The 72,089-nt window shown below is 40.0% G+C and overlaps 1 protein-coding gene across 10 annotated transcripts; it reads left to right on the top strand.

Annotated features, from left to right (window-relative positions):
* Positions 1-28,137: 28,137 nt before the first annotated feature.
* CAPRIN2 (caprin family member 2) lies at positions 28,138-70,480 on the top strand. 10 transcript variants are annotated; one of them, XM_037032709.1, is made up of 19 exons: positions 28,138-28,269; positions 29,386-29,648; positions 31,516-31,578; positions 39,963-40,049; positions 44,856-45,094; positions 46,182-46,264; positions 48,499-48,666; positions 49,740-49,783; positions 50,711-51,409; positions 54,015-54,137; positions 55,334-55,415; positions 56,484-56,539; positions 59,588-59,689; positions 60,983-61,129; positions 63,551-63,719; positions 65,513-65,692; positions 66,435-66,535; positions 68,302-68,365; positions 69,562-70,480. In XM_037032709.1, exons 2-19 carry the CDS (start codon positions 29,400-29,402, stop codon positions 70,128-70,130), a joined length of 3,225 nt encoding a protein of 1,074 aa, XP_036888604.1. In that variant the 5' UTR covers positions 28,138-28,269; positions 29,386-29,399; the 3' UTR covers positions 70,131-70,480. The 10 variants fall into 10 exon arrangements, with proteins under 10 accessions (XP_036888604.1, XP_036888528.1, XP_036889006.1 ...); XM_037032633.1 differs by having other exon boundaries at positions 65,510-65,692; XM_037033111.1 differs by having other exon boundaries at positions 69,518-69,674.
* The last annotated feature ends 1,609 nt before the right edge of the window (positions 70,481-72,089 follow it).

The raw sequence follows: 72,089 nt of genomic DNA, 5'->3' as shown, positions 1-72,089 counted from the left end.
TCACAACATAACCCAGCCAGAGACGCACTGGGTGGGCTGAGGGAGGAAGGGTCTATGCTAAAAAGTGGTTGGAGCACCCGGTTGGTGTGTTCCATCGGGAACTGGGAGGGCGTATATGACAGAGGTGCTGAATCAAGGGGCGCAGAATGTAACATTGGAAAAAGGAGTTTGTCTGTATGAAAGCATTCTCTCGGGGTACAGGATTTACACTTTGGCAAGGAGCCCAGGGAATGACGCCAATACACTGGTAGGCTGCCTCTTAGACGCTTGAGAAAAGAGTCAGCTCACCTTGAAGTGAGGTGAACTGGAAACGCTGCCATGGCAAATGGCGAAGGTAGGAATTGAAATGTCCAGAGAAGTGGGCATGGTAGGCTGAATATACACCGTAGACCAGAAAACTGAGCAGCGCGGGAACAGAGAGGACACTCCGTTTACCCTGGTGAGGGCCTGGTGAGAAGGTAGCAGGACCACTGAGAAGCTCTGGGAGTTTTTGTCGGAGTGCTGAAGGCCAGGGTTGCTGGCGGGGGATGCTGTTATGGACCTGCTCACTGAGAGGTGTGGGGCCCTGGAATAACAGGCCAGGCGCAGCCGCCCATAAGCACGGTGGGTGTAATTACCCTAAGAGCAGCTGCGAGCCCATTGGCTGTGAACACAGAGTGGCAGGCCCCCCAGGGCCACGGCCAGCTTTCCCTCCCGAGTCCAGAGTCACACCGCACTGGCTCTGCAATGCCCCTGGGTGTGAACTGTTAGGCTCCAATTCCTGAGTTCTGCTGTTGTGGTTGTGTGCCTTTCAAACACATGCCTTCATCTGTCGAGGGCCTTTCTCAGGTAGGATTCCAAGGGCACTTAGGCCCCAGGGCCCTACTGCATGGAGCTCATTAACTGCTCCCCCACGGGCCCAGAGCAGGGCTGCCGGTCTGGGGTCTAGATTTACTCTTGTGGGAATGTAGACGCAGTCACTCACATCATGTGATGTGTTCTGAGGTTCAGAGGAGAAACTCCAGCTGAGAAAAGCCGGAGTCTACCTATATCTTGGACTTTTTCTTCACCTTTCCAAACAATGATTAATTAATTCATATTCTTCTGAAGACTCAATTTTTCTCCAAACCTCCACAAATTGGTGGGGTGGGGAGTTGGCCATTTTCACATACCTTCTGTTTCCCGGGCTTTGAGTTGGGCTGTAATCTTTCCAATAGCTTTCATCTCTCTGTTCTCACCCTTCAGCACAATTTTTTTCTTTCCTTGTTGATCACTAGAAGGCACTTTGAACTCCTTTGCTTTGCCAAGGCTTTCCCTGCAGGCCTGTCTCAGGGCAGCCCCTTCTCATTCTCTTTTCTAGTCTTTTCTTTGCCTGCAGATAACTCACTATTTAGTAATATTTAAATATAAACATCTGTTACCAAAGGCAATTAGGGTCCCGCTGCCACCCTCTGGGCAAAATCCCAGAGGCAAAGGTTTGGAGATAAAGGAATAAAGGAAAGGCGTCTTCATTCAAAAACTTCACTGTTTTGGAATAACAGCTTTCCACAGACATTAGTCACTTAAACCTACCAATTAAGGCTAACTTCTTTAACACCTGAGTTCTTCTATCATTTCCCCCAGTTTTTAATTGTCTTATTTCTCTAGGGTTTACAAACTAGAACAACATAAGATACAAAAGCTACACTATTTGGGAAGGACGGCAGGCTTCTGCCTCAGAGTCCATCACCTCTAGAACACCCAAACAAGAATGACCCCACTACCCTCTGCCACGCCAGCCTGATCCTAGGCTGTGCCTGGAGCTCCTTCCCATCCAAAATACCATCGGTTGGGAAACTTGGGCAGCTGCAGCACGGTCATCCAGGCATCCTGGAGGAAGACAGAGCCCCAGAACCTTCGAGCCAGAGACCCAGCCCTCTTTTTATTTCCATGTGCTCTGGAGGCATTCAGCTTCTTAGCCTATCCTGTCCTATTTTATGGCTGTGCCTCAGCAATCTCTTCCTATGACCCCTCCCTGCTTCTCCCCACTGGTCTGATCAGGCCTCTCTGTGTCACACCTATACATAATCTAGTTAATTTTATAAATATGAAACTGTAGATAATTATTTTATTGTGAGTATCAATCTCACTCCCCAAATTCAGATATTTAAGAAAAGGTAAAAAAAAATTTTTCTATAACAGGAAAATGCCTGACTATAAGCCCTCATTCAGCCCAAGTATGAAGCTTAATTTCAGTCATCTTTAGGGCTCTCTACTGCTCCCACCCACATGGGAGTTTGTTCAAGTTCATTTCCCAGGGTGGGAGTTACGTATCTGGTTTCTCTGGCCATTGCTTTTCAGCCTCCTTTGCTGGGCCCGCCCCTTCTGCTAGACCGCTACATTATCGGGTAGCTTAGGGCTCGGGGATGTGCTCTCTTCCCCAAGTACACTCTCTCCCTAGATGATCTCTTGCAATTTTTGGATGCTGAAGCAAACTAGAATATGTCACCCCAAATATGCCTCTTTGACATAAGAATTATTTCGAACTACAGGCAGTGAAGAATTGACACACCCAGAACAATATCCTCCCTCTTTCTGCTTGAAGGTGGATGTAAGCTTTCCTTTGCTGGAGATGGTGAGTCTAGACCTAGCAGCCCACAGACAGCAGCAGAGGCATCTGCAAACAAATCCTATTCCATTCGTTTCCTCCTACATTTTTACTTTTCTGCAGGGAAGCCTAAAATCATTTTTCTTTGTCCTCTAATTTCTCTGTAAATTTTTGGTTCTTTGTTGGAGATGCCCTGTAAGTCAGAATTCTAAGCTACGTCTCTCTTTTTTTTTCAGATTATTTATTTATTTATTTTTAGAGGGGAAGGGAAGGAGAGAGGGAGAGAAATATCAATGTATGGTTGCTTCTCATGCGTCCCCTGCTGGGAACTGGTCTGCAATCCAGGCATGTGCCCTGACTGGGAATCGAACGGAGATCGTGTGGTTCACAGGCCCACACTCAATTCACTGAGCTACACCAGCCAGGGTCTAAGCTACATCTTTGAGTTCCTTTTATTTGTCTCTCTCATGAGATGTATGAGATATACAAGTTAATAAACTTCTGTTAATCTGCCTTTTGTTACTGAGGCTGCAGCAGAGAACTTGGGAGGAATGAAAAAGACTTCCTCCTCTACAAATCTAAGTACACTCTTTAGGTTGATTTCCCCGAAGTATCCAGGGAAGACTCCTCCCCAGAACTCCAGTTCAGTATATCTTGACATTTCCACTTGGGTGTCTAATTTCCTCTCAGGCTTATATATTCAAAAGTGAAATCTTGTTTTCTAACCGTAGACATTTTTCTACCCTGTCTTTCTCTCTGAGTCAAGCTAACTGAATAGTTATGAGGCATCCTGGGTAGCTCTGTTTTCTTCATCCAATTATCCAGTAAATTCTATTGGCCCTACCTCCAAAATTTATCCTTGTTCCTTTATGTCTCTTCATCATCAGTGGTCTCACAACCTTGTCTGAACTCTATCTCTCACCTAGACGATAGAGTTTCCCTAATTTGTCTTTGTGCTTCACTCTTGCCTTCTTACAACATTATTCCACACAGCTGCCCAAGGGCTTCACTAAGACTAAAGCTGGGACTTCAATGATGAGACTCTATCATAGGTCTGCTTCATACCCCCTTTTGCTTCTAATTACACCAGAAAGAAAAGCCCAAGCTTCCTTCGGCCTTCAGTTCCCTGTGTGCTCTAGCCCCTTGCTTTACTCTCTAACTGTACTTCATTATATCATTCTCTTGCTTGGTGGGTTTTGGTTTGATTGGCGTGGGTGGGTGGTGGTCCCATGTACCGAGATGTGAGTCCTGGGGGAGCAGAGCTGAGGTCTGAGATGTCTGCCACTAGCATATGTTTACAGGTGCTTGAGGATTGCATTATCCACTGTGCATAACAAGTTATCCCCAGAGGTAGTGGCTTAAAACAATGTTTATTTTCTCAGTGTCTGTACATCAGGGATCTGGTTGTGGGTTAGCTGGGTTCTCTAGCTCTGGGTGATGTGGACTCCGACCAGCGATGTCCGTAGTGTTGGGGATGCAGTGAACAAAATTGCATGGACTGCCAAAGCCCAGTGGAGAAAAAGGGATGGCATGGCCACTCTCTGAGTGAGAGAGCACCCTGACCCCTGCCTGGACAGGCTTTTATTGCTTTCTGGGAGCATTACACCAAGGAAGGTCCTCAATTCATTATGCTCAGGTATGCTTTAAGTGATTACTTCTTGCAGATAACAAAGAAAAGAATGTTACATATGTTCAAGTACATATCCAAGGGAATGATAAAAGTGATTGATCTGGCCACATTCCATCCTTGGAATACTTAGCACAGACTTTAAGAAGTTACTTCAAAGATATACATAAACTAAAGGGCCATAAAACTTTGGGAAACAATCTAATTTCCTGCTTGGACCCTTATCAGAAGGTTGAAGACATTCTTAGCAAAGCAGGTTTCACAGGATTTTACGCATTCTTTCTTAGGCCTCATCGCCCTAGGAAACTCCTGTTCCTGCCCAGGGCTACACTGCCCTCTGTCATTGTTTCAGGCTTAAGTCTGGCAGGGTAAGTAAGGCAACCAAGAGATTAGGAGACTTCTTTCAGACAGAATGAGGACTCAGGCTATGTGAAAGCCAAGGGGCGAGGGTCCATCACCCCATTTTTCTACAGCCCCCCAAGTCCTTCCCTGAGGGCCTCTTTGTGACCATGCCTGTCTTAGGTCGTCCCTCCCTTGAGGAATCTTACCCTTCATTGGCTAACCAGTCATCCACCCTGGGGCCAAGCAGGGTGAAGTAAAATGGGGTGGAGGCAATGCCTCTTCCAGGGAGATAAGCTTTGTCTCCTTAGTGGCTTATGGTCCCACGGTTCCTTACTCAGCTTTAGCCATGGGAGGTTACAGCTTCTGAAACCAGGCAGGGTAGGTACCAACACTGGGGCTCTCACATGGCTACAGGACTAACTGGGAAGGACCCTCCTCCCAGTGGACTCTGCTTTCTAGTGAAAGTCCTGTTCTTGCAGTTGTTTGGCTGGGGTTTTGTTCCTTACAAACTCTTAGTCAGAAGCCTCTCTGAGTTCCCTGCCCCTGGGCCTCTTCACCAGGCATCTCTCAACCCAGGAGTTGACTTAATCAGAGAGAGTGCCTGGGGAGGGAGCGTGCTGGCTAGGGGACTCAATCTTGTGTAACTAACCTAATCCCAGAAGGTATATTCAACCACCCTTGCCAAATTTTATTTGTCCAAGAAACAAGTCTTTAGGTGCAGCCCCCACTCCAGGGGGAGGAGTTACCATGAGAGCTGACTACCAAGGGGTGGAGATCGTTGGGAGCTATGTCAGAGGCTGCCCACTGTAGGCGTGTAGCACTATTCTAAAGGCTTTACATGTTTTAACTAATTCAGTCCTTAAACACACCTGGAGACACATATGCTATTATTGTTTCCATTTCATAGATGAGGTGCCAGTCTGTAAAGTAACGTACTTGAGGTCACAGAGCTAGAGTCAGTGGGGTACAGAGATTTGAACTGAGGCTGTCTGATTTCAGCATCTGAATTCACCAGGGGGCTTCACTGACTGACATGGAGGTGCTGTGAGTCTAGACTGCTGGGGAGAGGACTGGGCTGTTAGAAGAGATTGACAGATGAACGAACTAATCCTAAAATGAGAATCACATCTGATTACCAGTTTGTTTCTCTCTAGTACCCAGACTCTGCTGGTGCCAAGGAAATAAGAAATAGATTTAAAGCTTTTTTTCTGGTATCCCTCCCTCCCTCCCTCCCTCCCTCCCTCCCTCCCTCCCTTCTTTCCTTCCTTCTAGTTCTGGGGAAAGTACTAGATCCTGAGGAATGTATTTCTAGCTCTCTGGATACAAAAGATGTACCATTTTGAGATGCTTTGAAACAACTGCAGTTTCCCCTGAAATCATCGACTTAACTGTCATCTATTTCCACTTGAACAGTCTTCCTATCAAATGTACCACCATTGAGTGTTATGACAGTAATAGAAAATGAGCAATTTATAAAGCATTTGCACAAATTCTAACTGGGCTCACTACTCTGGCTTTCTATTAACTATTTAGCAATCAAAGCGACTCCTTTGTTTAACGTATGATGTCGAAAGCAATTTTACAATATTTCCAATTAAGTTAATTTCCACATTGCCTCTGGGATTTCATTGTCATAATGTGTAGAATGATAAAATTCCATTTTACATATTATTAATGAATGTGGGGTGTGTTTTTCCAGTTGGGTCACTAATAGCTCGCTATTACCTAATTTCAGAAATGAGTTCCATACTCTGTCTACAAATTATAAAGTAACCACCTTCTCCAAATGAACCGCAGGTCAGAGTTAAGCTCACAAGCCCGTTTTTCTACATTTGTGTCTATCTGAAATAAGGCAAATCTTGATGATCTATTTCAACTAAATATGTTGCACAGAATTTAGATGTTCACAAGCAAGAAGCTTGACCTAGAGGCAAGATAGGCCATGGCAGAAATGAAGAAGGGATGAAACCGCATAGTCTAGACCAGTATTACCTAATTTCTAATTGATGACTGGAGATGATTGTTGAAGTGGCAACCTTGCTTTTTATTTAATAAGAGACTTAAAAGCAATGGGAATAGTAATTGTACTGCTTTTAAGTTCTGCTGATATTTAAACTATTGCCCAGAAAAATATGTTATGAAAACCAGCCTGGGGTGAGTATCAGGAGAGAAAGTAGAGCTGCCTGGGAAGGTCTAACCTATTACAATTTTGATTAGTGTATGAGCTACCAATTTGGTATGCTGCTCAGATACTCTGATAAAAAGCCGACTATTTCTAAGGGGTAAATCTGAGAGAATCTCACAATCACTCCATTTGGCTGTTTAAAAAAAATGCCCTCCTGTCGTTGCCATGGAATTCTGGGGATTTACATGGCTGTGCCAGAGCTTTAAAAAAAAATGCCTATTACTATTGTAAGAACTTCCTTTACAAAAGTGCTCATTTTTATTTGACTAGGAGGCCAATACAGATATTCTCCAGAGAACATCATCATCACCAATTGAGTAAAATTAGCATACTAAAGTATTCACTTTTGGCTGATGACGTTGCTCTCTGGGTCTAAATCAGTCTGCCAGTGAAGGCCTTTTTAAACCTTGGCTACTGTTCAGCACATTTCTGAGTGTCATGGGGCTGCAGAACGGCACGCCTGCTGGACACCAAGATCCAATGGAGAGTTCTCTCAAATAAAGCAACGGACTTCTTTGGTTCCTCTTTTGAAGATTCTCATTGGCAGGTTCTGGCATGAGGCTCCCAGGAATCTGTTTGTTTGTTTATGTATATATATATTTGTTGGTTTGTTTTTCATTTAACTTCCCAGGTGATTCTGAGGATCAGTTGGGACTAGAAACCAGTAGATGTCAAAGTCTGGTCTCTGGTCCCCATCATCGGCATAACCTGGGAACTTATTAGAAATGCAAATTTTCAACCCTGGCTGGTGTAGCTCAGTGGATTGAGTGCGGGCCTGCGAACCAGACAATCGGGATTCGATTCCCAGTCAGGGCACATGTCTGGGTTGTAGGCCAGTTTCCTGCAGGCCAACTCCCAGCAGGGGACGCACGAAAGGCAACCATACATTGATGTTTCTCTCCCTCTCTCCTTCCCTTCCCCTCTAAAGATAAATAAATAAAATATTAAAAAAAAAAAAGAAATGCAAATTTTCACTCTCCACCCCCCACCCCAACCAAGCCCTCTCCCCAGGTGATTGTGATAACTGATAAATTTAGAGAATTCCGACCTTTTCTTCAGGCTGAGATGAATGCCAAATTCATTCTTTCTTTGCTGTGGACTTCCTTTTTCTCCTTAGCATGCCTGAACTTCCTCAACTTCCTACTTCCTTGCTGCCCAGGAAGACACAGTGTAGGGAGAGGCTCCTTTGTTTTCCAGAAAAATAGGAAAAGGGTGAACGAGGAAAACCAACATGGGGAAATGGCACAAGTTCTTTTCCCCCCCTCATTTTATTTATTTATTTATTTATTTATTTATTTATTTAATTCTTGTTCAAGTACAGTTTTCTATCTTGTATTCCCAGCCCCGCCCCCCCCAGTGCTCCCCACTCCCTCCCATTTCCGCTCCCCACCTTAGTTATTGTCCATGTGTCCCTTATACTTGTTCATGTGAGTCCATCCCCTTTTCGCCTGTGATTCTCTCCCTTCTCCCCTCTGGTCCCTGTCAGCCTGTTCCATATTTCAGTGTCTTTGGTTATATTTTGCTTGCTTCTTTGTTTTGTTGTTTAGGTTCCTGTTAAAGGTGAGATCATATGGTATTTGTCTTTCACCACCTGGCTTATTTCGCTCAGCATAATGCTTTCCAGTTCTGAAGTAGAAAAGATCCCTGGTCTTTTGTCTTCCGTTTTACTCCTCAGCCTGGAACTCGCATCCCCCCATTTTCTCACTCCAGGTTTAGCAAAGCCATGTGGCTCTTCCAGAAACTCAAGGCTTAGAATTTAGCCAAACAATAGATGTCTCATTTCAGATGAAGTTTTCTTTTTACTTTTTAATGCAAATCTGTGAAAAACAAATTTTGTTTAGCACATCTGGATTTTTCTTGATCATCTAGTGTTATTATCATGTACATTAACTGTTATCTCTTAAGCAAACAACGGAACTAATGCAAACTGAAGGCACGCTTGTCAATTACATAACTGAAGATGTCTGGGATTTTTTTCTTGTGTTCCTTTAGTTTTGTTTTCCCTCTCACAAGCCGTCAACAAGCATCTTTTAAAATATTCTCTACCTTGCTTCTAATATTTTGCTTTTAATTTGGGAGGGCTATAAAACCAGAAAACAAGTTTACTTAGAAACATGTTTAGAACAAGTACAGCACATTTGCAGATTTTATTTTTGCTGATGATCTCAATGTTAGTGAGACAGTATTAAAGCTAATATTGCTCATCCAAGTGTTAATTAATGTAATTCTTCAGGAAAGCAATTTGGCAATATTACCCTATGTGCCAAGATCTTTGAAATACCCATAATCTTTGATATACTATTTGTAGTTCTAGAACTAATATTAGAAAATAATGTACTATAAAAAATTATCTACAGTGAAGTTCACTGTTTTATCATTTATGTTAGGAAAAATGAAAACTATAAATTTTAATAATAGAATAATTTTAGACAATTTATAGAACTTTATAAATAAAATTATAGCCATTAAAAGCTGATACAAAGATTTTGAAATAATTTTATCATACATGCATATAATATCAGATTAAATGAAGAAGGCAATCCATTCATTGCAGAGGTTACAAATCATGTAATAATAAGTATTTTTTGTAAATTAACTCATTTAAACCTCATAAAACACCTGTAAAGTAAGTACTATTATAATCTCCCTTTAATAGGTGAGGAAACTATTACTAAGTAATGAAAATAATTGTCAGAGCTGGTGTTCAAATCTAAGCAAGGGGGAACCAGTGTTTCTAACCACTGGGGCTTTCAATAGGGACATCCCAGTTTGTGCTTGCTGTACCAACATAATTATTTATGGTGTCCCATTTTATTCCCAGAGGCCCCAATTTAGATGAGAAATCCAACGGTTACACCAGCTCTAGGTGAACACAGCCATGAAAGAAAGAAAGGAAGGAAGGGAGGAAGGAAGGAAGAAAGAAAGAAAGAAAGAAAGATCTCAGTGGATCAGAAACTGAGGATTTTCTGCAAATGAATGAATACATGTGGAATCAGATGGGAAAGGAAACTAGTAACCCAGAATGTGACCTATGTAAGGAAGAATGTGATCACAAAAAATCAGTGACCAAGGGGGCCTCATGCCTGGGTGTTGGCAAAACCAGGAGGGGGGCCTGGGGCAACCAGTATGAGGAGTAGCAGGTGACTATAGCAGGAATAGAGACTTCAGTTGTCATAGGTTGCAAAAATAGTCACAATACATCTCCCACCAGAGAGGTGGTATCTATTTCCCTAGCCCTTGAATTAGGGTTGGTCTTACAAGTTTCTTTTACGAAAAGGATGTGATGGAAGCAAGGCTGTGTGAGTTCTGAACAAGCCTGGGTTAGCCTGGTGGAAGATGTGAGACCATTTGGAGAAGGACCAAGGTGACAGCTACCTATCAGACAAGTAAGTGAGGCCAGTTGAAATCAGCCAAACCCCAGCAGACCTGCTAACTAATTGCATATCCAGCAGCTGACAACAAATGTATGAATAGGGCCATAGAAGAACTGACCACTGAGCCCAGATTGCTGATCCACAGATTGTAATCTGGATAGCTGGGTGTTATTTTAAGCCACTGAGCTTTGGGTTGGTTTGGGACACAGCAAGAGCTAATACACCAGGAAACCCTTGTAAATATCTCCAACTTCCACTCCTCAAAGATCCTGGCAGTGTTTCTTTGGGGGTGTCTGTGCCACACAACAACAATGCTTGGGACAGAAGGTCAGCAATTGTGTGTCTAAAGATTGTGTGTCTAAAGTCACCTAAAAAAAAAAAAAGATCACTGAGCCCAGAAAATCAGTCATGATATATCTTACCCAATAAAATGTGTGTGGCCTATTCTTCTGGAAGATAAGTCATGCATATTAGGATATGCAGAATGAGATAAGAATGATAAATTTTGCCAGATATCTAAGAGAAGTCTTTATTCCTCCAGAAATTATTCTCTTTTGTTATTCAATGTTGCTGTCAACGAAAAGTCTGCCCATTAGGCCCATTTCTTTGTGTAACTCAAGTACTAGAATTACAACTGCATGTTATCACAGCCCATAATTTTTGCCCCAAGAGAGGTCATAAAAAGAGAACGCACTTCCCTTTTGAAGCAGACACTTGATCATGCCACAAGTTTGGCTGGAAAGTGAACATAAACCCCTGTTTTATTGCTAAGATAAGTAAATGAGGTCAGAGCTACTTACAAGTTTGCAAAAAGTCATTCATCTCACAAGCAGAAGGCAGTATTTAGCATTGGTTTGTGTATTTATTTTTTTACTGAAGTGAAAGTTGCATACGACAGAATTAATTACAGAGTATACAATTCAGTGGCACTCCGTGTATTCAGGGCGTGTAACCACCACTTCTCTCTGGCTCCAGCGCTGTTTCATCACCTCAGAAAAACACTCCTCATTAGGCAGTTGGTGTCCCCTCCCTCATTTCCCGGTAACCACTACTGTGTTATTTGTCTCTGTAGGTTTGCCTATTCTGGACATATTGTACAAAAGGAATCATTCATTCCATATGTGACCTTCTGTGTCTGCTGTTTTCTTTTTCTTCTTTTTACTAGTTCATTTTTATTGCATTTTTTCCATTGCCATTCTTCCTCCCTATACTCTCTTCCACTGCCGCTCATCCCACTTCCCCCACAATCACTACACTGTTTTCTGTTTCCATGAGTTCTTTTTCTTTTTTGCTTTATTCTTCCACCCCTAATGCCCTCCCTCCCCTGAGGGCTGTCAGCCTGCTCTCTCTCTATGAGTCTTTTTCTTTTGCTTGTTAGTTCAGTTTGTTCGTTAGATTCCACGTATGAGTGAAATCATATGGTGTTTGCCTTTCTCTGACTGGCTTATTTCACTTAGCATAATGTTCTCCAGGTCCATCCATGCTGTCACAAAGGGTAAAATTTTCTTTTTTTTTTAAGGCAGAGCAGGTTCCATTGTGTAAATGCACCACAGCTTTTTATTCACTCATCTACCGATGGGCACTTGGCTGCTTCCAAATCTTGGCGATTGTAAATAATGCTGCAATGAGCCTAGAAATGCTTATTGTCTTTCTAATAAGTGTATTGGGCTTTGTTGGATAAATTCTCAGAAGTGGAATCACTGGTTCTAAGGCAGTTTCATTTTAACTTTTTGAGGTAACTCCGTACTGCTTTCCACAGTGGCTGCACCAGTCTGCATTCCCACCAACAGTGCGTGAGGGTTCCCTTTCTCCACATCCTCACCAGCACTTGTTGTTTGTTTACTTATTGATGACAGCCATTCTGACAGGTGTGAGATGATATCTCATTGTGGTTTTAATTTGCATCTCTCTAAGGATGAGTGATACTGAGCATCTTTTCATATGCCTATTGGCCCTCTGTATGTCCTCTTTGGAGAAGTGGCTATTCAGGTCCTTTGCCCATTTTAAAAAATTAGATTGTTTGTGTTTTTGGCTGAGTTTTGTAAGTTCTTTATAAATTTTGGATATTAACCCCTTACCAGATGTAGCATCATGTTTCCAAGTTTCGTCCAGGTTGTAGCCTGCATCAGTACTCCCTTACTTTATATGGCTAAATGATATCCCACCATATGTATACACCACAATATGTTTAAGCATGTTTTCATTGTGGACATCCGCGTTGTTTCTGCCTGCAATAAATTCAGTTCCATATAGGGTATGCTTTGTATAATATCTGTTAGAATCAGTTTTGCTACTGCAAATGTAATCTCTGTTGAGGGAATGTTCTCCCTCCCTTTTTTAATCTAAGATAAAGAAAACATAGTTGAAAATACAGTGTAGTACAACAAAACAAAATAAACAAAACCTACTCATTGCTTAGGTTACATGTAGTTAACTATCATGAATCAAAAGTGGAATGGAAACGTAGTTGTTTCTGCGGGTAGAAGCTTATATCCCTCATAGCTCAGGCACCTATAAATTTGGATTGACGAGTGAATGTTGAATGAACCTGCTTTGCACCTTGCCACAGGGCTCACTGGGGCAAACAGCTCAGGCCCCTTTATTTCAGACACTGTTGTTCTGGCACCTTCCCAGATCTGTCCACAGGGTCTCGCCCATGTGCCAGATGGGTGACAGTTGCTGAGGTCTGTCAAAGGAAAAGACTACTGCTCAGTATTTTAGCAAAAAAGTGAATTGAATACCTACTGCAGCACAGTCTCTTCCAGGAAAGCCAGGAGCTGATATCGTCAGGCTTTGGGCGTTATGGAGTTGAGGCAGTAGTGGGTGGACTCTCGGAGGCAGTAGTGTGTTGATGCCAGCTGTGGAGTCCTGGTTGTTGAGATCAGAATGCTGTGGACTGGCTGACTTTCAAAAGCATGGGTCTGTTTCTGGCTGACTGTCAGAAGTGTGTTCACTTAGACAAGTTGCCATTGATTCATTAAACTGAGGCAAGCTATCTCTGATGCATTAAACCAGTTTAGAACTGGTCCTGGTGTTTCCTTGTTGCCCTAACTATAGAACATTTAATCTTTTCCTAGGAGTGTGGGAACTTCAATAAAACCATAATCTATATGGTGGACAGATGTGCAGGCTTATACACAGAAGCAGCATAACAGAGAGGTCAAAGCACAGGCTTCCTGCTGAACCTGGAAGATTAGATACTTGCATTTACCTCTGCTGCATCTTGAGTCTCCACCCAGATGATAATTAAGTGACTAAATGAGACATAAACCTCCAAGGAAGAAGGGAACATGGGGGGAGACAACAGCAGGGAGTTGAACAGCTGTTGAGGGATGTCATCCAGGCTTTGGAAGCCAAACAGCAGATGGACAGTTGCTGACTGATGGAGCGGACCAGAGAAAGCTGACACCATGCTGCTTGCAGAGAGGGAAGCCAGGAAGTAAAACCCTGCTTCGGAGCCCTGCAGACTCTCAGGAATTGCGGTGCCAGTTTTCTCAGAAGGCAGGACTGAGAGGCAGGGCGGTAAACAGAGAGATGGGTTGAAATTCTGTAAATGAAGCAGTTAGACCCTCTATCCCTTTCCGCACAACAGGCAACAAAGCAACCCACTGCAGGGGAAAACGGAAGGGTGTTGCGTTGAGGGACTCCAAGTTCAGGCAGACGTAGTGGAAAGGCAGGGAACTCTGCAGAAAGCAGGGGATTAAGTGGACATCTATACCTCTCAAAGGGAGGTTCTGAAGCCTCTTTCCCTAACTTGGCTCCCAGAATGCTGGCAACCAAGTTGCCACCCACCAAGCCGTGGAAGAGGAGGCAGAATTTCTACCTGGGGAAAATGACCACCCCAGGAAGACAGACCTAGAGGTGCTGGCACTGTGTGGGGAGGCATCTCCTTGGGAATGCCTGGGGCCCTGCACTCAAGTCTTCAGCTCAGTCTGTCCCAACTACCCCCTTGAGCTTCTTACCAGGTGTTAGTGCCTCACTCTTAAATGTAATATATATGTGAATGAGTAAGAACCGCCACACATTAGAGAAAAGTCTCCAGCATAAAAAAAAAATAGAGGTAAAAAGAACTTGAAGGGAAGTGAGATAATAGAGGAATCAGACCAATAAGTAGTGGTCTCAGAGTGATAGAAAAAAAGTCATTGCATGCATGAAAAAGAATGTTTTTTAAAAGCCATGTTTATGGGACAAAAAGATCTCTTGAAAACAAAAGTCATGGTCGAAATAAAAAATCAATAGATAGAACCCTGGCCAGTGTGGCTCAGTTGGTTGGGCATCCTCCTGCAAAGCAGAAGGTCACCGGTGTGAGCTCAGGGCACAGGCCTGGGTTGCAGGTCCAGTCCCGGTCAGGGTGCATACGAGAGGCAGCTGATCCATGTTTCTCTCTCACATCAATGTTTCTCTTCTCTAGCTCCCTTCCTTCCTCTCTCTCTCTGAAGATAAATAAATACAATATTAAAAAAATTAATAGATAGAAAAATTTAGAAATTAATAGGCATAACATAATAATTGTATGACTATAAGGATGTTATTTGACCTCTCTGAGTCTTACTTTCCTTTTCTATGAACTAGGGATGACAATGGTAACTGACTCACAGGGTTGTCATGAGTATTAAATGATTTGGTGCATCACATGAGTGCACAGTTACTGCTACATTACTTTCCCATTGTCTATTTTACCATATTATAGCAGAGCAGATATTAGTTTGTTGTTTAACTTTAGCATGTGAATAAGCTGATTTGAATAATTGCCATTTAAAAGTTTTTTGGCTTCTTAGAAAAAAATTAGTCTATATAAACAACATTGGAAATAGGTTATATAACTCAAAGTATTTTAAAACTAAAATAGTAGTAATTATTTCAAAGAAAAGAAGACAAAGGGAAATCCATGAAGCCTGTTGTCAGCTGTTTTGGTCCCTAGACTCAGAGAGGCAGGTTAGGGGTTGAAATCCATTCATTTCAAAGACTATCTGCTCAGCACCTATTCCCAGGTGTCAGGTACTGTATGAGGTGCCACTGCTTGGTGTTTTTGTAATTGTACTTTAAGAAATATAAAAAGGCATGTCTGAAAAACTTCTTAAAAAGTAGAATTATAAGTTACAGATGAGTAAATCTCTTAGAAAGTAGAGCTAAAAGACCAGGAAGTGGAAAACAGAAAAAAATATATAAGAAAATTAGAAAATCAGCCCAGGTGATACAACATCTAAACAATAGGTGTCCCAGAGATGGAGAGCAGGGGAAGGAAAAAGAAAGCCAGAATGAGAGAGAAGTAAACAAGTAAATAGAGGGGGAAAATTGTGAGACCTACTTTTAGAAAGAAATTATTTATTTATCTATTTTTGGAGAGAAGGGAAGGGAGAAAAAGAGGGAGAGAAACATTGACGTGTGAGAGAAACATCCATCAGTGGCCTCTCAAATGCCCCCTACTGGGGACCTGGCTGAAACACGGGCATGGCATGCCCTGACTGAGAATCAAACCAGTGCCCCTTTGGTTCATAGGTCAGCACTCAATCCACTGAGCCACACCAGCCAGGGTGAGAGACATACTTTTAAAACAAGTTTTCAGAAATGAGTTTCTGAGTGATAGGGCCCACTGAGTACACCAAGGCACCTTATCTTGAAATTTCGGAACCTTGGAGATAAAAAGAGGGGTGGTAAATGCTTCCAGGTTGAAAAAAAGTAAAATATAAAGGATTCAGGATCATAATTGTGTGGGCTACTCAACAACAGCACTGGAAACTGGAAGACAATAGAACAATGTCTTCATAATTCTGAGAGAGAAAATATTATCACCTTGAAATTATAGAGTAGGGACTCTATCAATCACATGTGAGGCTGAGGTAACTTTTGATTTCTAATAGCTCACTTCTCTTGTTCCTACTTAATAAGCTAAAGCTATGTATAATATGTTAAGTGAGAAATGTGTAAAGTAGCATGAGAATACTGTTAAAAGTAAAACTTCATATTTTTAGGAGCAGGTGACTTCATAGTAATCGAAAACCAGGTGACAATAGGGAAGGACATTGCAGGCAGAGAAAAGTACAAGCCCTCAGAAACCAATGGGGACTGGCCCACTAATGGTAAATGATGCCTTTTTGCTTTGATTGCTAGCTCAGACCCTGGGGCTGCTACTGTGTCCTCATGAATTAAAGGCTGCTTATGCTGGGTCCCAGCTGGTGTGGCTCAGTGGACTGCATGCTGGCCTGTGAACCAAAGGGTTGCCAATTTAATTCCCAGTCAGGGCACATGCCTTGGTTGCAGGCCAGGTCCCCAGTAATGGGCATGCAAGAGGCAACCACATATTGATGTTTCTCTCCCTCACATTCTCTCTCCCTCTAAAAATATATAAATTAAAAAATCTTTTAAAAAAAAGGCTGCTTAAATTGGGAGGAGGGGATTAAGCAATACTGTGAAGCTCTGGGAATGTTGGGGCCTTTCGGGAGAGCAGCCAACTGAGCCTCCCAGGTGCAGCCCTAGGGTCCCCATGTTCACACCAAGACTGGAATTTTGAGTGCAACACAGAGGTCTGAAAGCTCATCATGTGCTAAGCAAAGGAAATGTGAGCCAGGGATTTATATTCTGCCAAGTGGACTTTCAGTTATAAAGGTTATAGGCAAAACGTTATGAATACTTAGAAACTCAGAGAACATTGTTTTCATGAACTTTTCCTGAGGAATATACTAGAAAATTAGCCTTACATAATCAAAAATGACTAAAATGACCTTGACACAAAGGCTGTGGCGTTCATCTGCACTAGATCTGGCCTCAGGCTGAGAGAAGCAGACATGTGCCTCCTAATGGAAGAGCATGGCCCTGCCTAGGAAGCAGCCGTGTCAGGAAAGCTGAACCGAAGCCTAATACTGATGCAGACCCAAGAGAGGTGGAGGCTAATTTGAAAGACAAGTTGAGAGAAAACTCAGAAGCCACCAGATGCCTGTGTAAGGAGAGGAAAAGGTGAGGGAGTTAAGAAGGTGAGGGAGTAAGATTCCTCGTGAAGGTCACCTCGAGGGCAGTAGGGAGCTACCAAAATTTTGCTTTGGTCTTGCCTTGATGGTAAAGGGGTGACGTGATCAGATCTGTTGGCCTAGACTGGCTCTGTTGGGAGGAATGCAGGGTTTCAAAGAGTCTCAAGGGTGAGAGAATGGCTGGATAAAGTAGGAAAAAAACTTAGTTCTCAGAGCCAAGGCTTCAAACAATCAGGAAATATTATTTAGCCATTAACCTCCCAGCCAATGTACCTGAGTGACAGAGTACTCAGTCTGAAGGTAAAAACAAACAGGCTGTCTGCTCTGTGTTCTCTCAGATTCTGTATGTCTAGTTGGTATTCATTAATCATGTCAAAGGTTTACTTCTGTCTCGCACATCAGCTTGTCTGTAACTCATACACCTTCTTATCTAACTCTCAAACACCCAGCCTGTATTTCCACTGCCCTAAATCATCTCACAGCAACTAGAGACCGCCCCCAGAGTCCCAAGCCCACAGAAATGATTGAAACTAGCCGATTCTAAACTGTTTACTTTCTCCTGTCTTGCCTTTCCTGCAGAAACTGCAATTAAGGCTCTGGCCTATGCCTTCCCCTAGCTCCTGCTCTTGTCTCCTCCCTCCTCTCAGACATGTAATAAAAAATTTTCCTTCAATGGCATTGACCTCTTCTTGATGTCAGTCAGTCACCTTTATAATTAAAATCCTGTGGGACAAATGAAACAGTATCTAATTTTGGATAATAAACATTACTTGAGGGAAATTTTAGTGTGTAGAAGAATGCAAAGTATATTAGACTGTTTTCCCAGGAAATTTAAGTATCCACAATAAGTGAGAAAGTAAGTGAAGTAAGCCTTGGCTGGTGTGGCTCGGTGGCCTGAGTGTTGGCCTGTGAACCAAAAGGTCGCTGGTTTGATTCCCAGTCAAGGCACATGCCTGGGCTATGGGCCAGGTACCTGGGTGGGAGCAGGTACCAAAGGCAGCCAACTGATGCTTGTTTCTCTCTGACATTGATGTTTCTCTCCCTCTCTTTCTCCCTCCCTTCACCCCCGTCTGAAAATTAATACATAAAATCTTTAAAAAAAATAGATGCAGTAAGAAGTACAGAGAACGAGATTGCTCTGTGGACAGGCTACACAATTAGACACAGGTGGGAGAAGCCGTCCTATGATAAAAGATGCAGGAACCACTGAATAATACTGCCTGCCAGCTTGTTGGGGCCCACCTTGCCTGGTTTCAGAAACTGTAACCCCTCATGGCTAAGGCTGAGTAGAAAGACCTTGGGACCATAAGCCACTTAGGAGACAAAGCTTATCTTTCCTGTGATTCTGCCCACTTTCACCCCACCCTGTTTGGCCTCAGGCAGATGACTGGTTAGCCAATGGCAGGTAAGAATCCTCAAAAGAGAGACAGGCAGTGTAGTGAAGAAGCCCTCAGGGAAGGACTTGGGGAGCTATAGAAAAAGGGGGTGATGGACCCTCGCCCCTCAGTTTTGACATAGCCTGAGTCCTCGTTCTGTCAGCCAGAAGTCTCCTAATCTCTGCTGCCTTACTTCCCCTTCCTGACTTAAGCCTGAAACAATACTGGAGGTGGGTGTGGTCCTGTGCTGGAAAGGGCGGGTTCCCTAGGGTGATCAGGCCTAAGAAAGAATGCACAAAATCCTGCAAAACCTGCTTTGCTAAGAATGTCCTCAGCTTTCTGATAAGGGTCCAAGCAAGAAATGAGTTTGTTCCCCTTTAGGCCCTTATGGCCTTATAGCCCTTTAGCTATCTGACCCAGACTCAGAATAAGTCCTCAGAGTTCTCTGAATGTTATCTATTGTTTGATCCTTACTGCCTGACAATGATTGATGAGCTTTACTATACACCCTGTATTCCTGTGCAAATTGAACCCGATAAAAGGCAAGGGTCGGGCACTCTCCCCTGGGGAGAGTTGGCTGTGCCATCCCTTTTTCTCTACGGGACTTGGTAGTCCGTATGAATTTGTCTCATCTCATCCACAATGCCACGGACACTGTGAGCTGGTGTCTGCATCAGCAGCTAAGACAATTACATGTGCGGAAAACACAAATTCACATTCCTCAAGGAGAAATCTGCACGGTCAGGGCCTTCTTTGACTTCCTGACTTCCAGTGCTCTCTGCCATGAGAGTATATAACCCTTCCTTGCCTCTTCCTAATTTCCAGTGGCTGTCAATAATCCTCGGTGTTCTTCGTTTGTAGCTCCGTGGTTTCAATCTCTCTGTATTCACATGGCCTTCTTTCCTGTTTCTTCTCTAGCTTCAGATCTGTCTTCTTATGAGAACACCAGCCATTGGATTTAGGGTTCACCCCCACCCAGGAGAGCCACAGTTTAATCTGCACAGGCTGTATTTTCACATAAGGTTATATCCATAGGTACTAGTGTTACCGAACAGGGGTCCAAGGGGGGGCAATATTTGGCTCACCGAGGGATGCCAAAACCTGTTACAGAAAACAAGGGCCCCTCCCAAGAACAGTATACTAATACTTCCTGTGCTCATCTGTCTGCTGCCAGAGGAAAGGCATCTCTCAATGCCAGAGATTTGTGAAAAGGAAAGGAAAGGTTCATTTAAAGTTATGCAGACTTAAAGTAGTGACCCAATGTCCCCATTAAAATATCAACGTCCTTTAGGATAGCCACAGATGCCCACAGCGCTTCCTTCCCCCCTGTCCTAATTCAGGGTATCATATCTTAGGAAAAGAAGCACATGTCTGTGTTTCAAGCTGCTGGCACCATCAGCTGTGTTGCTGTCCAGGCAGGATCTTTAATTACTCCAAAGCCATGTGCCATCTTCTCATGGTCTACTGGCAAAGAGTTCTTTGTACCCACTTTTCCAGGCAAAGTCTCTCCTGCTTCCCAGGCCATGTGGCCAAAGGAAGCACTCCAAAGTGGCATAGGCCTCTTCTACCAAAGCTGCAGGGGTCCGCGCTCCACCAAAAGCGTGTGGCTTTCTTCATCACCTGGCTGCAGGGGTCCCTATTGTGGCAAAGTCGTGTGGCTCCCCCTGCCACTCACTCTGTTAAAACCGCGTGGCTCTGTCCCCAGTGGCTGCCGTGTCTGGGTTTAAATCCCCATACCAATCTTCCTCTGTACCCCTATTTCCGACTCCTCCCACAATCAGTTACACCTGCCAGTATTCCTGTATTATTGCAAGTTTACTGGGCTGCCATTGTGAGTCTGGGCAGGTGTGGCCCCATGTCCTGGAGCCAATCCTCTCCAAGCTCCCACGCAGGTGCTGTAACTCAGGGGACCTGCCTCCCAGTTACATCTTGGCGGGGAAGTGACTTCATCCCCCTGGCTCCAAGCCTGGCCACAGCCATTTAACATATCCAAGTGACCCGCCAGAGGCTATAGATATGTTAAATGACCAGGCCATGGATTAGCTGCAGGGCTGTGGCTGTACAAAACAGCCCTGCAGGTTCCTGCTCCATGTGTCCCTTCCCCCAACTCACACCTGTGGGGGAAGGGGTGAGGACATCTTATATATCTCTCCAATATTTCCTATACACCCTGAGTTCTGGACACCATTCCAAATCTTATTTTTGCCCCCTGCCCCCCTTGCCTGCACCCCGTATCACTAGGAGTTAGGATTCCATCATATGTTTTTGGTAGACACAAATAATCCCCCAATACCATACAATCTACCCATTTAAAGTATGAAATTCAGTGTTTTTTAGTATATTCACAGATTTATGCAACTACCACCACCGTCAGTTCTGGAGTCTTTGCATCACCCCATGAAGAAACCCTGTGCACATTAGCAGCCTCTCTGAGTTTCTCCTTAAAACTTTCCCTGACGACTGCTCTACTTTCTGTCTCTATAGATTTGCCTATTCTGGACATTTCATACAAATGGGATAATAAAGTATATGTATGACCTTTTGTATCTGGCTTTTTAAAATGTACTATAATGTTTTCAAATTTCATCCATGATTTTATCAGTACTTCATTCCTTTTTATGGTTACGCAACATTTTATTTATCAATTCAACAGTTGATGGAGATTTGGATTGTCTCTTTTTTTTTTTTTGGTTAATTGAATAATGGTGCTATGAAAATTTGTGTTCAGATTTTCATTTTTCCTGAGTATACACATAAGGGTATATAATTGGAATTGCTGTATGGAATTCCAATTATATACCATATACTGCATATGGAAACTGTATGTTAACTGTTTGGGGAAATGCCAGACTGGTTTTCAAAGTGGCTACATCATTTTACATTCACACTAGTAGTGCATGCGAGTCCCAGCCGATTTATCAACATCCTCATCAACATTCATTATTATCCGTCTTTTCGGTTATGGCCATCTCAGTAGGGATGGGATGCTATCTCACTGTGTTTTGATTTGTATTTCCCTGATGACTAGCGATGTTGAACATTTTTTTCATGTACTTATTAGCTATTTGCACATCCTCTTTGGAGAAATGTCTAATCAGATTCTATATCCATTTTTAAGATTTTATTTATTTATTTATTTATCTTTAGAAGGGAAGGAGAGAGGGAGAGAAACATCAATGTATGGTTGCCTTTCGTGTGTCCCCTGCTGGAAGTTGGCCTGCAGGGAACTGACCTGCAACCCAGGCATGTGCCCTGACTGGGAATTGAACCGCGATCCTCTGGTTCGCAGGCTCTATATCCATTTTTAAATTGGTTTGTCTTTTATTCGTTAGTTGTTAGAGTTCTTTATATATTCAATATAAAGTTTCATAACATACTGTATACATTGTATAACACTATTATAATATACATTATCGATGATAAAAGTACATTATCAGACTGTGATTTGTAAATATTTTTCTCTAATTTTGTCAATTGCCTTTTCATTTTATAGTAGCCTTTTATTTTATTTGATTCAAGAATAATTTTTATTTTCAATTCCAGTTGACATACAATATTACATTAGTTTCAGGTGTGAATCCCAGTGATTGGACATTACATGACTTCCTAAGTGACCATTCCAGTAAACCTAGTACCTCTCTGTATTGATGGTGTCCTTTGAAACACAAAAAGTTTTCAATTTTGAAGTCCAACTTATCTATTTTCTTCTTTTGTGGCTATGCTCTTGATGTCACATCTAATAAATAGAACTCTTTTAAGATGTATTGCTTGTTAGAAGTAAATGAATAATTAATGTGAGAAATTTTGGGGTAACAAAGCGATGGTGGATAAAAACTATTATGTTTTTTCAAATGACAATATAATGTATTATTTGAGGCTTTCCTTTAAAGGTAATTTAAAAATGTTTTTACTTAGGATCCTTGTCCTTACCTGGGAGAAAAAAATTATGTAGGCTGGCATTTATTTACATTTTTACTGTTATATATTATTGTTGTGCTTTCCATTTGGACAATTAACATTTCTATTTAATAATGAGGTATCTGGTGAAGGAAGTAGACTTCCAGGAAGTCCAGGAAGCTCAGAGAGTCCCAAAGAAGTTGGACCCAAAGAGGAACTCACCAAGGCGCTTCATCATTAAGTTACCCAAAATTAAAGATAAAGAGAGAATCTTAAAAGCAGCACAAGGAAAGGAGAGAGTTACCTACAAAGGAGTGCCCATAAGGCTATCAGCTGATTTCTCAAAAGAAATCTTACAGGCAAGAAGGGGCTGGAAAGAAAGGACCTTCATCCAAGATTACTCTATCTGTTAAAGCTATCATTTAAAATAGAAGGGCAGATAAACTGCTTCCCAGATAAGGTCAAGTTAAAGGAGTTCATCATCACCAAGGCCTTATTATATGAAATGTTAGAGGGACTTATCTAAGAAATCGAAGATCAAAAATACGAACAGTACAATGACAACAGACTCACAACTATCAACAACTGAACCTAAGGAAAAAAAAATCCCGCAATAACAAATACTAAGCAAACAACTAAACAGGAACAGAAATCAGAGAAATGGACATCCCATGGAGGGTTTTCATTGGGGAGGGGGAGGGGAAGAATGGGGGGGGAAGGTACAGGGAATAAGAAGTTTAGTTAGTAGACACAAAATAGATGGGGAGAGGTTAAGAATGGTATAGCAAACCAAAAAGTCAAAGAACACACTTACAACTCATGAACGTGAACTAAGGAAGGAATGGTGGGGGGTTTGGGGTCCTGGGAAGATGAGGGATAAAGGAGGAAAAATTGGGAAAACTGTAGTAGCATAATTAATAAAATATATTTTAAAATTAAAATAAAAAATAATAATGAGGTATCACTTAAAATCATGGTTTATTATTTGTATAATTCCTAACTTGTTCACAGGTAAGTAAAAAGAAGATAATTAAGCATGACCATTGTAGCTCAGTTGGTTGGGTATCGTCCCACCAAGCAAAATGTCACCAGTTCAATTACCAGTCAGGGCACATGCTTGGGTTGTGGAACTGGTCCCAGGTTTGGATACAGGCAATAGGTGACTGATCGATGTTTCTCTTCCACCTTGATGTTTCTCTCCCTCTCTGCCTCCTTCCCTTCCCCTCTCTCTAAAAATAAATAAATAAATATTTAAAAAAGAAGATAATTAAACTAGTATGAAATTCTACCTCCTAAAGCTAATTCAAAGTTAAAATTTGTTTTTTTCTAGAAGATTTAAAAAAAGATTTTATTTATTTATCTTCAGAGGGAAAGGGGAGGAGAGAGGGAGAGAAACATCAACGTATGGTTGCCTCTCATGGGTCCCTCCCTGGGAACTGGTCTGCAACCCAGGCATGTGCCCCGACTAGAAATCGAACCGTGATCCTCTGCTTCACAGGCCCATGCTCAATCCACTGAGCCACACCAGCCAGGGCAAAAATTGTTTTAATAGAAAGACCCTTACTATAGTTTAAGTAAAATAGAATTATAAAATGTTCAGTACATTCCCATTTTTATAAACAATTATATAGATATTTGCTTGGAAATAGTTCTGGAAGGATACAAGCAAAAAATTAATGGTGGCTATGTCTGGAGAGAGTAGCTTTCACATTTTTGGAAAAAATTTTAATCTCATTGGATATCTAAAATAAAAATATATTATAAAAATAAAGAGGGAGTGCCCTGGCTGGTGTAGCTCAGTGGATTGAGCGCGGCCTGCGAACCAGAGGATCGTGGTTCGATTCCCAGTCAGGGCACATGCCTGGGTTGCAGGCCAGTTCCCCGCAGGGGACCCATGAGAGGCAACCAACCATACATTGATGTTTCTCTCCCTTTCTCCTTCCTTTCCCCTCTAAAAATAAATAAATAAAATCTTTAAAAAAAATAAAGAGGGGGAATAACTTCTAGATGTTTCTGTACATAATTAAAATTAAATATTTTACAAAATCACAATTGTCCTAGATAATGTATTATATCATGCTGTTATCCTGCCTTTTTTTTTACGTCATATACTATCATGCCATTGAATATTCTTTAAAAAGATTATTTGTGCTGGCTGACTTATAATTGTGGATTAGTCACCTTATTTAGCTATGTCTCGTTGTTTACAACTTTTCACCACTTAACAAAAATCGTGTTTAGCATTTTTATAAATAAATTGTCTGACTATCTTATTTCCATAGAGAAGACTCCTAATACAAGCAGTATTGGACTAAAAGATATGACTATTTTAAGATGTCTTATTGGGTGAATTCCTTTGAAGATGCAGTAACACCAAATTGTGTAATCTTTTCGGATTCAATTCTGCCAGTGTCACTGCCTGTTTCTGTACTTTACTCTCTATGGAAGCAGCAATGAAAAGGGTTGAACCGCGTGGAATGCACACTGCCCCAGAAAACTCCTAAATGTCCAGAAACTTTACTTTCCTTATTTTTAAAATGAATGAAGGGATTTCACAGCATTGAAATTCTCTAGTTCTCCCCAGGCTATCTGTGGAAGACATGTGTTCATGGTCCATTATCCAGAGACATGTTTTTTAACAAATGAAATGAAGAAGTCCTTAACAACACTGTTAAGCAGGTATTGTTGCCTCTGTCTTATAGGTGAAGAAGCTAAAGCCCAGAGAATTGAGGTAACTTGCCCCAAATCACTCAACCAGTAAGGGGCAGAAGTAAGAATCAAACCCAGGGGTATGTGGGTCTGAAGCCCATGCTGTTGAGACTTCGCAATGTTGTACAGAAACATTGTATTTTTATGGGCTTGATATTATTAACCGCAGACACACTTACGTATTCTATACTGATCATTTCTCTCCTAAGAACTTTTATTTCAAAGGGACTTAATGGTGAAGCACTATTAATACATTAACTCCAATATGAGAAAAGCAGTATAAACAAACCCACTGGGGATATGGCACTATAATTTTATGAAAAATTCAAGCCCACAAAAATAATAATCTTGAAACTATAGGAATTCTCTTAAAAATGCTTTCAACTATTATGGTAACTTTTTTTCCTATCTGAAGTCTGTATTGCTTGATCCTGTACTTTCATAAATTTCTCTCCTCCACATGTGAACAGACAGACACCCATGAATCTGTAAGTATAAGAAAGTGTAGTATTTTAACAAAACTTTATTCTGTTAACTGTTCCCTGGGGGATCTCTATCCTTCACAGCTTTTTTGTGTTAGTTTTCTTGGTCCCTTCTCTTTTCTTGTGTGTGAGTGGCAACCCTCCATGAAGTCTTGTAGAGTCACTGAGAAGCAGATTTTTGCCTCTTATAACAAAATATCTAAGATAATTCCTCATATCTCCATTCATATGCTACCAGCTGCAACGTCTTTTGGTGAATTAATCTTCCCAGTTTCAGCGACATGGAGTTACCTCAATTTTAAGTGATGACAGCATAGCCATCTTTGCAGGAACATATGTTTGCTAGACAATGCATATTAAAAAAACCCTCTCATTTTCAAGAGTCATATAGTTTGGCTGTTTTTACAGAAATCAAGCCATCTATTATAAATTGTTAGTATTTTTATTTTTCTACTTTAGTGAACTGGTTGTTTCTGCTATTTATTCCTGTAGCTTTTACTGAATTCCTACTCAGCTCCATGAAGACAGGGCGGTATTTGTCTCACTCACCGTTGTATCCCTATCACCCAAGACATAGCTGGTGCCCTATGAATATTTGCTCCCCCAGTTTTATTGAGAGGTAACTGATATATAACAGTAAATATCTGTTGAATGAGTGGCCTTATTCTTCCTACGTTGACCTGAAACACCTTTCATCATTTTAAATATAGTAATTCCTTGCAAAGCTTGGAGGCTTTTCACAAATACTGCCTCACAGTTGGCAGGACAAGTCAAGGTGCTGTAGAAAGTAGGGAGCTGGGGAGAGGAAATAAACAAAGCCCTTAACAAGTAAAAATTGGGGGGTGGGGGTAAATTTGCTTTCAAAGTGAGCCAGATTCATTGGTTTTAAAGATCTTTTCTAGCAGGAATGCTTTTTTTCCCCCTGAATCACTGAAAAATTTTTTTTTTCAGAAGACATTACTGCAACATTATCTACTGACGTACAATCTCTTACAAATGTTAGGCTATGCTTATACAGACTACATTATTGTGCTGGAAATTTACATTGTGCTTTTGCATTCCTTTTTATTCATTTTCTGAATCCATGTTGGGAAATACATCTGTATAGATTTATACAGTATTATTCTATTTAGTGGAATATTTAGGACCTATGGCTAGGTCTATGTGACCGGAGGGATAGCTTTTTCTCTTGATCAATCAGAAGGCAATTAATAGGATTAAACTACCATCTTTAGATTCAGTATTAAATCTGGCTTCAATAGGCATAACCTGTGCTGTAACTTCATACCTACTCATTGACACAAAAGGGTGTCCTTCAATTTTTTTTTTTTAGCTATGTCTACTGTTACGTTTTTTACCGAGGATGAAGGTATAGCCTTCCTCCAGTCATTTTCAGTATCTTCTTTGTAGGTTTATAAACTGTGAAACAAGTCAAGTCTCATATGTGCCTGGCCCTCAAGAACATGTATAGGATTCAGAGATGCAAAGCAAAAATGCAACATTAAAGTGTATTATATTACTAGGGACTGAAAAGAACACAATAACTGGAAAATACTGTATCAAAAAGGGTTAAAAATCATGATTTTTGTGTGGGCTCAGCCAACACTTTTTAAATTGGACACCTTTGTTTCCTTGATTACACTTCTGAGTTTTCTCTGTTCTCTTTCTAGTCTAAACAATTTTTATCAGTCTCATTGACAGAACCTAAAATAGTTTTATTTGTGTAACAGCTGGACACATTGAGGCTGAAGTATTGCTGGGTGGTGAGGTTTTTTGTTTTTGTTTTCCCCGTTATTCGTTTGGCATGAGAAATACCATCTCTCCCTTCTGAAACACTGATGTATTTCCAGGCTTTTTTTTTTTTTTAGTTGTACGCACCTTTACCAGGATTTTTTAAAATCAGGTTTTTTCTTTCTCTGCACGCCAACGAATTCCTGTTTCAAAGCAGCAAATAAAACAGCCTTCAATAAACACAGTCATTACTGAAGGTTGCGGAGTCACCCACTCCGTTTTTATGGCAATGTTGGGGCATTCCGCTCTCACGCACGGGCTGAGCCCTTTCTTTGGATACATGGATTTTCCCCATGGTACTGTGAAGGATGGAATAACTGGGGGTGAGTGAGAAGGTGGGGGCAAAGGCACCCCTGCATTTCAAAAGTGCCCATCTAAACCGCCACAGGCTCACGCTCGGTTTAACTGGCAATTCCACAAAGGGCACGCGGCCCTCTTCGAGTGATCGAAATCACCTGTTCGAGGCCGCACGGGCAACTATTACTGTTTGTAATCAGCAAAGTCCCGCGGGGCGTCGGGGTCTTTGGCGAGTCGACTCTCCGCGTCACACCGGCCCCGCCAGGTGCCCCTCGATCTGCGCAACCGCGGGAGAACGCCCCCTTTCGCGACCTACTTCCCGCCGCAGCTGGACCTGGAACAAACGACCCCCTGGCCGAGACTGGCTGCGGTGGAGGCGGGAGCACCGGAAAGGGGCGGTGCCGGGCCGCACGGGGCTACGCGCGTGCGCGTGCAGGGGAGCGCGCCTATATAAGCCCTGCGCCGCGTGAAGCGCTGGCCTAGGCGAGAGCGCTGAGTCGGCGGAGCGCGGGGCGCTGTAGGCGCCGCCGGCGGGGCGGGGACAGAAGGGGCGGGGTGGCGCCTGTCCACCTCCCGGCTCTCCTGGCTCCCTCCCGGGTTCGAAGGCGGGCCCGCGCTGCGGCAGCTGCAGCCGCAGCGGCTTCGGCGGCCTGCAGAGGTGAAGCGGGGCTGCGGCGGCGGCTCTAGGAAGCGGCTGGCCTGGCGAGGGTGGGCAGGGCTGGGCGGTTGCCGCTGCGGTGAGGTGGAGGGACGGTTAGACATCCTCGGAGCGGGTCCCTCAAGGCAGGTGGCCCGTGCGCTGTTTTCCAGGTACGAGGCGTACCTTCAGTAGCCTCCTCCCCTGGGGAGGCTACTGCAGAAGTGGCCCCGGCCAATGCCTCGGCGTCCGAAGGGCTGAGGGAGGACGGGGGTGACTGCCCTGGTGGTGCTCGGTGGAGGCGCTTCTCGCGCGGGCCCCTGCGGGGTTTTGGGATCAGCGCTGATGTGCTTGTGGCCCGTTGTGCCCAAAGGGGGATGCTCCTAAGAGCGGTGGGATAGGTACCTCCGATGCTCGGGGAGGAAGGGTGTACCGAGGGCCACTGACCAGGATGACCCCTAGAGCTGGGTGACTGTGAGTGATTATGGGTTAGTTTAAAAGAGAACAGAAGACTAACTAGCCTGGGGCGTTAGCAGCTTGAGAGAGTAGCTCGCTGCAAATGTCCAGTAGGGACAGACTTGCCTTGTAGACCCCAGAGCAAGCAAAGGGAAGTTAGCATTCTTGTTCAAGAAACTACTTTTCTTGGACAGTAGTGGGTGAGAGCTCTAAAAAAATTTGTGTTCCGGATTTAAAAAAATGTTAATAATTGGGGTTGAGCCTGGTGGTGAGGGATAATGTAAAGAGGTTGAAATGGCTGCCTTAAGGTCCCAATAGGGGAAGCTTATTTTTTGTGCCATCACCTGACCATAGAAATTATTTGGACTGCAGACTACTGTTAGGAGAAGAGGAGCTCGGAAGCCATTGCTTGATTAGCAGCAGTTCTTTCTCCGTGTGTGGAAAATTGAATTTCTGGAGACGTTGCCTGCGTTGTAGATTTTGCCTACGTAAAGGCGCTAGTCCTTGGCACTGATTGCATTACAGGTAGTGAGGTGGAAGCCGGCTGTCTAAAGCACCGTTTAGCTCCCTTCTGTGGAAATTTTGAGGGAGTTGGTCTAGATTTTTCAGAGAAGATAAATCCTGGATGTGCTCTTCTAGTCTTAGTTTACTTTGATACTTAACTTTCCTTTCCTCCTTCAGGATCCACTGCTTCAATGGTGCAGCTGTCTACTCCTTTTGGTTGCCAGTCACCTTCAGGCCATTCCGAGGAGGGAAGAGAGGGGAATATGAAGTCAGCCAAACCCCAAGTGAACCACAATCAGCATGGGGAAAGCCAGCGGGCTGTGAGCCCCCTGCAGTCTCCTCTCAGTTCGGCTTCCTGTCCTTCTCAAGCATATGAGACCTACATTGATAATGGACTCATATGCCTTAAACACAAAATTAGAAACATTGAGAAAAAGAAGGTAATTTCCCCCCACCCCTCCCCCTCCCAGCCAGGTATATGTACCATTTTAAATACGGGTTAAGGAACTGACATTTTGGCGTTCAGTAAGGGCTCATAGATTACTTCCTAAAGAATTAACTAACTTTGGGACTTAGCTGGCTGAAAACATACAAGCAGGTCAAATACTGGGTATATTAAACATTTTCTGTGTGATTTATCAGCATAAGTGAATAAAAATATTCATAGTAAAATTATGCATGCCACTATTGAAATACTTGAAAAGCTAGCTACTTTAAATCATATTAATTCCTTGAGGGTAGTATTAATGTTTCTTTTCATAGATTGCCTGATTTTTAAGCTAATTTTCCTGTGACTTTCTGCAGCAGTTGATATTGCAGTATAGACGCTGCAGTCATTGGAAGCTTTAATGATGGTAGAGCCAGAAAATGTTTTAGCAGCAATTTTTGTGTTGCTAGTGATGTTTTAAGATTGGTAGGTGAAAGCATTGTAGAGAACCTTATAGAGGGACTCAGAGATTATAATCAGCCTCACGTTACAGTAAAGATCCAAATCATTCTTCGTTTCCTGAGTCATGTGGCCTGAGAAACAGTACTGCACGTTGCTTTGTTGTGTCACGGTTCTCTGTGCTTGTGATAATAAGGTGAGTCATTACCTCTTTGACCTAGGAACTCCTAAATATTTTTATGCCAGGATCTAGTTAAATGTGAGGAAAGTTGCTTTTAATGGAGGAACTTGAAGAGATTTTTTAGAGTTTGAGTAGGGCTGTTTCTTTAAAAAAGTTAAAAAAAAATATATACACAGGGAAGTAGTGCAGAAGGGCCAGTTACTGGTAGCTTCTCTGTAGCCCTAGCTGTTGCCAGCTGTCTTTGCAATGCATACAGTTGATCACAGTGTGATAGGTGAGAGTGCCTGGGTCAGCACAAATTCCCTGCCACTAATGGGAAACTAGTCAGCGCAGGATCTATTGATGGAGACTCATTAACGTCTTATCCCAGGTGGAGGAACTACGTGTAGTCGTGTACTTACACTCTCAGGCTTAATTATACTGCCTCCTTGAATACTTGCCTGATCGTGCCTAAGCTTTTGTTTCAAGCTTCTAGGAAAGCATTTTAAAACTGTAAAGTCAAATGGGAGGAGCCTAAACATTGTGGCTCATGTCATTTTTATGGGGACAATTGTGTTTACTAAATATCAAATTTAATATAAAAATAGCTTTATTTTGAGGCTACTATAATGCTGGAAAAGAAATCTTTTACATTTCTGTACTTCCATTAGGAAGTTTCCTACCCAACTAATGCCACATAAATCAACAGGTAACTAATGGTTTAAGCATGAGGTTAAAGCAGGGTTCCTCAGTCTCAGAACTATTGACATTTTGTGCTGGATAATTGTTTGTGGCTGTCCTGTGTGTTTTAGGATGTTCAGCAACATCCCTGATCTCTACCCACAAGATGCCAGTAACACTCTGCATCTTTCTGCCATCTCCCAAGTTGTGACAACCAAGAGTATCTCAAGATATTGCCTGATCTCCCTGGGGACAAAGCTGCCCCCCAGTTGAGCACCGCTCAGTTAAGGGCATATGACTGACTAGTTAAATGTCTGGAGTCTAAATACATACAGAGCTATTACGAGAAAAGGGTTTTACTACTTAACTTTTGTAATTCCGGACTAATGTTCATGTGTATGTTTTTTCCCTCTTGACAAACTCACATACTCGGTTGCTGCCTGTTTTGTAGTGAAATGGTACTTCTGCAGGTTGATAGCTTACTTAAAGAACTTTGTTTTCATAAGAAATAAAGTCTAGTATTTAGTTTATTTGCTTCAGAATTTTATCAGTGTAATAGATACAAGTTTCTCTTTTGTAGCTCAAATTGGAAGATTACAAGGATCGCCTGAAAAATGGAGAGCAACTTAATCCAGACCAATTGGTAAGTGATTTTATAATTTTTGGTTAGGCTTGCTGGTTTCCTTTTCTTAATAAAACTGCAGCTAGACTTTGAGACCAAAAATTGATAGGCCAAAAAAGAAGAGTGATGTCTGGCCTTTTTAAAAACCTTACTTAGTCACCAGTCAGTAGCCCTGACTGGTGTAGCTCAGTGGATTGAGCACGAGCCTGCGAACCAGATGATCTTAGTTCGATTCCCAATCAGGGCACATGCCTGGGTTGCGGGCCAGTTCCCAGCAGGGGACACATGAGAAGCAACCATACATTGATATCTCTCTCCCTGTCTCCTTCCCTTCCCCTCTAAAGATAAATAAATGAAATCTTAAAAAAAAACTCACCTTACTATAACTATTAGACTATTTATAACTTTGAAATGTTATTTAACTTGTCCATGCTATACTTGGTAATTTCAAATTATATCTAATTTGGTGGAGAACTTCTACAATACGGAAATATAAGAAAAAGTTTCATTGATGGTTGCCATTTTGACTTGATCACATCTCCAGGCTGAGAAGGGACAAATTAATCTAAAAGTTACTTGCCCTAGTTTGTACACCTATTGTCTTCTCTCTTTTTTCAATAGATTTTTGGTTGCATATCATAGACACTGAAAGTCAAGGACTTCTCCCTTGCCACCTTGACTCTTCATTGGTCTTGAATGATTGTGATCCAGTAAATTACAATTTTGCTAAGGCACAGATTTGAATTGTGCGAGCTCAGAATGATGTACTTGCATAGCTGGTGAAAGGACTTAGCTGGACATTCAGCATTTTAAACATGGCTTTGTTTTCAAGTAATCATGGTATGTTCAATAACTTTTGAAGTGATACAACTCTTCTCTGTGTAAATATCCTTGAAGAACGTGTTCTGTTATGGCAGTGTCGTTGACTTGGGGGGAATATGAGAGGTGAGTGGGGGGAAGTTGGTGATTCTCATGCTAGCTCTCTAAGAAATGTCAAGGATATACTATATTTCAGAGCTCCAGCCAGGCAAACTTTAGTCTCAATATTTTTTTTCTGTCTTCATAACTACTTGTTCTGTAGTATTAACTTTGATTTCTGTTTTGAGAAATATGCTGCCAACTTTGTATTGCTGATAGATTAGTGTTCTGAACTCCAGATTCCTATGTCTAGTTGCGTATTTGACATCTGATTTCATCCTGTTTCCTAAAACCTGTGTCGCCTTTAATCTTTGCTTATGTCAGTTAATGGCTTGATGGTTTGGTGTGGGGGAGGCTCTTCCCGCAGGGCCCCTTGCCCATCCCCCCAACCCTGGCCGAGACAGATGAGAGTAAGTCTACCAAGACACAATCTGCTTGGAGGAAACGAGGTCAATCTCTCAGAGGAGAAGGGCCAAGAGCCTTTTCCTCAGTGGGCTTTTATTGAGTTCCTTTTACACAGGAATACAGGTAAAGCTCATTAATCATTACCAGACTGTAAGGATCAAACAATAGATAACATATAAGAAAGAACTCTGAGGGCCTATTTTGAGTCAGGGGCAGATAGTTAAAGGGCCAGAAAACTTTGGGGAGCAAACTCACTTCCTGTTTGGACTCTTATCATTTAATTGAGAGGGTTCTAAACAAAGCCGGTTTCACAGGATTTTCCTTATTCTTAGGCCTGATGGCCCTAGGGAACCTGCCTTTTCCAGCACAGGGCTACACCCACCACTGACATTGTTTCAGGCTTAAGGCATTGTCTCAGGCTTAAGTCAGGCAGGGGAAGTAAGGCAGAAAGGGATTAGGAGATTTCTTGCAGATAGAATGAGGACTCAGGCTATGTCAAAGCCAAGGGTGAGGGTCCATCAAACCTTTTCTGTAGCCCACAGCTCCTTCCCTGGGGGCCCTGTGATTGTGCCTGTCTTAAGTCATCCCTTGAGGAATCTTACCAGCCAATGGCTAACTGATCAAGCATTGGGGGCCAGGCAGGGTGAAGTAAAAGGAGCAGAGGCAGCACCCCTGCTAGGGAGATAAGCTTTATCTCCTTAGTGGCTTATGGTCTGAAGGTCACTCACAGCCTTAGCCATGGGGCGTTACAGCTCCTGAAACCAGGTAGGACAGTTCCCAACAGTTTAGCATGGAGTTGCCAGGAAACCTGGGGGAATTTCTCATCATTCTCTTGATACTTTACATCTAGCCTATTGGCAAGTTTGATCAGTTCGACCTTCAAAATAAATTTAGGAACTGGCCATTTTTTTATAAATTCCTGTTTCTGTTACCCGGGTTCAAGCCACGTCATCTTTCATCTGCATTACTGTAATGGCTTCCTCACAGGTTTTTCTGTTCTGCCCTCTCTTCAAGTCTATTCTCAGTATGTGAACAGGATTACTGTAGCCTCAGTAATCCTGTTCACATGCAAGTCAGATGGTCATTGCTCTGCTCAGAAGTCCTCATTGGTTCCCATGAGAGTGGCCGAGGGTCTTTACTATGGCCTACAAAGCCCTGTAAAATGTTTCCCACTTCCTTTCACATCTTTATTGCCTTTCCTACACTTCTCTCTCCCAGTTACACGCCTTCTTGCTGTTCCTCAGATATTGCAGGCACACCGCCAGTTCACGGCTTTTTCGTGTGCTGTTTCTACTGCCTGGGGTGGTTTTTCCCCCAGATGTCTAAAAAGCTCAATTCCCACCTTCCTTCAGATTTTTATATGAAGGTCATCTCAGTAAGGCCTGTCCTGACAACGCTATTCCTCCATTTTCCCATTCATAATCCTTACCTACTTTCCTTCCTTCAGCTTTCTTTATAGAAGCACGTCTTGGACAAACTATAAAGTTTCGTTTATCTCTCCTTCCCTTACAGAGTTCCATTAGAAATTTTTGTCTGTTCACTGCTGTTCTTCTAGTACTAAGGGCAGTGTGTAGAATATAACAGGCATATGGATTATTACATATAGATTTACTACAATATAAACTGACTGAATATTAGGTTTCTAGATGTTATTAAGCGTATGGGTTGTGTACTTTTGAGAAATAACATCTCATACAAGCATTAAATGTTTAAGGCAGAAATTTAGAAAATGCCGATGAGTCAGAAGCAGAAAAATTCTGTGATTTGACCTCAGATAATAGCTCTCAGGAATGTAGTATTTAATTAAGGAGCTCTAAGTTTATGTTTAAAAATTGCTAATAATTCACAGTTTAGAAATTAGAAATTATTAAAAAGTTTTTTCACTCCTTCGTTCAGTTCTGATCTTACAAAATGATGGTTTCTAATAGATTCATGTATATATCTGTTAAGTTTTGTTAAGCATATATAAACAAATATTCTTCCTGCTTTTCCATTTTCTATAAAACTTGGCTTAATATACATACTTTGGGGCCTTTACTTTTGCTTTCTCCTTTTAAAACAAAAAACAGACTTTATTTTTTGAGCAGTTATAGGTTCACAGCCAAATTGAGCAGAAAATACAGAAAATTTTGTACACCCCAACCCCACGCTTGCACAGCCCCCTTCACTACCAATGCTCCTTGCCAGAGGGGTGCACTTGCTGCAGAGAAATCTGTGTTTACACATCCTCATCACTTAAGTCCACAGTTTACATTTAGGGTTTATTCTTGGTGTTGTATAGTCTGTGGGTTTGGAGAGATGTGTGAAGGCATGTATCCACGGTTACAGCATTGTACAAAATACTGTCACTGCTCTAAAAACCCTTTGCCCTCTCCCTATTTATCTGCCCCCTTTTTTTTCACTATCACGTCAGTGCTTCCGTAATGCATGGTCTTTAAAATTTGGTTGAATTGTTCTATGAAAGCGTCTGAACATGTTTTTCTTTTGAGGAGGTGTGAGTTTTGTGGTAATAGTCTCTATTTTTTAAAAGATTTTATTTATCTTTAGAGGGGAAGGGAAGGAGAGAGGGAGAGAAATGTCAATGTATGGTTGCCTCTCATGAGTCCCCTGCTGGGAAGTGGCCTGCAACCCAGGCATGTGCCCTGACTGGGAATCGAACCACAATCCTTTGGTTCACAGGCTCGTGCTCAATCCACTGAGCTATACCAGCTAGGGCCTATTTTTTGTCTTTGAAAATTGATAGGTTAAATTTTGGGGGGGAGTCAACTTTTCAAAACTTTTTCTTCAAATTTACCTATTCCACCCAGTTTCAAAAATTTATTGGTACATATTGGGGGAAGGTAATTTTTAAATAAAATTCGGTTTGTATTTGTTTCTAATTTTTGTATGGTTGTATTTCTTCAGTTGACTCTTATTTAAGTTAGGTAGTGGTGTTTTAAAAAAATTAAGCCAGATTTTAGACTTATTTTATTTTTTCTCTTTTCCTTTTATCTTTCTGCTTGGTTTATTTGCTTTATTTTCTGAGTTGAGTGATTAATACATTTCTTTCCTCTCCCCCAACTGATTCATATTTAAGGCTGTGATTTTTCCCAGTACATTATTCTAAAACCATTGAAGCTCCTTACTAGTATTTTTTTCCTGTAATTTGACCCTGAACTTTTCCCCCTTCTTACTTTGCTTTTGACAGTACTTGTGTGTTGTCCTTAAATTTGTTAGAGTTGCTTTTTTGTGCCTTATCTATAAATAGTATCATACTATATATTCTTCAGTTTGCCTTTTTTACTAATGGTCAGGATTTTTTTTTATTGATGCAAGCAACTATGTATCTTTTGCTTTTCTCTTCTCGGTGGTAGTCTATGAGTAGGTGGATGTTTGAGCCCTGACTAGTGGGGCTCAGTTGGTTGCACGTCGTCCTGCAAAGGAAAGGGTTATCAGTTCGATTCCCAGTCACTTCACATGCCTGGGTTGCAAGCTCTGGTCCCAGTCCCGGCCTGTATTGATATATGTTTCTCTTCCTCTTTTTCTCCATCCCTTCCCCTCTCTCTAAAAATAAATAAAATCCTTAAAAAAATAGCTGGATATTTGAATTGCTTGCTATCATGTTTTGGTATTCTACTTTGAGCAATCTTACATGTGTTACTGACACATAGGTACAAGATGTTTTCTGGGTACATACTTATAGTGAACTTCCTAGGTAAAAATACCAACCAAACTGTTTTCCAAAATTATTGTACCAGTGTAGTCTAATACTGTTAGTAAATAGGAGTTACCATTGCTTTATATATTTGTAAAGACTTAGTATTATCAGACTTTTAAAAAATAGCTTTATTGAGGTATCTTATACATATCAAAATTAACACAATGTCACTGTAGAGTTCAATGAATTATAGTAAATTTGTAGTTATGCAGCTATGACAATAATTCAGTTTTAGAACATTTTTATACCCCTCCAAGTTATTTTTGTGTCCTTAGTTGCTTTCTGTCTTTACACATTTGACTTTTTCTGGGTATTTCTTTCACATCTGGCTTTTTTGACTTAATATTATGTCTTTTGAGGTTCATGTGTTTTAGAGCATATTGAATAATTCATTTCTTTTTATTGTTGGTGAGTATTTTTTGTATGGTTATACCACATTTTGTTTACCCGTTTACCAGTTGCTGGATTTTTGGGTTATTTCTGTTTTGGGCTATAATGAATAATGCTGCTATATGAGTTTGCCCCTTTAAATTTTAATATTTCTGTTATAGTCTCATTTAATCTTGTCTGTTATAGGTAATTGTTTACAAGTCTCTTCTACCATAGTATAAATTTATTTTTTTAAAGTGTATTTTACTGATTATGTTATTATAGTTCTCCCATTTTTTTCCTCTTTATTCATCACTGCCTGGAACCCCCATTCCTTCCAGCATCCCCTGCTTAGTTCATGCCCGTGGGTCATACATACAAGTTCTTTGGCTTCTCTATTTCTTAGACTATTCTTAACCTCCCCTCTTTATTTTGTACCTGCCAATTATGCTTCTTATTCCCTGTACTTGTTCCTGCATTCTCCTCTTCCCTTCTTTGCAGATAACCCTTGGTGTGATCTCTATTTCTGTGATTCTGTTCCTGTTCTCATTGTTTTAGGTTCTTTTTGTGTTTTTAAGTTCAGTTGTTGATGGTTGTGAATTTGTTGTCATTTTACTGTTCATATTTTTAATCTTCTTTTTCTTAAATAAGTCCCTTCACATATTAAGGGCTTGGTGTTGATGAACTCATTTAACTTGACCTTATCTGAGAAGCACTTTATCTTCCCTTTCATTCTAAATGAAAGCTTTGCTGGATAGAGCAATCATGGGTGTAGGTCCTTGCATTTCATGACTTGGAATACTTCTTTCCAGCCCCTTCTTGTTTGCAAAGTTTCATTTGAGAAATCAGCTGATAGGCTTATGGGAACTCCTTTGTGGGTAATTGTTCTTTTCTCTTGCTGTTTTTAAGATTTTCTCCTTATCTTTAATCTTGGGTGATGTAATTATCATGTCTCATATGCTTCCTTGGGTCCAACTTCTTTGGGACTCTGAGCTTCCTGGACTTCCTGGAAGATTATTTCTTTTTCCAGATTGGGGAAGTTCTCCTAAATTATTTTTTTTCCAAATAAGTTTTCAATTTGTTGCTCTTCCTCTTCCCTTTCTAGTGCTCCTATAATTCGGATGTTGGAATGTTTAAAGTTGTCCCAGAGGCTCCTTAGCCTCTCTTCATTTTTTTGAATTCTTGTTTCTTCATTTTGTCCTGGATGGATGTTTGTTCATTCCTTCTGGTCCAAGTGATTTGAGTCCGTTTTTTTCCCTTCACTGTTGGTTCCCTGTGTATTTTTCTTTATTTCACTTTGTATAGCCTTCACTTCACGTCTTCCTTTATTTTGTGACTATACTAAACCATTTCTGTGAGCATCATGATTACCAGTGTTTTGAACTCTGCATCTGATAGGTGGTATATCTCCTCATTGCTTAGTTCTTTTTCTGGAGTTTAAATCTGTTCTTTCATTTGGGCTATATTTCTTTGTCTTGGTGTACCTGTTAAGTTGTAAGGGGCAGAGCCTTAGTTATTCGCCAGAATGGGACAAGCCACTTCACTGTGCTATGGTGCTGTATAGGGAACAGTGCTGCTTGCTCAGCTTTTTGCTTGGTTTCAGTCACTGCCCCTGCTTCCTACAGGCAAATTGTGCCCTTTCAAGTGCTGCCCTGGTGCTCATTTGTTGGGTGGGTGGGCTTGTGTATGTTTTAGGACTCCATAGGCCTTCCAATGTTCCACTCCAATGTAGGCCCTCCAATGTTTAGGACTCCATAGGCCCTCCACTATCTTGTGAGATTGGCAGTTTTTCCCACCACAGCAACCCCCACAGATTTTTATAGTCAGAGGTTTTCATGTTGGAACCCTGGATTGCTCCCCAGTTGTTCCTCTTTCTGGTTTATCCACATGGGAATGTGGGACCACCTGGTCTGCCAGCCCCAGCCTTGCCTGCCCAGTCTGCCTGCTGCTGCTGCTTTGCTGCATGTCTTCTGCTCTGGCCGTCCCATCTTCGCCCATCCAGCGCCATTTGGATGAACATTTGTTCTTTGGTTGTTGAATTTCCATACTGTTAGACTTTTTGGCAGTCCTGGTTGGTTTTTGTTTTTAAACTGGTTGTTTCCTTCTTTTGGTTATGTGAGAAAGAGAAGTGTATCTGCCTACTCCTCCATTTTGGCTGGAACTTCCCCATAGTATAAGTTTCTTAAAGTTGCTTATTCTTATCTGTGATCCTCATTTTGTTACTTCTGTAATACATTTGAGTAGTAAATGAATATTGACAGAAATCCTGTTGGTTTAGTGATCTTAAAACTCATAGTCCTTTTAGACTTTGTCCATAGGGACTTAGCCTTATTATTGTTATTATTATTATTATTACTGCTACTACTACTACTATTATAATTATGGCTCAGATGTCTAGTATAAAATTAAATTTTAAAATTTAACTAACTTCTAAACACTCCTATTTCTTTTTAAAGATTTTATTTATTTATCTTTAGAGGGGAAGGAGAGAGGGAGAGAAACATCAATGGTTGCCTTTCGTGCGTCCCCTGCTGGGAGTTGGCCTGCAGGGAACCGGCCTGCAACCCAGGCATGTGCCCTGACTGGGAATCAAACTGCGATCATCTGGTTTGCAGGCCTGTGCTCAATCCACTGAGCTACACCAGCCAGGGCCTCACTCCTACTTTTTAAAAATGCACTCTTTATAGTAAGGGAAAGCCAGGGAGAAAAGAGAGGGAGAGAAACATCAATTATGCAAGAGATACATTGACTAACAGTCTCTTGCAAGCCCCAGTTGGGAAACCTGGCCCACAATCTAGGCATGTGCCCTGATGGGGAATTAAAGTGGCAACCTTTTTGGTTCGCAGGCCAGCACTCATTCTGAGCCACACCAGCCAGGGCTACTTTTTAATATTATATATAGGAAATGGCTAATTTGTAAAGTCCTAAATCTCTTAATGTTTTTAAGAAACACTTATTTTGACATATTTGTACTTAGAAGTTAATAGAACTGGTGTTTTCTTCTCTTATTTGGTAGGAAGCAGTAGAGAAATATGAAGAAGTGCTACATAACTTAGAATTTGCCAAGGAGCTTCAGAAAACCTTTTCAGGACTGAGCCAAGATGTGAGTATGCTTTCTTTGCTTTTTCAAAAACCAGTTCAACCACCGATCCTTGATACAGACCCTGGGCTCCTGGGGTCCGCCCCATTGTGGATGAGGCATAAGAAATTCACTCAGACTACCGAATCCTGTGGAGGAAAAGGGACAGGCATGGCTTCTCTCTCAAGAGGAGAGAGGTGCAGATCCTTGCCTAGACAGGCTTTTATTTCATTCAATTTGCACAGGAATACAGGGTGTATATGTAAAGCTCATCAGTCATTGTCTCACAGAAATGATTAAACAATAGATAACATTCAAAGGAACTCTGAGGGCCTATTTTGAGTCAGGGTCAGGTAGCTAAAGGGCCATAAAACTTTGAGGAACAAACTCATTTTCTGCTTGGTCCCTTGTTATTTAAATTGAGGTTATTAGCAAAGTAGGTTTCATAGGGTTTTATGCATTCTTTCTTAGGCCTGATTGCCCTAAGGAACCTTTCCAGCAGGGGCTGCACCCACCTCTAGCATTGTTTCAGGCTTAAGTCAGACTGGGGAAGTAAGGCAGTTAAGAGATTAGGAGACTTCTTGCAGACAGAATGAGGACTCAGGCTATGTCAAAGCCAAAGGATGAGGTTCCATCACCCCCTTATTCTATAGCCCCCCAAGTCCCTCAGCCACAGGGGGCCCCTGTGATTGTGTCTATCTTAGGTCATCCCTCCCTTGAGGAATCTTACCAGTCATTGGCTAACTGATCAAGCATTGGGGGTGAGGCAGGGTGAAGTGAAAGGCCCAGAGGCAGTGCCCCGCTAAGGAGATAAGCTTTGTCTCCTTAGTGGCTTATGGTTCCAAGGTGGCCCACTCAGCCTTAGCCATGGGGATTACAGCTCCTGAAATCAGGCAGAGCAGCTCCCAACAGATCCTGAAGAAAAGTCGGTTTCCCTGCCCTGCCCCCCAACCAAAATCACCCTGCTAAAATCCCAAAGCATAATTTCTAGGCTGAAGTTATCTACCATCTTAACCCTTGTAATGTAGTCCTGAATTGCTCTCTCAATATATATAGTCTTTTAGATACAGTACATTTTTTTAAAAAAAGATTTTATTTTTTTTTAGAGAGAGGGGAAGGGAAGGAGAAAGAGAGGGGAAGGGAAGGAGAAAGAGAGGGGATGAAATATCAATGTGTGGTTGCCGCTTACACCCCAATGAGGGTGACCTGGCCTTGAAGCCAGGCATGTGCCCTGACTGGGAATTGAACCAGTGACGCTTTGGTTCACAGACCCTTGCTCAATCCACTGAGCTACACCAGCCAGGGCTAGATATAGTCAATTTTTTTTCTTGTTTGATTGATTCTCCACACTCCTCCACCTCCAGAGATGTTAAGTTTATTTAGTTTTGGTCCATTTTACTATAAAAAATTATTAATATCATACTTCTGTTGGATAGTTGGAAGTGTGTGGTTATAATACTTAAAAATTCTCCATTGACACTCTTTATGCAAAGATACCCTTTTAGATTTTAGTTTTCCATTTAGGTGTTTATTTTTTAATACATGGTGTTTTTTTTTTAAAGACATAAATCTGTTTAAAAAATACTTTTTGCGTGCTAGGCACCTATGAAAATTCACTTGATTTTTTCTTTTTAAAGATTTTATTTATTTATCTTTAGAGGGGAAGGGAAGGAGAGAAGGAGCGAAATATCAATGTATGGTTGCCTCTTGTGAGTCCCCTGCTGGGAACTGGCCTGCAACCCAGGCATGTGCCCTGACTGGGAATCAAACTCCGATCGTGTTGTTCGCAGGCCCGTGCTCAATCCACTGAGCTACACCAGCTACATCAAGGGCTTTCCACTTGATTTTTATAGCAACCTAGGAAGTAGATGTAAATAGCTGCATTTCTAAGGTGAGGATTCTGCAGCTCAGAAAAAAAGGAGCTTATTTATAGTCATATGGCCACTTACTAGTGGTAGAGTGAAGGAAGGGCTGTAATACTTTTTATTCCTAGAAATAGTTGTTCTCTATTTTTTGTACCATGAATATGGTACCTGTCCATTATGTGTTTTTCCACTGCTATAGTCTAGGGGTAGGTTCCAACCCACCAAATTTTGTTGTTATGTATGAGATTATTTTTCCTTGTTTGTACTATCGATTTACTTTCACTTTAGGTGAGCTGTTTAAGTACTTTGGAGTGTGCGGTCATGAGTCAAGACCCTAGAAATGCTTGTCACTACCTTCTAGCTTACTACTTTTTGGTCTCTCCTTTTACTTAAGTGTTTCTTTTGTCAAACCTCTTCTGAAATAGCCAGTTTCACAGTTTGTGTAACAGTTTCTTCCTTCTCTTCAAACAAAAGTTGAAAGCCTTTTGTTCAGCCCAGCTACATCTGTTTTCCTGATGTGAGCTCTACCTGGGTGGAGATTTATCATTCTATTTCATGGGTTAGAAAATAAAGTTTATTATTCGGTATTATTGGTTGATAGCAGTTTAAACTTCCTATCTTCTTTCCAAACATGCTCTCAACTGGAAGACAAGAAGAAAATGTAATCTGACTTTTTAGTTTCTAGATAAATTTGGAGAAATAGGCTATTGTCAGTGATTTTTGTGACGTGAACATCTGAGTATAATGTAGGAGACAACATGGTTTCTTACTTGATACTTGATTGAGTCAGCAAATGTAGGAAGTCCTGTCACTTGGCAAGCTCTGTGCTGGACACTAGTGTATATTGGTGAACAACAGATGTATGTTGTCCTTGTCATCATGGAGCTGAAGCCCAAGGTGGCAGGGTGCAGATAAATAACAGGATAACCATTTAATGTTATCGACACCTTGATAGGGGATAACAGAGTGCCAGGAGCCCATAAGAACACCGAATCCAACCTTAGGAGGTGGCTGATGAGAGAGATCTGAGGTAATCCTGTGATACAGTCCTGAAGACATCCTCAGCATCGCTTCTCTTTCCCTGTACCAGCAGGAGACAGTGTCCAAGAGAATCCCACTGTCTTGGATAGTGGACTTGCCATCTCTATACATTTTCCTCTTCTCAAGCAGAAATTGAGAATCCTGTAGTGGTTTTGGTTAATAATTATTGCTATAAGTCCATGTTGAAGTCTTGGAAAAGCTTTTCTGAGCCTTTACCATCCTTAAGACAATATTCTTGCCCACATAACCCCCAGCCAGCCTGTTTCTCATTCTCAAAATTTTATATTCATCCCTTGTCTCTTGTCCCTGATAGTAGCACAAGTCAGATGTACTAAGTTGTTTTCATATGCTCTAGAAACGAGTTTATAGTGCCATAGTGAGTTTTTCTTCTCCAATCTTGATCTGTTATGATTCATGCACATACAAACCCCTGCTGTAGAGTTTTAAATGCTGACGTTATAGCTAAGTAATTTAATCCAACTATAGGAAAAATCTTGTAGGTTTTTCTTTTGTTCTTTTAATCTTTATACCTTAGAACATATCCAATATGAAGGAAATAATTAAAATCAGAAAAGCAACCTATTGGAAGAAAATAATCTTTAGGTTTCTTAGTGGAAATAGTACTTTTTTTTGCTTAATTTTTATTTTTTACTTTTGTAACTTAGTTTTTTAAAAAAAGATTTTATATATTTATCTTTAGAGAGGAAGGGAAGGAGAGGAGAGAAATATCAATGTATGGTTGCCTCTCGTGAGTCCCCTGCTGGGAACTGGCCTGTAACCCAGGCATGTGCCCTGACTGGGAATTGAACCACAAGTACTTTTTATTTTTTAAATGGGAAGTCACTTCTGGAACCAATCTATAATGCCAGATTTAAGGTATTATACTTCTGAGCCTTAGAGTAGACACTGATTTTCTGTGTATTCTATCAGCTAACTTTTGGAAGATATAGCTCCATTTAGACTGACAGACAATTATGAAAATATCTCTTAATTTTACTTAAACCTGTTTGCTGTGGCTGCTTTTAGCATTACGTTTGTAAGACATTTTATTCCTGTTTGGTTTTCAATTCCTTATGCTTTAGCCACTTGTCTTCAGTTGGTTGAAAACTGACCAATATAATTCGAATATTCTTTTCTTGGAATATCAGGCTTTTTAAAGTGATTTATCTTTTAAAAAAAGATTTTATTTATTTATTTATTTAAGAGACGGGAAGAGAGGGGGAAAGAGGGAGAGAAACTTTAGTATGTGGTTGCCTTTCATGCACCCCCCTCCTGGGGACCTGGCCTACAATCCAGGCATGTGCCCTGACTGGGAATCAAACCACCAACCTTTTGGTTCATAGGCTGGCACTCAGTCCACTGAGCCCCCCAGCCAGGGTGGAAAACAAGATTTTTTAAAAACCCAAAGTAAAGTGAAGCATTTTCTTAAAATGTTTAGTCTAAAAGGCTTTGATGTACATAAATATGGAAAAGTAAAACCCTTGGGTGAATATGGACATCAGTAGTAGGTCCTTTGCTTCTCATCATGGTGATATTAGAGGTACTAGATACAGCCTGGAGTTGGGAGTCAGATGTTTGGATTCCCTTGGCTTTGACTACCTGAGACAGACAGATTTAAGAAATCCGTTCAGTGACTTCTTAAGCAGAAAAAGGAATCAGGTTCAAATGAATTTATCAATTTCACGGTCAGTGTTATATACAGGAGTAGGCAGAAATAGGTTTACAGTTGTAATACAAATAAATAATGCAATACTTAATAAACAATAATACAAGAATAAACTCTGCATTTTGGGTACTCACAACTGTCAACCTACTTTGCCCACCCAGTATATGAGATTTATCATCTAATCCCAGCCCCGGGTTTACCAGTTGGTAATACAGGGTGGTGGAGAGTATCATCCTTAATTAGCATTTGTTTTAACAGCTACTTAAAGCTCAGAAGAAGGCCCAGAGAAGGGAGCACATGTTGAAACTTGAGGCTGAGAAGAAAAAACTTTGCACCATACTTCAAGTTCAGTATGTATTGCAGAACTTGATGCAGGAACATGTGCAGAAAGACTTGAAAGAGGGCTTGAATGGTGCAGTGTATTTGCCTTTAAAAGAACTTGACTACCTCATTAAATTTTCAAAACTGACCTGCCCTGAAAGAAATGAAAGTCTGAGGTAAGATAATGAAAATATTTCTCTGAAATAGAAAACAACACTTCAGCTAATATAAATGTGTGTGTGTGTGTGTATAGTAATTAAGAAAACATTAATTTGATTCTACGTGGTAAATGTGGACCTTCGTAGATTCTACCAGGGTTGATACACTGGGAGGGCAATGGATTTGAATGACTGCATTAAAATACTTCTTTATTGTAAACTGATTTAAAAAATAATGTCTGATCATCATGTTTTAACCTTATGCAAGTATTAGCCATAACACTAATTATGTATATTCTTCAAATTATTTTTGTAACTATCTTAGACTGTTGTATTTACCTAAGAGTCTTTGCCTTTTTATTGCTGTACTTAAGTGGAGGTAAATAAAATCTAACTTGGCCAGTATCATTAAAGTGTTAAAGTGAAAATTATTTGGTGTTCTTGTGCTGTGAATAAATTGGAGAAACAAACCTGATGATTTAAAATATAAAACCAGCAAATTGAGGTTACTCATCTTTTTCCCCTTCCAGTTATCTGTTTTTTAAAGAGATGGGAAGAGAAAGGAGAAAGAGAGGGAGAGAACTATCAAATGTATGATTGCCTCTTGTGTGCCCCCTACTGGGGATCTGATGCACAACCCAGGCATGTGCACTGACTGGGAATTGAACTAGTGACCCTTTGGTTCACAGCCCATGCTCAATCCACTGAGCTACACCAGTCAGGGCCAGTTATCCATTTTCTATTCTTGCTTTGATGAAATAAATGAGCTGATAAACAGATGTCTGTGCTCTTGCTTTGTTAGATACGCTTTATTTCAATGGTGTGTCTGTTGAGCCATGCTAAAGCACAGATTCCAACTGTTATTAGAAATCAGCCTTGTATCAGGAAGACACCTAATAAAATGTTTACCTGTACATAGCCAAATATATATATATTTATTTATGGGTTATTTATATAAAAAGTACTGCCCCCATAGATGTGTGTACTCCTTTTTTAAAAAAAAATTATTTAATTGTTATTCAAGTACAGTTTTCTGTCTTTACTCCCATCCCAGCCCAAGATGTATGTACTTCTAAAGCCACTTTGTTCTGCCTTTCCTTATCAGTGTTGAAGACCAGATGGAGCAGTCATCCTTGTACTTTTGGGACCTTTTGGAAGGAAGTGAGAAAGCAGTGGCGGGAACGACATGTGAGTTTTCTCCACTTTGGACGTATGAAGTAAAGCCTAACCTTTATGTCTAGAAGTTTAGAATGATATTGAAGGTTGAAACTGTGTCAGTCCATCATAACTACATGTCTGACTATACTGTATCCATTGGAGGAATGATCTTTGTTTAGTTATGTTAAAAGCAGCTGTTGAATCGTTGTACTGATTAACATGGAAACTAGGGGGAGTTTTGAAGTGGAAAGTCACTGTGATTTGGGAAAAAGAGGTAAGGTCTAGTGCTAGCTTTCATATTAGCTTGACCATTTTGGAGTTAAGTTCTTAATTCTGCATAGTTGTACCTGTTTAAGAATTGTATTTAAGAATCTTAAATTCACACATTGTTAATGTCAAGACTTATCTACCAGATCTGCCTAAGAAAATAAGAATGGTTTGGCTACATAGTCTATTGAAGCATTGTTGTCTGTTAATCTGGAAATGAGCTGGAGAGAAAGAGTTCTTTTGACTTCCTAGATAGATTTTGGCCCAGTGACCAAGCTCAAATGGCTAGACATTAAGTACAGAGTTTTATGTGCCAGCTTAACATAATGAAAATTCATTCAAAGATAGTGAACAATTTTGTTAGTAGTGATCGCTTCTTTTTAAAAAATACTTGAAGTATGTGTGACTAACAAAATTTCTAAGTCCTTTCAAATTACAATCACAAATTTATTTCTAGGTTAGAGTGCAAAATGATGCAAATAGTTTGGAAATAGGTTGGAAGTTTTTATAAAATTAAGGGTACACTTACCAAGCAGTTCTAGTACCCAAGAGAACTGAAAACATATGTTCATATAAGTATTTGTACATGAATGTTCGTACAGACTTTATTCATAAAAGTCCCAAACAGAACACAGCCCAGAGGTACATCAACTGATACTTGGTAAACAAAATGCAGTATATGCATACAGTGGAATCTACTCAGCAATAAAAAAGGAATGAAGTATTCATATATGTAATAACATGGGTTAATTTCAGAATGATTGTGCTGAGTGACAGACACTAGACGAAAGATGCGTGTATATTGTATGGTTCCAGTTATAGGAAATTCTAGAAAAGATGTAACTAGAGTGACAGCAGGTCGGTGGTTGCTAGGGAGTGAGGGGAGAGGGGATCGATTACAAAGGGGACATGAAGGAACTTTTTGAGTTGATGAAAGTGTTCTATGTCGTTGTTCTGGTGGAAGTGAACACAACTCTCCTGTGTACTTAAAATGGGTGAATTTTGTTGTTTGTAAATTATATCTCAAAGCTGATTTTCTTAAAAAACAAAAAGACAAAAATATATGTCACAGTGCTCCTGTGATAGGAAAAATAGACCCAAATCAAGTATGGGAACTCTGCTTAATTTGGGAATTACATTTTTAGTGGATATTAAAAGTAAAATAGACTTTAGATCTATTTGTGGTTACAATGACTTTAACATCACTTTAAGATTTTTCAGGAGCACCAAAGGGTGATTGCTAGGAGTGACATAAAGCATAACATAAGGGGAAAGTCTTAATTGTGAAATTTAAAAAAATGTATTTTATTTATTTATCTTTAGAGGGGAAGGGAAGGAGAGAGGGAGAGAAATATCAATGTATGGTTGCCTTTGTGCGCCCCCTGCTGGGAACTGGCCTGCAACACAATCATGTGCCCTGACCTGGTATTGAACTGTGGTTCCCAGGCCCGCGCTCAATCCACTGAGCTACACCAGCCAAGCCTTAATCATGGAATTTTTAAAAATCCTTTAGAGATTGCCCATGATGGGGTTTTCTGATGGTTATGCTTGAGGAGCTTTTATATCTCTAAAGCCTTACTTACTTGGAGAAGATAGAATAATTGTTAGTTGTGATGTCATGGGAGCAGAGGGGGAAATGACTTTTTCTTAAGCTCAGGGAATAATGTGTACTTTTGTGACATTTCTGAGTCTTCGATAAGGATCTCTGATTTTTAGTCATTTTTCAAATAGTGGAAATGGAGGCCCAGGGAAACTTGAGTGACTTGCTAAACTTTGGGATTCTGATCTTTAAAATTTATACTGATTCAGCCTGACATAAAGATGGACTGCATGTGTTTACTTTTCATGGGACTGACCAGTTCTTTGAATCCCCTCTAAGGTAGAATGGTATAATGGCGCTGTAGTTAGGATACCATTATTACTAGGATTTCTATTGCAAGTAATTCCCCTGACCTTTTAGGTTACATGATAACTAAGTCTTAATCACTCTTTCTTAGACAAACATATGAAAGATCTGCTGTCTGAATTGCTGAACTCAGGCTATTTTGAAAGTATCCCAGTTCCAAAACACGCTCAGGAAAAAGAAGTGTCGTTGGAGGAAGAAATACTAACGAAGTCAGAGAAGGAAGAACAATTGTCAAAGACTGAATCTGTCAGAGAGTCAGGTTTGTTGTGATCGCTGAAATTCTGTCTAGTGGTTGCATTTTTAACACCCAGACTGAGTCAGATCATTGGGAAAGGACTGCCCTACTTTAATTTGTCCTGTGTGGACATCTGTACTTGCTGTAGGACGAGCCTCCATTTGGAAAACATCTCTAGATGTTGCTACCATGATTTACCTTCTATTAAGAGTGAACCTTAATAGACACATCAGGTTACACTTTGTTATGAGAGTACTGTACACTGTTAAAATGAGACATTTATTGAGTTTGAATCTCTTTGTTAGAGTGTTAGTAGGGTAACTCCGTTTGAAATTGTTTAAAATGTAAGTTATACTGCAATCAAATACTATAGTAGAAGAGTCTGAATAACGTTAACATATTGATTTGTGAAAAAACTGCCAAAATAAATATGATATTTCCAGTAAAGGAAATAGATTTCTTCAAAATTCCACTTTTCTTGGGGGAAAAATATGTTGAGTAAATGGCATGTTTCTTTTTGTTTGTTGAAGCTGGATTTATTTGAGAAATATTACTTCTAAGGTGCTAGTCCAGGAGTGCTTCACGAAGCCAGTAGCAAGTTCAAGTTCAAGTCATTTCTCATGTACACTTTGTCTTAGTTGTTAACACTAAATCCAGTGCTTCAGTACCTGCACTCCCTTGCCCTCCTCCCAAGCTTCACCTGACCTGTGGGAGGCCTTTATGGCTATTTTTCAAGCTGAGATGACAAATTTTTTCCCCATGGAACTGGAGCTGAAATTCCAACTTGAAAGAAGCTGTGTTTGTGGGTAAGAGGAGACAGACAGTCTTATTTTCAACCAGGATCGAGTTTTTAACTGTAACTTGACTTTAGAGAGTATCTTGTGTGAGGAGAGCTGTTAGCTTCAACTAGCCTTTGGACCATAAGCTTTTGACCAACAAGCAATAGTGAGAATTATTCTTTCTATAATATATTCAATTTTACTATCCCTTTTCTATAACTCTTATGAAATATGTTGTTGCTAGAATGAATTAGTTGTAATCAGTTTGAAAACTTAGAGTTTACCTAGTATTTATTCATTGTTTTTTTATCTTTCCAGAGTCTCTTGTGGAACTTACACATCCAGAGATACAACCACAAGAGGTAAGGTACCGAAAGATAATTTGCTGAGTTTGGTTATTGAGCGTTTGTGTTGTGTTGTGATTGGGAGTTAATGCCGTGCAGCTAGGCTTCTAGCTTGAATCCTGGCTCTGCAGCTTACTAGCTAGTGACTTTGGGCAAGATGTCTGCGTTTGTTATCCTCGTGGGTAAGATGGGGGGTAACAGTAATGCCTGCCTCATGTGGTTACTGGAAGATTAAAGGAGTCAGCTTGACTGCTAAATCACTTAGAAGCTGTAATTGTTGTTTTGGGCCCTTGTGTTAGCATTTAAAAATAGGTAGACTTTTGCTCTCTCCAAAATTTATTCAGATGAGTAACAGAAGAGGTATTTATTTGTTCCCAAGTGACACTGAAATTCATAGAAGCTGAAAGGAATGAAAGAGGCAGAATCATAGTATTGATTGGTATATAATGGAAATAAAGAAAATCTGGTAATTCAGGAAACGTAAGGATTACGGTTTAACAGTGTAACTTTGTGCCATTGGATTGCACAAAGTTGGATTGCCCTCTGCCTTAATATTTAAGGGCGTCAGGTGGGCATTCAGAAGAAACACAAACTTTGATGTTTTGAAAGTGTCGATCTGTATTCGACTCACTCACGACTGCTAAGAACTGCACATCGTGGTGCCACGTTTACCTGACTCAGGCTCTTTTACCAAGGTTATTCCAGCGCTGCCAGTCAGATACAGATTGCTGTTTTTCAAATATCAAAGTTTGTATTTCTCTTAATTGAGGGAAAAGGAACAGACAAAAAAGTAGGACAGTCTTTTCAAGCAGAATAAGGACAGGCATTTCCTGTTAGCACAGTGGTACAGACCAATGGATATAGGAATACTGAGAGGGGGTTCATTGTTCCCTTCAAGGTCTGTGATAAATTCTGTGACTCAGCACATTTTCCCCTCTGGCCTAGTTTCTTAACAGACGCTACATAGCAGAAGTAGATTATTCAAGCAAGCAGGATGAAGAGCAGTCTTGGGAAGCAGGTTATGCTAGAAAACCAAATCTCCCCAAATGTTGGGATGTGCTTACTGAACCAGATGGTGAGGAGAAGAAACAGGAGCCCTTCAAGTCCTGGGAGTCTTCCGTTAAGCACCAGGAGCTAGCAAAGCCTGCAGTTTCCTTAGAGCAGAGGAAACAAGAGTTTGCAAATCTCAGGTCCACTTTGCAGGAAGAACAGAAGAAGCAGGATGTCTCTAAACCCAAGCTAACTCCTAGCCAGTGGAAGCAAGAAACTCCTAAATCCAGAGCAGGAAATGCTCAAGAGGAGCAGGAGAAGCAGGAGACACCAAAGCCTTGGCCAGTTCAACTACAGAAAGAACAGGACGGAAAGAAGCAAACTGCAAAGTCTTGGACACCTTCTGTGCAGAGTCAACATGACATCAGCAAGTCACGGACCTCTCCCGTGTGTGCAGAACAGGATTCAAGACAGCCAGAGCCTCCTAAATCCTGGGAAAATGATTCTGAGAATCAAAAACACTCTTTAACACCACCACCACCACCACCACCACCACCACCACAGATTTCCCCACAGTCCTGGGGGGTAGCTTCGGGAAGCCTCAGACCAAATGGCCAGCTCCTGCCCAGGAAGTTTAATGCAGAACCCAAAGATGTGAGTTGATCTGTATTAGTTTACGTCTGGCAATATAGACATAAATGAGCTGTAGTAATGATAACATCTTAGTTTTCTTTAAAAAAAATCAACAAAACCCATGTTCAATTAATGTACACAGTACTTAATTCTTTAATGTGTAAATTATTTTTCCCCTTAAAAACTGGAAGTAGACCTAGTCCATCTGTTGAACCTAGCTTGAGATGATATTTCCACAATGAGAAGATGCTGTTTTAATGCCAAAAATGTAATGATGTGATATAACATCAGAATAGTGGGTAGTTGAGACAAGCCCATAATGTGAACAGGTGAGAAATGTAAATGTGTGTGTCACAGGGTGGGAGGCTTGTTATACTGTATTTCATTTGTTATTTTCCACCTGGCACACGGGTGGCTTTTTCTGACAAGTTACACTTTTTTGTATTCTTTTTCGCTCATTTGTAGTCACTCAATTAGCCTGTATTCTTTGAAGAAGGTACATAATGGCTCCAGACATTCCATTAGTTGGAGAACAATCTGAATTAGTTTTCCATTTCTTTTTCAAAACAAGAATTTTCAGGAGATGGAAACCGTATGCATTGAATATTCTGGAATTAGCCCTGGCTGGTGTGGCTCAGTGATTGAGTGCTGGCCTGCAAACCAAAGGGTTGATGGTTTGATTCTTGGTCAGGGTCCATGCCTGGATTGCAGGCCAGGTCCTTGGTTGCAGGTGGGTGAGAGGTAACTGATGGTCAGTGTATCTCTCGCACGCTGATGCATTTCTCCCTCTCTTTCCGTCTTCCTCCCCCTTTCTAAAAATAAATAAAAATCTTAAACCTTAAATAAATATTCTGGGATTAGGTTTTAAGATTTCAAGTATAAAGCCTCATTGTGTAAATGATAACCTGTTTCAGGAAGATAAGGAGGCTTATAATGAATAGTCCTTGGATATAATGGTAGTTAGTGTTACCTTTTTATTAAATTATAATTTATATATCACGATTTAAATGCAAACTTGGTACCACCTTGTTTGCTGAGAAATGTGAACTTTTTCTAGTCCCAGTGTTCTTCATCTCTAGTAGTGTTCCCTGCACTTCTGTGCCCTGTTAGCCAAAAGTTATCTGATAAACCTTTGGTTCTCTGATGGTGTGAAAAACATTTTGCTTGGGGAAATTGAAGGATCAAAATTTTATAAATAAATTACCCCTACCTCCATTCTGCCTGGGCAAAGAATTTTAGAGTTACTTGTCACCTTTTGCTTTCTTTTTCTTCCTTTTTTCTTCAAGTGCTAATATTCTAGCTTCTTCTCGACCCTGCAAGAGATTGATAGCTTTATTTCATTAACCATATATCACATACAGTAATTGTAATGTGTCAACCATTTTGAGAAACTTATATTTAAAAAACCTAGTTTTATACCTCAGTAAAGCTGTTTAAAAACCAACATAAAATTCTACTGAGCATAGCAATGCTGAGCCTTTACCATATCAGAATATCGATACCATGCTATTTGCTGAATGAAATCAGGGGTGTTCAGGTGGAAAGGTCAGAATTCAACTTAATATTCTTTTATGGCACACACAGCATTGTACTGAAGTTGCAAGGTCTTCTGGTGGCAGAGAGGACACTTCTTCTGTGTATAATACAGTATTTGTCTCTGTATCTGTCTGGCAGTCTCAGCTGTCTAGAACATGAGTAAGGAGAGTCAAGGGCAAAATAGAGTTTAAAGACAAAAGACTAGATAATATGAAGTTAAATGTTAACCCTTATACTTTTCTCCTAAAAGAGCTTTTCGTTTGTACAGTTAGGGTCGGTTAACTCTTTGTGTGATACTTTGACAAATTATCTGTGTGACTTCCAAATCAGAGGTTGGAGAAGAGGTGCTGACAGGGAGAAGCATGCTGAGCTGTAAGAAGTAAACATTAGGTCTAATTCAGGGTGCGCAGCAATCTGAAGCAAGTTAGCCTGAGGACTAACTACCTTATAAATACAGGTGGCCCCTCAAAGTATGCTTACTTTATAACAAAATATAACGATGTATTTCCTCAATTCTAGGATGTATACGTATACAATTTTATATCTTTTTTTTTTTAAAGGCCATGTGCCCTAGACAGCGAATTGAAGTGGCGACCCTTTGGTTCATAGGCCGGCACTTAGTCCGCTGAGCCACACCAGCCAGGACTACAGTTTTACATCTTAATGTTTCTGCAATCAGATACTACATCTTAGAAATAGAATGTATATTTAATGCAGTAGTAATTATTTCCCTAAGAAAAATAAATCATTGGTGCATCTTATAGTTAGTTTAATCTTATCCTAGAAGACAAAGGTAACTGATGTTCATAATGAAAGAACTTCCTATCAGGGGAGGCCTGTTATTTTAGGTCTTAAAAAAGAGGGTGTTTTAGAAGGATTTTTGTTAAAGTTTGTTCTGAAGGGGGGAACATGTTTAAAGTTTGATTAGATTATTTAGAAAATATATTTATGTGGAAATATTTTACCTGAGATAAATCTAATAATGAGCATTGGTATGTGTTTTGATTTCACTTAGATGTAATGACAGACTAAGTTTCTTGAATTAGGTTATTGAATTTTACTCTTAATATATTATTGATTTGTCTCGTAGGTGCCTAAGCCTATGCATCTACCTGTAGGTTCTTCCTCTACCCTTCCAAAGGATCCAGTATTGAGGAAAGAAAAACTGCAGGATCTGATGACCCAGATTCAAGGAACCTGTAACTTTATGCAGGTATGAGTCATTATTAAACAAATCTTAAGTGCAGTTCCTGGGGCTACTCATTTCTGATCTGTGGCATTATGAGGAAGCTGTTCAGAACATAGGTTCTGGTCCAGAATGAGTATGAATCCTAGCTTGGCCACTTCCCAACTCCGAGAGTGTCTGCAAGTTACTTAACTCTCTGCTTCAGTTTTTTTTAAACATGAGGATAGTAGATTCTATTCCTATTTGTTGTAACAAAAATAATCAAACATGTAAAAAGCTTAAAGTGCACAAATACCAGTACTGCTGTTAATCACCAGAAGTTTCCACTGAGATTGTGAGAACCTGCTCTATGCTTAGTGTGCTGGTAGGTGCCATTGTGTTGATAAAATCATAACATGTTATCGCCTTTAAGGAGTTTATATTCCAATTGTATAAGATGGTGAACTTGTGGTAAGTCAGTAATTAAATGTCAAATTGTGTTATACAGACCCTCACAAAATTCCAGAATACTATGATATTACTGAGGGATGAAGTAGACAAATAAGATTTTCTTGTGTAGTGAAAAGACCTTGAGCTTTGGAATTAGACGCATGGTTAAACTCACTTCTACCAATTTACCAGCTGTAGAATCTATAGCAAGAATTTAGCTTCTAACCCTCTACTTATTTGTAAAATGAGGGAATTGCTTATCCCTTCAGATTATCTGAAGATAAATAAAAGAACTAAAATGGTCACAACAAGTGTGTAACTTAAGAACTCAAAATGCTGGAAACATTTCTGGGAGAACCAAGATAGGCAGATGACAGAAGAGAATAGCTTTTCATCGTGAAAGTATTTGATAGCATGATCTAGTTTGTGGTTGAGATACAATAATTAGGCCCTCATTGTTTGGGGTATAATCAAAACGAAGGCTTGGTTTATACTAGGATTGATGCCTTTGTTTAAGACCTTAGGTCAGGAAAAAAGTTTTCCAAGGTAGGCCTTAGAATTACTATTGTGGTTTTAAAACTTGACACAATCTTAAAGTTTGACAGCTACATTAGTTTTAAATTTTAACTCTTAATTTCTGCTTCTGTAAAGACTAAGTTATTAACCTTTTGAGATAGTAATTGGCTAGATTCCTATAGCTAATAAGGTATGGACCACACCGTGAATAACTCAATGGTAATAGTTTTAAAATTAATAAACTTTGCTTCTATTCATTATTGAAAATTTGCCTTTAGGAATCTGTTCTGGATTTTGACAAACCTTCAAGTGCAATTCCATCGTCACAACAGCCTTCAGCTACTTCAGGTAGCCCAGCAGGTATGTCATCCTCCTCAGGACTCGGAACAAACAGCCACAGGTGTAATTATCATTTCTTTACAAATAATTCTACTCTAGACATCATAAGGGTTAAACAGTGTCTGTGTATTCATTTATTCTAAGTGCATCCATATGTTATCAGTTTCATATGGGTGAATTCCCAATAGGATATTACCATACTTAACTGACCTATTTGCATTTTAGAGAAAGTCTCCAGATGGGTGAATGGAAATGCAGAATAATAGCTGTTTTGGCAATTTTTTTTAATCATCTTGTAGTGAATTCTGCCTGGAACTTGCTTTGACTCCATTTGACTTTATAAATCTAGTGTTGAGGCTTTTAGAGTCTGATTATAAGTGGAACTACCTCAGTGATATTTAGTGTACTGAGTACCATACTAATTAATGATGGAGCCTAGACTTGAATCTGGTCTGATGCTTCCAATTTAGGATCTTTTGCTGTACACTAGTGTACCTCAGGGGAAGGGTGATGTAATCAAACACAGGGCCCAGCTGTACTAAGAAGTATACACCAGCTAGATTATACAGTAATTTCTGGGTGAAGTAGGGAATAGAGTAATTAACAAAAGTGATGAATATTAATAAGACGAAGCCAAACTGAAACTATGTAACTAAAAAGTAGATTAATATACATAATCAAAGGAAAAAAACCTCAAGAGACAGAAGACCCAGCTAAGATTTACTTTGAAACTTGAAACTTACATGTATCAATTAACAAGATCATGAAAGCTCAAATTTTATTTTCAGATTACTATTACCTGTTATTTTTAAAGTCTTATTTCTGTTCTTTTGGAAGGCTTGAAATGCTGCTTTTGCCCATTTTAACCTTAAAAGGTCATGTGTTACAGACGTAATTAGTGTCCTGTTTTACAACCCTCTCAGACGCTTTGTAGAGCTCTAATACAAAATTCATGATGGACTTGAGACCCAGTTTTTTCAGCTGCTGCTTTTTTCTCCCTGTGAAGTATAAACTTTAGTTTCCACCCAGTTGATGAGCATAAACCTTTCTCTTCTCTCAGTAGTTTACTATTGATTTCATTCTCTGCAGCATCTACAGAACAAAATCTATCCAGTCAAAGTGATTTTCTTCAAGAGCCATTACAGGTAACTTCTCCACATTAATCTTTCATTTGCTCTTCTTAGCTATTCAGGGAAGAAACTCTTGCTTTGGCAAGAATGATCAGACTTAGTGATTCTAGTATACATGTCTCATTTTTTAGATTAAGTACAGTCAGTCCTCAGAAGATTCCCTAATGACCATGGGAAAGACATCGGTTGTAATAAAGAAAGCTAGTTGATTTAGTAAGGACAGAGCAAACGAAGAATCAGAGGAACCTTGTCTGGGAACTTTGCTACTGAGCTACCTAACTGACCTAATGCTAAAGGGTGTGAAGAAAGAAACTAATTTTTTAAAGCTCATGGTTAGCCAGTTGTTCCCCTGCTCACCCACTGCATACACACAGGGGTTAACGTTCTGAGGAAGTAATTTTCCCAGAACACACTCAGAGATACAAAGGGACCAGATCATTGGGATCTGTATGTGCTGCATTGCATTGAAGGCAGTAGTAAGTTCATGATTCATTAGTTTTCTGGTCATTATCTTTAGTTTTTTAATTTAATTTATTTTTTAAAAATATTTTATTTATCTTTAGAGGGGAAGGGAAGGAAAGAGGGAGAGAAATATCAATGTGTGGTTGCTTCTCTTGCGTTCCCTGCTGGGAACTGGCCTGCAACCCAGGCATGTGCCCTGACTGGGAGTCAAACCGCGGTTGTTTGGTTCACAGGCCCACACTCAATTCACTGAGCTACACCAGCCAGGGCTGGTCATTATCTTTTTAAAAAATTTCTCTGGATTCCTCTGAAAGCATTATTGGCAATTTTCTTGATTGTAGCTGCTTTGACAATAGGTTAAATATTTTAATAGGTGGGTCAGTAGTTGTCTTCCCTTCCAATAACTTTTGAGGAAACACCATTTGTTTTCAATGGTTTATATTTAGTTTGATAAGGTAGGACTCAGTTTTCAAAAATATTTGTTGAAGATGTTCTCTCAGCCTGGGCATTGCTGAAACTAAAGAGCTTCATTTTATCTGTTTTAGCTACTAGGGTTCCACATGAAGCCTTTAATGGAAAAATTAATTTTTTTGAAAAGCCACTGGTGTAGTTTAGTAGTTCTGGTCTGTAACATTGTGTTTATTCATCAGTACTTAAACTGACCTTCAGCTGGTGCAAAGAGCAATAATTTGGAATCAGGAACTGCCATAATTTCTAAATATTTAATAAATACTAATGGGAAGTACGTGTCTTTATCTTTTTGTTAAGTGAACCTTTTAACTAAAATTCAGGTCTTTAATTTTTTAATTAATTTATTTTTAGTTAACATTTTTATTTTAATTTATTATTTTATTTTTCTTTCAGCATTTATTAGTGGGGAATAAGAGGGAAGTGGAGCCAACCAAGGGAGGTTGGAGAGCCAACCGAGGGAGGCTGGGACTCTAAAGTTGGAGTCTTTTAAAGCTTGACTATCAAGTGGCCTGAATTGCCTTAAGTTAGCATCTGTGAGTCTTGCAGCACCTAGAGATTTGTTGTGTCCGCACAACAGCCAGTCCCACTTATTTAGGGCTGTTGTCTGTGGGAGGAATAAGAGAAAGGCCACGTTTGAGGAACACTCAGTCTCATAATAGTTCTAATGTTTTGGTTAGATCTGCAGTGAATTGTACCTATTTATTTAGTTACATAAAATGTTCTGAAGGATATGAAGGTTTTTCCCCCATAAGGCCTTTTTAGAACTTGGCCCCCATCTCGTTCCCAAGAAGTGTTATATCCTGATTACCCTTCTGGAAGGATGACCCTTCACTGAAACGGGACTGGTTTGATATTGGTTACTATTAATTAGTTTCTAGTTCACTCATTTTATTACTTGGGCTTCTGAGAACCACATCAAAGTATCTAGATAAAAGGAGTGGATTCACTGATACTTCAGACTTTGTGATTGCTAGATTTTTATGGGTCATTCTTTCATATCTAATGTTGGTTGTACCATAGAATTCCTAGCCTCTCAGGTGCAGCCCTCCCCCCTGTGTTTTATTGGTCACAGTTTTCACAGTCTTAGTCCCTACTCTTTTTCCCAATTCTTACTTTATAAAGATTATTAGTGTTAGCTTTAATTTTTTCCTGCCTACCTCTTTAAGACACTGAGACTGCTCAGTGTGAAAGCGTAGTTACTGTGACCCCTGGCAGAGCTGTGCCTGGAGTGTTCAGTGTGCCCTGAGCTCGTCTTCCAGTGAACCGCCGCTGAGTGCCAGGTTGAAAATCTAGCCCCAGGTTTCCAGGGCCAAGAATCTTGATAAATGAAGATGGGATTAGGTGTGTAGTTTTGTTAACCAGGCCTGGAAAGGCAGTGTAGCTGACTGCTTGGGTTTGAATCTCAGCTCTGCCACTTAATTTAGTGTGATTAATTCTTAATCTTTCTCTTTGCCACTGCCTGATTGTCAGTAAAATGGGGATAGTAGTACCTGTACCTACCTCACAGGCTTATTGTTGGATTAAATGTGTTAGTATGTGTAAAATACTTAGCATAGTGTTTGCTTTAGTGCAAGGGCATCAAACTCATTTTCACCGGGGGCCACATCAGCCTCGTGGTTGCTTTCCAAGGGCTGAATGTAATTTTAGGACGGTATAAACGTAACTACTCTTTAACAGTTAAGTGAGAGTTTGGCTCTGCTGCCGGGTACAAACAAGGCACCAGGCCGCATAAAATAAGGTAGAGGCTGAATTTGGCCGGTGGGCCTTGTATTTGCCACCTGTGCTCTAGTGAGTGCTCAGTAAGAGCAAGATTAGGAAGCTCAAGGCCCAAGGAATACAAAGTGAACAGAATGTGCTGCTGCTTCTTTTTTTAAAGATTTTATTTATTTTTAGAGAGAGAGGGGAGAAGAGAGAGTAAGATAGGGAGAGAAATGTCAATGTGAGAGAGATACATTGATCATCGATTTCCTCTTGCTCGCCCCCAACCTGGGATCTGGCCTGCAACCCAGGCACGTGCCCTTCAATTGAACCAGTGACCTTTTAGTTCACAGGCCAACACTCAATCCACTGAGCCACACCAGCCAGGGCAAAATGTGCTTTTTACAATGTTTTATATCTTCCTGTGTCCAGGCTGCTTCTTCTCCAGTTACTTGTAGCTCGAATGCTTGCTTGGCTACTGATCAGCCTTCTTTGGGACCTGAAACAGAGTTTTTGACCTCAGAGACTCCTGAGGTAAATAGGCCAATTGTCTGAATTTCTTTTCTGCCTTAAAGAATAGCAGAACCAGCTTATTTTATGATTTACAGGCATGATCGGCTGAACGATTTAACATTTATACTGTACTAATGTATTGCTTTCTGTAGATATTGTGGTCCTGGAACTTACGTAGGTAACTTTATTGTGACTTTACTATGTAAATAGACTTGTCAGAGTATTGCTTTATTGGGTACAATAAATATGTCCAATTGCTAATGTCAAAAACAATGACAAGTTCTAGGTAGGATTGGGTATAAAGTTTTTCACTATATTTACGTTGAAGGAATCATTAGAAGAAAAATCTTATTCATGTAACTGTGAAGAGTCAATAACTGTGTAGTGTTACTATAAGCACTTACTCAATTGGAATGATTTACACTCTTTTTGGCTAATTTTGTCCAAAGCATGTTACAGTATTTGTGCTTTCAAATCTAAAGTGATAGTTTTTGCTAATAAGTTTGAGCAAATCCTTGAGAGAAATAGGAAGATAGGATGATTTTGGGGGAAGAGGGGTGATTAATAAAGCAATTCCTAGGTTTTATTGTTTTTTGTTAAATATTATATAAGAATATGTATTTATTATAGGATATAACAATATAGATGGACATTAGTCTTCATGGTAATGAGGTGGTATAAATTGAAATTACTGGTTCCTTGTTTTAAGAAGGGGGAGTATTTGTTACCAAGTGAAGCACAGTTGTCTGCTTGGTAATCTGATTTGGATTGAATTTTGGTATCTTTTTAAGTCCTTGGATTTATAGTCTGTTAATCAAAGGATGTTATTCTTTTAGATAAGAATTATTTAAATTAGATAAAGCTTGGTTCTCTTTTCTTATGCAGCTGACACAAATCCATTAATAAAATTTTAAAATAGGGAAAAATTAACAGTGACTGAGGAACTAACTCAAGGTGTATTTAAAGCCTAATTCTACTGTATCAATTTGGAATCCTATTAGATTCTTAACTTGGCGGAAAATACCATTTCAGGGTTTGAAAAAGGACTAGATACTCGGAAAAAAGTTCAGTGCCTCGTCTGTTAGGCTGGTTGTTAGTGAGACTCTTCCACTTAGTCAGCAAGCTGTGTAAAGCAAATGGTTGTGTGCATCCTCAGCAGATGAGATTTGAAATTGTAAGCAAAAGCTATTCTTTTGCATTCCTATGTCCAATTGTCATCCTATAGAACTTGCTGACTGATGCTAGTCTGGGGTTTAGGGTATGTTAACTGCTGTATGGTAGGTGATTGGCTGATGCTGCATTTTTCCTCCCCAGGCAGCAGCTCCTCCATGCAAGCAACCCCCTTCACTGGCTTCCCCAAATCCTTCCCTGTCAAAGGGCCCTGAACAGGGCTTTCAGTCACCTCCAGCCAGTAGTAGTTCAGTAACTATTAGCACAGCACCCTTTCAAGCCATGCAGACGGTGAGTATGAAATGTGAATGATGATTGCAGTTCATTGTTAAAAAGCCATTGTTTCTCTCACATCTGTTATTGGGTACTATGTGAATAAAATTTCCATTTCATTGCTCTCAGTTGGGCTGGTAGAATTTACATTTGTCCAATGGAAATGTTGTCTGTGGTATTAAAGCCAAGAATTTTGAATGGCTATTTTATCAGAGGATTTTCCCCTTTGCAAAAATTAGTAGCAGGCAAAGCTGAGGATTCCTATTAAACAGGTGATGAACTGTGCGGTGAGAAACAATTTTGTATCAACATCTTAATACTAACCATTTCTAATGTCACACTAGTGATGTTCCATAGCATCAATATCTGGACCTAGAGAACACATAGCCAGGTCTTCTATCATAGCTGGAATTTTCATTTGATTCTATCTTGACCTCATGCAGGTCTTAGAGAATTGTTCAGATTTGTGTGCTATTTTGGGTTACATAAATGACAAACTGCAGCTTAAAATTTTATGGTAACATTACAACTGGGATTGTATGTTTATTCTCTAAACACAAAATAGTATATAAAAAAGTTCTTTAGAAAAAAACAAAAAGTCTTAGCCAATAAGTAGCTTTCCTGATGGTGCTTAAATGCCCCACTCCTGGTACTGTGGAGTGGCACTCAGGCGCAAGGGGACAGGCTTCGGTCTGAATTCAGGTGTCTACATTCACTAATCTTACTACTTCCTGCTTGCCCATGTAGAACAACTTAGTTCCTTTGCTTTTCCCCCTTTCTTCGTCAGTCCATCCTGCACAGTATTGCCACATTGGTTTTACTAAACTTTTTCCTATTCCCAATTAAGTGCAAATAGTGGCCCATTACAGAAGGAAGCTGCAAGTCCTTTGCCTGACACTCACTAACTTCCAAAGTCTAGTATAACCTGTCAGACCAGTCCCCTGAGCTTGCCTTGTACATTCTTGTTACATTGCTTTTTTCGCTCATGCCAGTCTGTCCTCTACACGTTTGAACTCTATCTAATATGAATCAGTGTGTGTTCCTTTGCTCATTCATTCATTCGTTCATTCAAAAAAAAGCGGGCAGTTATGGAGCCAGGCCCTCTTCTTAAGTTACTGGGGTTGTGTCAGTGAAAAAGAAACAAGTCTTTATGATGGCAAATTGATGTTTTTGTAATGGAGGTGGGGGCTACAGAGAAGAGTACATTTATAACACAGTAAGTGCTGTGTGTTGTGAAGAAAACTGGAGCAGGGTAAGGAGGCTGGAGAGTGATAGGAGTGCTGTTTTATAGAAATAGCCAGAGTCTGGATAGGGCAGTGCCTGCCACATGAAAGATACTCCATAAATTGCAGATTTTTTCCATTCACCCTTAGTTTTGAAAGAGTACACTTTTCTCCTACATAGCTTTCATTCTCAGTGAACATTGTTATGATAGCATAGTAGCAGGAAGAGTAATGCTTGGATTTTATTCTATCAAAAATCAAATAGAAGTTTATTTTTTACAATGGTAAAATATGCATAACATGAAATTTACTTACTGTTTTAACCATTTTTAAGTATATAATTCAGTGGCAGTAAGTACATCCACAGTGTTGTACAACCATCACCACTATTTCCAGAATATTTTCATCATTCAAACAAACTCTCTGTACCCTTTGAACAATAACTTATTTTTCCTCCCTCCTCCAAGCCTCTGGTAACTCTATTCTACTTTCTGTCTCTATGAATTTGCCTATTCTAGGCACCTCATATAAGTGGAATCATAGTATTTGTCCTTTTGTATCCGGCTTATTTCACTTAGTACAGCATTTTAAGGGTTCGTCCATGGTATAGCATGGATCAGAATTTCTTTTTTATGGCTAAGTAATATTCCATTGTATGTATAGACCACATTTTGTTTATCCATTCAAATGCTGATGGACAGATGGGTTATTCCCACCTTTTGGCTATTACGAATAGTGCTTCTGTGAACATAGGTGTCCAAATATCTACTTGAATCTCAGCTTTCCATTCTTTGGGATGTATGTACGCCTGGAACTGGAATTTCTGGATAACATGATAGATAGTTCTGTGTTTAGGTTTTTGAGGAGCCACCATGCTGTTTCTGCAGCGGCTGCAACGCTGTACATTTCTGTCAGCAACATATGAGGGTTCCAGTTTGACCACAACCTCGCTAACGCTGTTATTTTTTAAAAACATCTCAATGGGTATGATGGAGTATCTCAGTGTAGTTTTGATTTCTATTTTCCTAGTAACTGATGATGTTGAGTATCTTTTTATGTGCTTATTGGGCATCTATTTTCCTTGGAGAAACATTTATTCAAGTCCTTTGCCCATTAAATACAAGTTATTGAGAGTTGCAGAGTTTTTGCTGGATGTCACCTTTAACTATTTTCTATGAAACTTCACAAATAACTCAGCATACTCTTGTCTTCTAAGGTATTTAATGTTAATGCACCTCTGCCTCCACGGAGTGAACAAGAAAGAAAAGAACCCCCCTATGCACCTGGCTATAATCAGAGTTTTACTTCAGCAAGTACACAAACACCACTTCAGTGCCAGCTGCCTGCTATACATGTAGAACAAGCTGTTCTTTCTCAAGAGACAGGTAAGATCTTTGTGCATGGTATTTTGAAGACTTTGATGACAGCTACTTGAAAGGAAAGTGACTCTGTAGTGACACTTCAGGGGTTCTTTCCTGGGTAGTAAGCATTCTCTCTTTACACATTCAAGTGTGGACAAATAATCCTTTTTCCTCTCTTAAAGTTCACCATTTTAACTTCTGTAGAGGTGACACCTTCATTGGTTGACTTATGGACTCATATTTAAAGATTTTATTTATTTATCTTAGAGGGGAAGGGAAGGAGAGAGAGAAAGAGAGAGAGAAATATCATTGTATGGTTGCCTCTCGTGCGTCCCCCACCAGGAATCGGGAACTGGCCTGCAACCCAGGCATGTGCCCTGACTGGGAATCGAACCGCGATCGTGTGGTTCACAGGCCTGCGCTCAATCCACTGAGCTACACCAGCCAGGGCTGGACTCATATTTTTAAACCTGAATGCTTTGATTGGTTTAGGGCTGGCTTTAGCTCAGCGGGTACTTCAGTTCACAAGCATCGCTTAGAAGTTAATTTCTTAAAAAAGCAACTTTGTAGTTATTTTCTAATTTAAGAAGCACTTGTAGATTTTTAGTGCTGGTATTTTAGGCTTCTAAAACTTTAGAAGACATTGAGTCTTCTAAAACTTAAATTTGAGCAAATAAATTGTGCGCTCTGAGTACTTGATTAATCACAAGAGGTAGTACATGTAAATCCCTGGACTTAGTCACAAATGACCTCATTCTGTTCTCACCTGTATTGTGAATATAGGGCAGGTAATTTACTTGAAGGATACTTTTGTCATATACCCTCTCATTTACAGGAGTAGTGAAAATTTATTTTCTTTTACTCTTTGATCTGGAATATTTAGCCTTTTTTTCTTTAATTATGAATGGGTGTATACATATATATATCTATCTATAACATAAAATTCATCACTGTAACCATTTTTTAGGTACCCAGTTCTGTGGCATTAAGTACATTCAGACTGTTGTGCGGCTGTAACCACCCCTCATCACTGGGACTTTCTTTTATCTTCTCCAGCTGAAACCCTGTACCCATTTACCAGTGACTCCCTGGTCCCCTTTACCTACAAACGCTGCAGCCACCACCCCACTCTGTCTCTGTGAACTTGACTACTCTGGGTGCTTCCCTGTGCAGGTGCTAGCACGACACTCATCCTTTTGTGACTGGCCTCTTCCACTCAGCGTAACGTCTTCAGAGTTTCTCCATGTTGTAGCACATGTCAGAATTTCTTTTTTAAGGGGCTGAATAATGTTCTATTTAAATATACAGGGTGGGCCCTAGATGGTGTAGCTCAGTGGATTGAGAGCGGGCTGCGAACTGAAGGGTTGCCAGTTCGATTCCCAGTCAGGGCACATGTCTGGGTTGTAGGCCAGGCCCCCAGTAGGGAACACATGAGAGGCAACCACACATTGATATTTCTCTAATTCTCTCCCTCTCTTCCTCTATCTAAAAATAAATTAAAGCTTAAAAAATATATATACAGGGTGGGGTAAAAGTAAATTTATAGTTGCAAGTATGTGAAACAGTTTATTCTTGTGTCATTAGTTATTGATTATTGTCTTATTTTTCCATACAAATAATTGTGAACATACTTTGCCCCACCCTGTATGTTTAGAGCGGCCTTTCTCTAGTCATACATATTTAGCACCTGTTTATTTTTTTTAAGGGAGAAAATTATATATTAATGTTTTTTGCTATAAAGTGACTTTTAAGTATAAAGAATATTGAATCTTTATTGCAATTTAACCCATGGACTTTAAAACTGTTTCCTTAAGCAGCAAATTATCCTGATGGAACTATTCAAGTAAGCAATGGTAGCCTTGCCTTTTACCCAGCACAGACGAATTTATTTCCCAGACCCTCTCAACCATTTGGCAGTACCCGGGGATCTGTTAGAGGATGTACTCGTGGTGGGAGGCTACTAACCAGTACGTATCGGTCCCCTGGCAGTTATAAAGGTATGCTCTGAATAAAATTTAACTATACCGAATTATTTTGTATATTTACTTGCTCAAACCGTTTCTACACTACCTGTTTCTTTTTGTAGTTGTCATTTATAATGTAGTAAAGGAGTCCTATTTCTGCAAAATACAGTAGTATTCCTAATATATGTACTCTCAATAGCAGAGGAAATCCTTATATGAAAAGCAGATTTATCCTGTTACTAAAGGCTAAGCATCTTCTCCCCACCCCTGTGAATGAATTTTTTGATTTACATATTTGAATAATTTGTTCTTTTTTTTAATTGACTTGATTGCTCAAAATGTGTCCTAGAGAATGCCTATTTTCTATTCATTTGTCTATCAGACTATGCCACAGATAAAACATAAACTTATGAGACTATAGTAGTGATAGTCTTTTTAGTTTTAAATGTGGTTCCAAGTATTCCAGTCCTTGCTTGCTGTTTGCAAAGTACTCCACGCCAGAGCCTTGCCCCACCCCATTTCCCCTGTACCATTTCCCCTGCTACCTGCAATCTAGCAATAGTAAATTCCTACAGCTGGCGTATTTGAAGTCAGCAATATTTTATAAATAGGTGTCTTCCTGGGCAAGCAATGTTAATAGAGTTTGCTTAAAGAAGGCATAAATCTAATGTTGGCATAGAGGACCAGTTTAACTTTTCAAATTGAATACAATTAGACTACGTAAAAGTTTAGGGTAATTTTGTTCATAATTTTACGTAAGTTGTTTATGTATTAGGTTTTGATGCTTATAGAGGACCTCCTTCAGTTTCCAATGGAAATTATAGCCAGCTACAATTCCAAGCGAGAGAGTATCCTGGGACACCTTATTGCCAAAGGGTAAGAATAGTTGCCATAGTTGAATAATAGTACAGTTGTTGATGTTAAGCTGGTGTTTTGCACAAGACTCTTAGTTTTACTTGTAAAAACTGTGAAGAGTTGAGCTGGAAGCATTTCTGGGAGCCCATGGAGGATAAATGACAACTTCGAAGGTCTTAAGGACTTTATTAGTCAGGTTGTTTGTATTAACTTATTTACTCCTCCACCCTGTAAGAGAAAATGGGATTCAGAAACAAGTTAAATAACTTGTCTGAGGTCATTCAAGTACAGAGTCAAACTGAGATTCGAATGCAAGTCCCTCAACGCCAAAGCCCGTGATGTTGACATTACTGTATTGCCTTAAAGTTAACTTTCCTAGATATCAAGTATAGCAAAACGCTTTTTGTATAAATTTATTTTTATTCTGAGTTGAGTAGCAGAGCAGATTTTCTTTACTACAAATGGTAAAACTTTGATAGGAGGATGTTAGATACTTCACTTTAGTAAACCTTGGGAACTCCCTGTCATTGGTCATATATGGAAATATAGACTATATCAGCATTTTCAGTTTTTTAAACCTTTAAGTATGGTGCCACACTGAGTTCTGTTGAAAGTACATGAAGTACCTATATACTGGAAGAGCTTGCAGTTATGCGAGGGAGATGGATGACTGTGCAAAGGCAGTATTGAAAGGAGGTGGAGAACATACCAAGTGACCTAATGTCTTGAGTTTGACCCGATTTCACCACTTCCCCTGTTATGTGACCACAGGCATGTTACTGAAACTTTGAGTTCTAGTTCATCTACTTTGTCTGTTTCAGTTACGTACTCATCCCACTTTGTTGTGAGAATTACTCTAGGAGATATTCTGAAGGTTAAATAAGCTAATACATACCATAATGCTGGGTGTATATTGAACATGCACACATGAGCTGTTATTACATGATTCTCAGGTACTGTGTGTGAAGGGAGTGCATTGATTAATGTAGACTTCAGTAATGAACCCGTCTGTTCTTAACACCAGTATTCTAATATCTTTGCCCACTGCTTTAAATTTCTGCCCAAGGAAACAAGATATTAGTAACAGTGGTTGCTATTGGAAAAAGGACTGAGTCTGGGTGGGAGGCTTAATTATTACATTCATTGTATACCCTCTGTATTGTTTCGATTTTTTATTACATGTATTAACACAACTAAGTATTCTTTTCATGGTTTGTATGGAGGCAGACTTTTAACGAACTTTGGAGGCAGTTTGAAATGTTGCTTCTTCAACACATTTCCCTGAAGCTAATAGATTATATTTCCAGGGACTAAGACAGTTAATGTAATGTAATTCTTATCAGTTCTCCTGCCAGGACAAAACAAAGCCCTAACATACTTTGTCTTTATAGTTTGGTTTATAGATAGAGCAAGATTGAAGTAGCCTGTGTTCTTGCTCTATTATCTCCTCTTAGCTGAGACGAGGAACAGAGGGCCATGCCACATTTTCCCATTTCTCCCATTAACCTAGCATTGTGCGTCCTAGTGTTCTCTAGATGCTTTGTAGTTTTTGCAAGTACTAACCTGTCTAATTGGTCAGGTTGCTGCTACTGTTGTTAAGCAAGTATTGCTACTGTGGCCTTAATTGTTTTTCTTGGTGTTTGGCAACATCTGAGCCTTTTTGGTTGTTGGATAAAGGGCTACGAGGATTTATAATGGTACAGAATTACCAGCCAATAATCCTGGGTAATAACCAGGTACTGTCTTGCATTTTTGTTGCCAAGGTAAATGTTATATGTTTATTTTAGGATAATTTCCAGCCGTGTTACAAGAGAGGAGGGACATCTGGTGGTCCTCGGGCAAATTCAAGAGGTAAGGTTAATTAACTGAGTAGTTTATTTACCCAAAACTACCATTTTCTGTCAAGTTCTCCCTAAATACATTGTTTTTAGCATTTATCTTGTTGAGGTTGTGTTTGCTTAATTTATAGTACTGAACACCCGAGGGAGATATTAGACTACTTAGAAAGGCTGTGGAAATCAGTTTTCATTTATTTAAAAGTGTGCATGTGTTTCAATTTTCTTGACATCAGAGCATAATTTAACCTTAGATATACCTTAGGGTGGTGCAAAAAGTAGGTTTATAGTTGTATGTGAAATATAGAATTTCTTCTTGTATTCTTTCCCCACCTTGTATATCCACAATGCCAACTTCACATCTTTTGGTGGGATGTTTCAGGGTGATGGCTTTTGTAATAATGGCACATGCAAATGCTCTCGTGTCACTACATTGATAGGAATAAGCAACAATTAAGGCACACAATTAAAGAATGCAATAAAAGCAGGAAACTTGTAATACTTTTTAATATGTGAAGGTACTACTTAAACGTGTAGTGTAACTGAGAAAATCAAGAATTGCTGAAGATTAAGTTTGTTACAGGAAAAGTCTCTCTTTTTAAAGTAGCCAGTATTCGTGTTGCCTTTGCTTTACTTCTAAGCAGTGCTTTTGTTCAATACTTAAAACATTTCATGATATCACTTTAACTTGGAAGTAAAGAACAGGGGCATTCATCACGGGGCTTAGTACCATACCAAAATATCCTTGAAGGGCTAGTAGTTTTAAAAGTTGGTTCTTTTATGTAATATCAGTTTTCTTGTTTTTTTACATCAGAAACTTTGAGTAGGTTTATCAGTGAAGAATTAGAACAGTGAGAATTATGAAAGAAGAAGTAAAAAGAATGTTCAAACCTGGGTTTTAGATTTTGCTAACCTTAATTGGTAATAAGTTGTCCAACCTTTTGCAGTAAGTTGCCCAACCTTTTAATCTTAAAAAAAAAATGTGGCCACTAGACAAGACCACGGAGTCCCTTCTGGCTTTAGAATAGGAACATAAAAACCTATTGGCAGAAACATCTTTGAAAGCACATTGTAGCTATAGTTTACTGCTTTTGTTTTGGAATGTACTGTAAAATGTGTCTTTGTCTGTGTTTCAGTAGCCGACTAATGTTAAATGTTGTGTTCAAAGCTAACTGCTTCATTATGAGAAACTCACTGTTGCTAATAAAACAGCAGGGTGGAGTGATTCTTCTCAGGTGAGCAGCCCAGAAAGAGACAACGAAACCTTTAACAGCGGCGACTCTGGACAAGGCGACTCCCGTAGCGTGACCCCTGTGGATGTGCCAGTGACAAATCCAGCGGCCACCATACTGCCAGTTCATGTCTATCCCCTGCCTCAGCAGATGCGAGTTGCCTTCTCAGCAGCCAGAACCTCTAATCTTGCCCCTGGAACATTAGACCAACCTATTGTGTTTGATCTTCTTCTGAACAACTTGGGAGAAACTTTTGATCTTCAGCTTGGTAGATTTAATTGCCCAGTGAATGGCACTTACGTTTTCATTTTTCACATGCTAAAGCTGGCGGTGAACGTGCCACTGTATGTCAACCTCATGAAGAATGAAGAGGTCCTGGTATCTGCCTACGCCAACGATGGTGCTCCAGACCACGAAACCGCTAGCAATCATGCTATTCTTCAGCTCTTCCAGGGAGACCAGATATGGTTACGTTTGCACAGGGGAGCCATTTATGGAAGTAGTTGGAAATATTCTACATTTTCAGGCTACCTTCTTTATCAAGATTGAAAGTACAGAATTGACAACAAAAAGATGGTGTTGTAGTTGGTGGGATTAAAGGAAATGTAGTCCTTGACCTTGTTACTAATTGGTGTAGGGAAATGTTTTTCATTCCTAGAGAAAGGAGGAGGTCCTTATTTTTGTTTTCCTCCCCAAGGTGAAAAATTTCAAGCCAAATGACAGTTAGCACTAATCTGGCACTTTATAAATTGTGATGTACCCTCGCTAGTCAAGCTGTGAATGTATCTTGTTTGCACATTAATCCTTAACTGTATTAATGTTCAGCTTACTAAACTGACTGCCTCAAGTCCAGGCAAGTTACAATGCCTTGTTGTGCCTCAATAAAAAAGTTACATGCACTTTCAGTGTTCTTCTTTGATTAAACATTTAGTTGAGAGATAGAATATTTAATTTTCAGTATTCATCACTGATAACTCTTGAATAAGGGTATCTGTGGGTTCATATTATTAGGTGAAAATAAGAAGCTTTTTATATATAACAGTTCCTTTCGGAGATACTTTCCTCTGATAATTGTACATGTCATTCATGTTTTCCATTGGCCAAACATCTTTTCCTTGAAGCTATGTTGCAGTTGGATCTGCACTATCCTTTAGTTACCTAGTATCTTCAGGTACCTAATATTTGCATAATAATACAAGATGCAATAGGAAGATACACAGGTAATAATAACACTGGCTCATCATCAGTAAGGTCCTCTACTTGCTATTAGTCTCAAGGTATTCCTAATCACTACTTCAATGATTAGGCCAATAACTTTATACTTATGTTTCAGCTTTTGGGCAAGTGTTGACAGCTGGTAAGTACAGCTCACTTGCCACCAGTACAAGATGTTGAATGCCAGGTTTTAAAATACTGTTACCCATTATCAATACTTAGAGGCCTGAGGCTCACTAGTTCTATTTCTCAAGCATTATCCCTTAGGTTTGTTTTATTTCAAGAGCCGCCACATACCTTGAAATAAATTAAACACTATTAGTCTTTCCAGTGTATGGGTTAATTGATTTATACCTGGTTCTGGGGCTACAAAGATGAATGACGTTTAGATGTTCAGACACATCAAGCATCAGACAAATCAGTTTTACCTCCTGAGAGCAAATCTGTTCTTGGGTTATTTCTTTGCTTTCTGTCATACCCCTGGTTTTATTTATTTATGTATGTATGTATTTATTTTTATTGCTATTCTGTATCTGCATTGCTTACTGTTTTATTAGATTTATCTATTAGCTAGACTTCCTTGGAGCAGTTCATTAATTTTCTCATCTTTCTTTGTCTCTAATTTTCACTTTCTGGGAGCCTCCCTTGATTTTATCTTCCTGCCTTACAGTTTTAAATTTTTGCTATGTTTAAAATTTAGAAGTACCCTTCTGTTATCTGAAAGTTCCTTACATATGTGTATTGTTCTTGTTTTATGCTTGCATTTTCTAATTTTAAGGGTAAAGTTTAAAAAAAATTTTCTTCCCCCTGTGGTCTATTCCCTATACTTTTTTGTTTGTTTTAGTCTCTTATCTGTATTGTTTTATTTGTTTAGTATCTTGTGATAACTGGTTGACTTCATATTCAGGAATGGGGCACCAGAGGTGAGTGAGAGCTTCGAATATGGAGGTGGGACTTGTTGTCTTTTGCGGGGAGAACACCAGTGTGAAGTATGGAAGATCTTTCTAAAGTAGGACATGAGGCCCAGAAGCCATTAAAGGTGGACAAATCTGACATGTATAATTTATTCCCCTAAAGCTTCTGTTTAGGGAAACTAATATCAAAAGACAAATGCGTACCTGCAGGGAGATCAATAAGAAAAAGATGGCCCAAGAAGGGCAACAGATGTGAAGAGACAGTTTGTACAAAAAAGAGAAATATACGTAAAGTTTTAAAGTACATATTTTTGGCAAGCATGTGGAGAAATGGGAATTTATACTGAAGATGGGAGTAAATTTGGTACGCTTTTGGAGA

Source organism: Sturnira hondurensis, unplaced genomic scaffold (assembly GCF_014824575.4).
Source record: "Sturnira hondurensis isolate 20B ecotype Veracruz unplaced genomic scaffold, ASM1482457v3 Scaffold0000362, whole genome shotgun sequence".
NCBI classification, from domain to species: domain Eukaryota; kingdom Metazoa; phylum Chordata; class Mammalia; order Chiroptera; family Phyllostomidae; genus Sturnira; species Sturnira hondurensis.
This window is presented reverse-complemented; position numbering and strand designations above follow the sequence as displayed.

Excerpts from the sequence above, each read along its gene's own strand:
- CAPRIN2 (XM_037032633.1), top strand. The coding sequence starts at position 29,400 with ATGGTGCAGCTGTCTACTCCTTTTGGTTGCCAGTCACCTTCAGGCCAT. Across the intron at positions 29,649-31,515 it reads GAAACATTGAGAAAAAGAAG|CTCAAATTGGAAGATTACAA; the intron begins GTAATTTCCCCC and ends TCTCTTTTGTAG. Across the intron at positions 54,138-55,333 it reads GAACCTGTAACTTTATGCAG|GAATCTGTTCTGGATTTTGA; the intron begins GTATGAGTCATT and ends ATTTGCCTTTAG.